Source organism: Podarcis raffonei, chromosome 8 (assembly GCF_027172205.1).
Source record: "Podarcis raffonei isolate rPodRaf1 chromosome 8, rPodRaf1.pri, whole genome shotgun sequence".
NCBI classification, from domain to species: Eukaryota; Metazoa; Chordata; class Lepidosauria; order Squamata; family Lacertidae; genus Podarcis; species Podarcis raffonei.
The window spans coordinates 27,843,335-27,915,064 of NC_070609.1; the positions used below are offsets into that span (position 1 = coordinate 27,843,335).

The window sequence follows — 71,730 nt, forward strand, 5'->3', positions numbered from 1 at the left end:
GCCCTGGTGGGCCAAATTTGACAGGTGGAACTTCAAAGCGCAGGAAGAAGTTTGTACTGGAATCCTGTTAAAGGGGAAAAGCTTTTAGCTGGGTTTCTCTGCAAACTGCATCCTGAATCAGGAAAGTGTTGGCATGGAATCCTGCCAAGCTGAGCAGGATTTGACCCCTGCTCATCAGCTTTCTGTCTTGGCTGCAGACACCTGTTCTCTGCTGGGAGTATGTGTGCATAACCAAGGGAGGATTTACCGTATTTTTTGCTCTATAAGACTCACTTTTTCCCTCCTAAAAAGTAAGGGGAAATGTGTGTGCGTCTTATGGAGTGAATGCAGGCTGCACAGCTATCCCAGAAGCCAGAACAGCAAGAGGGATCGCTGCACAGCAATCCCTCTTGCTGTTCTGGCTTCTGAGATTCAGAATATTTTTTTTCTTGTTTTCCTCCTCCAAAAAACTAGGTGTGTCTTATGGTCTGGTGCGTCTTATGGAGAGAAAAATACGGTAATTCAGCCCTCTTGCCCATCAACTAAAATCAACTGTTGACAGGCAGGTGGATATGGCTTGGAAAATGGCTTCGCAGGCCAAACAGAAACCTCTGGTGAGTCAAAATTAATCCATCTTTTTAAAGTTTTACATAGTTGGATAACTAATTTAATCAAACCAACATACAACTTACAGGTTTACATTTGAGCTTGAGTAAAAATGCAGCCTTTTAGCATATACAAAGGCAGTAGTTTTCACGGAAACCTCAGATACATAAAAAAAACCTGAAACAAATTTGCTTTAGCTGGAACCTAGACTTAAGATATGAAAAGGAACAGAAAAGGGGTTCTCTGCCAAAATTCAAATGATGGTTTTTCGATGGTTACATACCTATTTATGTTCAAGACAAATTTGTTCTTGAGGAGCAATACTTCTTGGACTAGCTTAATGTTCGTACTACCTTAGTTTACAGTTCAAGGTGCTTTTGCAAAACAGGTTTTACACTTAGGGAATTTTTGAAAAACCAGGCCGGCTACAGTGCTGAACCTGCCTCTGGAACTTTCTAGCTTAGACAGCTGTTCCTCTTTCCAAATTCTGTTTAATCTCTGCAGTATATTTCCCATAGAACCTCTCAGCCTTCTTGTTGAACTTGGCATTTCTCTCATTAATGTAGTCAATATCAGCATCATCATTGTATGATCGTCTCCGGCTGTACTTCTCACGTTTTTGGATTCTGGAAGGAAAATTAATGCAGTGAGACTGTGCCTAATGCAAACATCTGTTCAAGGATGATTTTTCTTTTTTTGCACAACTACTTTTTCAGCTCCAAATGCTCAAAGGAGTTTAAATAAGAATTAAAGTCAACAGAATTAAAGTCAATTAAGAGTCAAATTGTCAAAAAACCCAAATAGCAGGAGACTATTTAAAAGACCTGACTACTTTAAAAGATTATTTAAAAATGTTTTTACTTGTCTTTGAAGAAAAAAAAAGCAGAACAGAGAGACAGATGGAGTTTCAATGGAATGGCCTCCCAGGTTTTGAGGCTATGACTGAAAAAGCTTTGCTACTCATAAGGATGAACCGAATGGCTGAAAAGGGTGGAAGCTGGAGCTGGACTTAATAAACAGATCTCAACATTTGTATGTGTGTGTGTGGGTGGGGGGTGTCATACAGGACAAGATGCTCACAAAGTTCTTTTAAGAAGCTCCGACATTGTAATTAGTTAATGTTTCATTTGCTTTTGTACTTACTGTTTTTCAAGATCCGAAACCATTCTATCAACCCCTTCTTTACATGGCACATGAGTTCCGTGGAGAAGGCTATTTGAAGTCGGAAATAAATCTTCGCCACTGAATGAGGGGCGGGAAACAAACCCAGACACTTTAACCAGTCCATTACTGACAGTATTAACACACATGTCTTCTAGATTTCATGCCCAGCAAGTCTCTAATCAGTTAATGGGGGCAATAGATTTTCCTACTGAAACAAGTACAGTAATACCTCCCTGAACGTCTGCCTTGTCTAGCATCCATTCAGGCGAACGTCCGCGGCAAACCCGGAACAGGTTACTTCCGGGTTTGTTGCTTGCGCAGAAGCGCTAAATTGCGCTCCACACATGCGCAAAGTGCAAACTGCGCGCGTGCGCAAACACGGCACTTCGCCCTGCATCCTTTTCAGCTAGTGGCTAAGGCTACAGAATGGATCTGTGCCGCAAAACGAGGTACAACTGTAGCCAGAATTTGTGTATAGATGGGCTTTGAAGACACTTGAACTCAGGGCGCAAGGGAGAAACATGCTAAGAGGAAGGCACGCTTGGCAAATCCACACCATGATCAACTCCCGCCTGGAAACAAATGTCCCCACTGTGGAAGGGCGTGTGGATCCAGAATTGGCCCCCACAGTCACTTATGGACTCATTGTTAAAACCGTGTTTATGGAAGACAATCTTACTCGGCTTTGAGTGATCGCCAAAGAAGAATAGACAGTTGCCTTGACCTTTTGAAGCTTAGCTGGGATCTGTCCATTTAGCCACAGCAGGTTCTTTCTCAAGGGTCCAGTTGATACAATCACCCAAGTGCAGATGGTCCTGCTGCTCTTTCTCACAGAGCAGTTGCAACCAGTTACCCTTTTCCGAGAAGTGGAAGTACACAGCATGCCTGGCAGCAGCAGCACTGAGTGGAAATGGCAATTCTTTGCTGTCTGCTGCTGCTGCTGCACCTCTACCTCTACCTCACAAGGCATTAGGAACCGATGGCCTCTGTGAAGGACAAGGAGGAACCCAGCTCCTTCAAGTTATTCTCCAAGATACCAGAACAGTTATGTCTTTTCTTAAGATGCTGTATTAATTTTTGCATTTGTATGCTTTTTAGAATTGTAAGTCACTCTGACACACTTGATGTAAGTGACAAATAAATGTTAATAATGCTAATACTAATAATATGTATTATTAGTATTATGGGGCAGACAAAATAAGACTTACCTTTCTTCTCTGAGTTTTTCATATTTCTCCAGGTCAGGTCTGATCTGCTTGGTCAACCTCTGGTACTGGCGTAACTGGGCTGCTGCATAATCTATGAAGTAAAAAAAAGAAAAAGTCTATTGTACTACTAAACATAATCACTTGTTAATAAAAGCTCTTGATTTTATTCACACTCAATAGTTGGAACAGATGGGGCCAAACACCTTCTTACCAGAAAATCCAAGATCAGGATTTTTCTTCTTCCTCTTCCTCTCAAATCGTTCGGCATCCTCTGCGCTGATTTCTAACAGTTTCACTCTCTCATAATCTTCTCCTTTTGCCACACACTCCTAGCACACAGCAAGAACATACTGATATTTTGAAACTGGTTCTCTTTCAGCACAGTGAACTTTCCCAAGGCTAAATGCGTTCTGCCTGTCAAAATATAACCAAGACTGTACTCCCATGGACAGTTACTGGGGGATGCACTTTGGCTCCTGCCATTGGTAAGAGGACCTGGGACCACTAGAAGACTGCCCCCTGCCTCCCAAGAATATCATCAAGGGGGAGACCAACATGACCACATCCATTGGCCAGGGAAGGGACAACTGTTTGCTTACCTTTTTCTTTTCCTCCACTTTTAGTTCCCATTCTAAACGTGCCTTTTTTGCTTCCCAGTTTGTTGGCAATTTCAGCCTTTTATCTTCCTCCACAACCTCCTGGTGATTTAACTTGCGGGCTTCATTCTTTTAAAAAGGAGAAGAAACCAGAAAGATGTTTAGAAAACAGAGTTTAATTTACTATAAGTAAAACAAACATGCTAAAGAAGATCACCCTCTAAGGCAGATGTCTAAGTCAGAAATCTTTGATCCACCATATGTTGCTGATCTAAAACTCCCATCGGCTGCAGCCAGCATGGTCAATGACCAGGGATGCTAGAAATTGTAGTTTACCAACTTCTGGAAGGCTAAAGGTTCCCCACACCTGATTTAAGGCATCATAAAATTTCCCAAAACAAACTGAATTTTTTCTGACTCAAACCTGCATTTTAAAAACCTATTTTAGTGGAGCCCCTAAGCAATTGTTAGGATGTGCATATGCACTCCCTCCAAGCTAACATGCAGGGACCAGAAGCACCAACACCATAATGAGAGCTCTCACCCTTTTCAAATGAAGCTCTCTGAATTTCCTAAGTCGCTCCTCTCTCTTCTGTGCAGCCATTTCTTCTGTTGTAATGGAAGCAGGTTCTTCTGACGTGTCAGAAGTAGCCTGAAAAGTCACCTAGACATGTTAGAAAAGAAAGATCTGCTTTTGAGATTAAGTGTTTAGTATATGAATATAAGGAACGATTATACTCTCAGCACCATGGAAAAGTTATATCAAGACATCCAAAAAGCATTAAGGATGCACATTTCCACAAGAACAATGTAGGACCACAGAAGCTTTCAAACTATGTCCTTAGAAAGCCTTCCTTAACAGTAACAACAACAAAAGAGGAAGCTCAATGATATTTATAGCACACCTCACCTATCATGTTAGGCAGCCTGAAAAATAGAGAAAGTGATCAAGACCCCCAAACACAAGAGCACAAGAAAAAGCAAAATCCATGAAAATAACCCCCAGTGCTGGCAATGCATATTCAGTTGCAACAAGGCATCTGAACTACTTGGAATGATCATGATGGCACATACATTAAAGTGTTCCCAACACAAACCTCCTCCTGCTGTCCACATTAAGGCAGCTACGGAACAGCTTTTAGAGAAGCTGCGGAAAAGATCAAACTGGAATTCTCTACAACATTATTTCACACAGCTCTATTTAGGATGACATTGCAATTTTAATTATTTTAAGTTACCCCGTGTAATTTGTATGAATCAGAAGCGTAGGCTATAAGCTCTTATACTATAAGGAAATCAATAATCGTCCCCTCCCTGACAATGCCAGAGCCATTTCCCGTCCATGCTGTACCTCCTGCAGCAGTGACAACAGAGATAAAGAGATTAAAAGACCCGGCTTTCCCCATCCCCAAAAACATCCCTTCGCCATCAGCTCCTGCCTCGGGGTTCCTGAGCACTTCCTCACCTCGATCCCTTTATTTACCATCCCCTCCTCTCAAACCTCTCCCTTCCCCGCCTTCCCCGGTTCAGAGGCGCCCTCAGCCGTGAAGCTTCCTCATCCTTCTCCTTTCCTGGTCGGCCATTTCCTCCCCAACACTCTCCTCTCTTCTCTCACCATCCCAGGCGAAGAAACACCAAGATCCTCTACCGCCGCCATCTTCCTCTTGCTGTGTTCGTAAACACTGAAGCTACTTCCTGGCTTTTCCCTTCTCCCCGTTCCGCCTCTCCTAATGACGTAGACGCCTCCTAATGACGTCTTGACTGTAAAAGGAACAAACAGTAAAGGGGGGGCGGGGGACGACAGCGCACGTATTAAGGAAACGCATGCGCAGTCTCTGTCGGCCTCGTGAGCGGCCGCCGCTCGTCGCAGTTGCGCTGCAGCGCCGCCACAAGACTGAGGAAGGAACTGCATAGCATAGCAAAAAAGAAAAAAGGCGTAAGAATGTGGATTGTATCAGGAAAGGTATGTATAAAGCCAAGGTTACCATATAGGCACAGCAGCCCCACCTCCTGTAATTCAAATCAAGAGCACCTATTTAATGAATTAATTTTAAATTCCCTTTTTAAATCCCACTCAAAAGTCATTACCCATAAAAATCCATTCTCCCCCCGCCCTCGCCAAGCTATGCTTACAAATGAACATGGGATGGCAGTATAGTTCTAAATATTCGTCCACAGATGTTAATGGAATAGAATTTGATCATTAAGTAGACCGGTCACCTTTTCTTTTCAGCTCTTCTGTGACCAAGGGCACAGTGCCTCAGAGGAGATGCAGACTGCCTTTCTCATGAAAATATATATTTTTTTAAATGGACGCTGGCCTTTGGTCATGTGCAGTGCTTCCCCCAGAAACCTGCTCTGATTTTGAGTGGTTTGTCGCTCTGAACCGGAACATATAAGATCATATGCAACTAAGTTCTGCTCAGAGTAGACCTATTGAAATTAATGGACCTAAGTTAGCCAAGTCCATTCATTTCAGGGGGTCTCCTCTGAGTATGCTGGATACAAGTCATTCTAAATATTTACAGATTACAGATGCTTCAGGTTACAGAAACTTCAGGTTACAGACGCCGCTAACCCAGAAATAGTACCTCGGGTTAAGAACTTTGCTTCAGGATGAGAACAGAAATCGCGCAGAGGTGGCACGGCAGCAGCAGCAGGAGGCCCCCATTAGCTAAAGTGGTACCTCAGGTTAAGAACAGTTTCAGGTTAAGAACAGACCTCCAGAACGAATTAAGTTCTTAACCCAAGGTATCACTGTACTTAACCAGTAGACTACTTTTCCTTATCTATATGTTGTTCTAAACATTTAGTTTCCACCAGAGAAATGCCTTTAAGCTCTTCTGTGTAAAGGAAGAAATTGCGCCACAAGTAATATATATTAGAAAAAACAGTAGGGGGAGAACAACCCTGGAGGAATACTATTATGGCCTATCCACAACGGCCTCCTTATTCTTGTTGCCCCATAAGAACAGCAAGAAAAGAGATAGATAATCCGCACGATAACACTTGACAACATGATGCTGTATGCCTACCTCACTTCAGCACTCTTAGTAATCAATTGTTTAGCAAGTGACCTGTTCAGCGCAACGTTAATTTATTGATCAATCAACCTAGAGATAGAAAATGAATACAAGTCAACCAAGGAGAAATGTTTAAAGACTTGGGGGGGGTATCCAATGTTAGCCTCATTGAAATCAGCCTCACTGATGTTCTTGAGGATGGGCATCAGCCTGGCATTCTGACCAGGCAGGTAGATTTATGTCTACATGGCAATCTTATCAACAAGATGAAACCAGTACCTGAGTGACAGGGAGGGAGAATCTGTGGGCCTCCAGATATTGTTGAACTCCAGGTTCCATCAGTCCCAACCAGCATGGCCAATAGGGATGATGGTAATTGTAGTTCAAAAACATCTGGAGAGCCACATCACTCCTGTATGAGATGCTACAGTTGATGTTTTACTGCTGCCCCCTACGAGGTAATATGAGATATATTCCATTACTAAGAAATTTTATAGACACCAGTCAACAATATACTCTTCCTGGTCAGCAGCTAATTTCAAGGAAGGTTCGGAGAGGGAGAAGTCTCCCTCATAGAGAGCTGCTTGCTAGTCTTGCTATATCTGTAATTGCATCCTTATACAGACTTTTCTTGTCTTTGGCTTTGAAGCTGATGAGTCAGATTTGGCCTTAGGACCTCTAATTGCTGACCCACATCAGCATCCATGGAAAACCATGACTTGACAAGGTTGTACAAGGTGAGGTGGGAAACATTCTGACAAGATGTGAGAGACCCAGCTCAATCATAGCTGTAGTAAGATGGGAAGTGAGAGCTGGACCATAAAGAAGGCTGATCGTTGAAGAATTGATGCTTTTGAATTATGGTGCTGGTGGAGACTCTTGAGAGTCCCATGGACTGCAAGAAGATCAAACCTATCCATTCTTAAGGAAATCAGCCCTGAGTGCTCACTGGAAGGACAGATCGTGAAGCTGAGGCTCCAATACTTTGGCCACCGCATGAGAAGAGAAGACTCCCTGGAAAAGACCCTGATATTGGGAAAGATGGAGGGCACAAGGAGAAGGGGACGACAGAGGACGAGATGGTTGGACAGTGTTCTTGAAGCTACAAACATGAGTTTGACCAAACTGCGGGAGGCAGCAGTGGAAGACAGGAATGCCTGGTGTGCTCTGGTCCATGGGGTCACGAAGAGTCAGACACTACTAAACAACTAAACAACAACAACAACTGGGATGAAGAACCTCTGTGGCCCTCCAGATGTCATTGGACTCCAGCTCCCATAAGCCCCAAGCAGCACAGCCAATGGTAAAGGATGATGGGAGTTGTAGTTCAGCAATGTCTGGAGGACCATAGGTTCCCCACTCCTGTTTTACAATTAAAATAAGATGAGAAGAAACGAAGGCACGGGGGGGGGGCGACTGTTGGAGAAAGAGGTTTGGAAGAGAGATTCCTTACTCTCTTGTAGTAGTGTTATACAATTTTACACAATGGGGATTGCTCTAAGTACATTAAAACTTGCCCTTATCCACCTTTAAACAAATGATCCCCATCAAAATACTTAGACTAGAATAAATCACAGACACTTAACTTTCCAAATAAGTGAATTCTTTACTCACAGAGATTCCCTAAGGTAAATCAAACAAGTCTCCATCTGCTGGCAGTGAAAGAAAGGTGAAAAAGGTTCCAAACAACTCCCAATGAAAAGTACTTGGCTTCCTTACAAAAAGGATCATGCAATATTTTGGTTAGCAAAAATACAGTCTATAAAATTTTCCTTTTGGAGAGATTCAGTTCACTTGCAGGGAGCCATAGTCACATGGCTTCTTCTTTGCTTGTTCCAAGAAGCACAAAGAGGAAAAAAGAATGAGAAATGGGGGAGCAAAGGCAGCTGATAGCTTGCACACCCACTCTGGTAACTTGAGTTCAGGTCTCAGGTTAACCCTTTCATGCGGGCATGTATGAACTGTAAAGGTACCCCTGACCATTAGGTCCAGTTGCAGACGACTCGGAGGTTGTGCGCTCCTCTCGCTTTACAGGCCGAGGTAGCCAGCGTTTGTCCGCAGACAGCTTCCAGGTCATGTGGCCAGCATGACTAAGCCGCTTCTGGCGAACCAGAGCAGTGCACAGAAATGCCGTTTACCTTACCACCGGAGCAGTACCTATTTATCTACTTGCACTTTGACGTGCTTTCGAACTGCTAGGTGAGCAGGAGCTGGGACTGAACAACGGGAGCTCACCCCGTTGCGGGGATTCGAACTGCCGACCTTCTGATCGGCAAGCCCTAGGCTCTGTGGTTTAGACCACAGCACCACCTGCGTCCCTTGTATGAACTGTAGTAACTGTATATTACAACAAAAGCTTCCTAGCTGTGAGCTTGTTTCAGCAGGGCAATAAAAGAATCAGGGTGAAGTGGGGAACTTTGAAAGAAATTACTTGGGAAATGGTTCATTTGCACACAGTGACTGCATTTTGATGTCATGATAAACTATGGTAGGGATGGGGAAGCTGTGGCCATCCAGATATTGCTGGATCAAAACTCTTATCATCCTTGACCATTGGTTATGTTGACTGTGACCGATTGGGGTTGGAGTCCAACAAGATCTGGAGGACTCCAACAATATGACAGGACTGAATCTGTGTGAGCCTCCTCCAGCATGGCTGTGAGGTGGAGCTTGGAATCTTTCACCTCCATCTTTGTTTCACTGAGGCTTGTCCTGTTGTTCAAAGCTGACAAAGTGTGGTTAATTATAACTATGGTTCATTGAACCAGTTCAGCTTTGTAAGCCTTATAAGCCATGCTTTGAAAGTGGTTTGATTCACGCAAACCATAGATATAGATTTAGGTATAACAGCCCCTACTCCCACCGAGCCTAAGGGTATTTATTGTCACAATAAACCACAGTTTGTCATAACGTCCAAATGCAGCTAATCTCAAAAGTAGCCTTGAGCTCCATGACTGAGCAAAGGTGAAGTAAAAATCCCTGTGCCTAATGCACCACACAGCCTCTTTAAATCAAAGTTTTAATAAATGTTATGTTGAGTAGAAGTGCTTTTAAAGTGTGTGTAAAATGGTTGTGGTGCTGGTGAATTTTCATGAGGACTTAAGAAAAATTGCAAACCGATGTGGAAATGTGGAGAACTGAACTTAAATTTCAAAAAAATGAGAGCAAGAAATGGAAATTGGCAGATTTGCACGTCCATAACCCTTTCCTCGTTGTTTTACTCTTTCATTTAGGTTCAGCAAGATAAAAGGGGCATTGGGTTGCTTTCACTGGCTTTCTTAATCCTAAAGAACTTTGAGAAGAGAGCAAGTGAAAATTGTGAGTAGAAATAAATATCTACCTTTTTTGGGGGGGGGGTGTCAATACCTCTTTAAATTACATCCTGACTTTTTTCCCCCTGTTGGACTGCAATTATAATCATTCAAAGCCCACAGACACATAATCGTTTGGCCAGGGAGCAAAAAGACCCTGACTGATGCGCTTAACAAAAATTAACCTGGTTACAGTGGTACTCTGTTGAAAATGAGAAAGTGCAGGGGATCAAAATCAATGCCTTCACAGCCAAATGACTGCAGGACTGGCTTTGAATTTCAGCTAAATGCCCTTAAAATGATGATCTTAATTGCATTATATTAAAGCCCCTGATCAGATAGTTCAGATGATGATAATCTATCATATTGGATGTGGATGGCAAGGGGAAAAGGGGAGGTGATATCTCTTATGCAGAGGTTGGCTCAGGACCTCCACGCGCTGCCCAGAGCTTCCCAGGGCTAGGTTACCCATGTCCATCTTGTTGGGCAACAGCTTTCATCCTCCCTGATCATTGGTAGTCTTGGGTGTTGGGGCTGTTGGCAGCTGGGGTCCAACAACATCAGGAAGGCCCCAAGTTCTCCATCCCTGCATTGCCTCACACAGAGTTTGCAGGCATCCCACACACAAGAAACTTAGAGAACACATTGTGGCTGGAACAGCTTTGGACCCATTTATTAACTTGTAGCATTGTATGATTATTTGCATGTGTGAATTGACCATCTATAGATAGCTTAATACGCAGCTTTGATTGAAATACAGTGGGTTTTTCTTAGCAGTACAGAGGAACCTCGTGTTACGTACCGTCCTCCTTATGAATGCTTTGGGTTACGAGCTCTGCTAACCCAGAAGTAGATGCTCCTGGTTGCAAACTTTGCCCCGGGTTCTGAGCGGAAGTCGCGCGCCGGCGGCGTGGCAGCAGCAACAGGCGCCATTAGCGAAAGTGCACCTCATGTTAAGAACGGTTTCGGGTTACAAACGGACCTCCGGAACGAATTCAGTTTGTAACCGGAGGTACCACTGTAGCTGGGCAGCAGACTGAGCGGCCACAGAGTTAATCTCTAGAGCCACGTCTCCTGCACGCTATGAGGAAATGTATTTCTTCTTAAATTACAACCAGCATTATAATTTAATTCCCAAACATAATTTCCAAGTTTGAACCTATCTGTATAAATCAGGGTCCTTGCAGGGGCTTGTTGTGTAGTAAGTGGTCCCTCTAAGAAGAGTCCTGGGTTGATCAGTCCAAAAGCCCATCTCATCCAGCACTCTGGGAGGAATTCATTGTAGCTCTAACTTAAAGGATCTCAGTTGTGTACCAGTTGCACTAGCAGAATGGCTTGCACAAGACAAGGCACAGGAAGAGGAGGTGCAGGCCCATCTGGCTCAGTGTTGCCTATACTGACTGGCAGTGGCTCTGTAGGATTTCAGACTTGAGTTCCCTCCCAGCCTCACCTGGAGATGCCGAGGATTTAACCTAGGACCTTTTGCATGCAAAAGAGATGCTCCCCCACTGAACTAGAGCCCTTTCCCAAATGTGAGCCACCAATGCATTTTCATTCCATGTTTGCCTGCATTTCACACATGTGCAGCGAGAACCTCTGCACAGAAACTACACAGATTCCTGCAAACCTGCTTCTTGCAACCCGCCCTTTCTTCCTTCTTAGCCAATATTTGATCATCTCCCCATCGCTGCTGATAAATTACTATGATATTTAAAGATCTTCTTGAGCTTTGCTGAGCGATGCCTCTAAGTGGCTTGAGAGTGGAGATTTTGCTTTGCAGTACCACTCGTCATCTTCTGGTGGGTAAAACTCTTTTCCTTTTTAAAAGCCGGAACCTTGCAGAGTTTCCTGCAGAAGAGGGGCGAAAGGCATTAGCTCTGCATTTAAAATGAAGCAGATTTACAGTATATATCACAGAAATATAGAATGTCAGTAGCAGTCAGCAAGGACTCAAATACCCATAATCTTTCTCTCTCTCTTCTTTCCGGAGTTTAGGACTCTATGATGCAATCCAAGCAGAGAGCTAAATCCTGAAACATTTTGGTGCTGCTCTAATTTGGGTTCATCATTATGTCAAAAATGGTTCAATTCCAGTATATTGTTATGAGTTTTGGCAGGGAGGAAGGGCTAGGCTGAATGCCTGGGCCCCCTTCTAATTCCTAGATCCAACACTGAGTCAAGGAATAACCAGGCCAGCCTGGGAGATGGATCGCTAAGAGATTGACGGAAAGGGGGCTCCATGCCAGATGACAAATGGATGGAGCCCCTCCAGCTCTTAGATAGTTAAATGGAAAAGGCCTAAATTTGAGAGCAGAGTTTGCTGTGATGTGGCCTAGAGGAAAAAGATGCAGGCTGGAGAGAAAATCCAGAACAGATTTAGGGGGTGCTCAGCCGGTGTTCTGTTGTGCAAGCAGGAATCCTTGTGTTGATGGAAGAGGGGAGTTAGCACTGCATTGGATTCCACCCTAAATATTTAATTTGAGCTACTGCATTTAATAATAGAGAGGAAGAAACACAGACCAAACTGGACATGATTCAGGTAATGTGGCCACTGGACTCCTCTGTCTGGCCCTTGGGACCCTTCATTCCTTCCTCTAGCTCTTTTGCCTGATTGAAATGTGTCCTTGAACTGTGATAAGGCCTCTTGTTTGCCTGGATGCTGTGATGTGTGGGGGGTGTGTGGATGGAGTGTGGCCTTCTGCACAAAAGTAAGAGTCAAATCTGGAATGCCTTCCCTCAGGTAATTTATGAGGTGGAGACAGTAATGGCCTTTAAGAACCTCGTAAAAATGTGTGTTTACCCAAGAAGCCTGTTCTTGCACCCTGACACCTAATTCTCCATTTTGTACACGCCTCGGCTTTATGGACGACATAGTTTTCAGCTGTTTTCAGCTAGTTTTTAGGAAAGTTTTATTGATTGCCATTGTTGTATTCTTTTTAAAAAAATGTAAACTGCTTAGAGATTTTCAAAAAATATTATTCTCAGTGGTTTTATACAAAAAGAAAAGTCCCAAAGAGACTTAGCTAGAGTTGGGAAGGACTGGGAAAACCCCAGAAAAATAGGGAAAAAACCCCAGGTTTTTTTTCTGGAAAAATTGAAAAAAAAACAACTATGTGGAATATTCAAACTATATCAAACTGTTTTTTCCCCCTTTCTTTTTTCTGAAAAAAAAGGCTTTGGAAAAAACCCTGGTATCTCCCCCCCCCCCAATTTTTCGGTTTCCTCCCCAGGCCTTCCCATCTCTAGATGATAAATTACAAAGAGGTAAAATCAGTTAAAGTCATTTTTTTAAAAAATTGTGAAAACAACGTCCAGTACAAAATTCCTCAAATGTTTATTGAACTTTACAATAAGAACAACAAGTCCTAAAATGTTAAGCAGCACACATATTTCCAAATAAATAAATAATAAATTGGTTGCTCTGCCCCCCCTTGCCTTTAGCTCCACCTACTTTTGCCTTTGGCTCCACCCATCACTGGCATGTGACCCCTGGAAGGATTTCCATGAAGGGGTGCGGCTCTTGGGCTAAATGTGGTCTCCCACCCCTGGTATTATGACTTGGGTAGTAACTCTTGGCGCCATAATAATGGTGCAAAGATTGTATTCCTGTTTTCATTCATGGAGGAGTTGAGTGACAGCTGATGGAAATGGAATGCAGGAGATGGTGGACCTTTGGCATGATCCAACATGGCTGTTCATTCAGAAGACCCTCTTGCTCTTCATGTCCACAGTGCCTGGGGTGGGATAACAACAACAACATAGCACTTGGTTGCACGAAACTGTTTCTTTGGCACTCAGAATTCCAGGCACAAATGTTTTTCGTGCACCTGCTGTGTGCCTGCAGAACAGTAACACAGATTGGGCCCTCCCCACCCTCATGTTGGGGGCATTGTGTCACAGGAAATGAGCGAAAGGAGAGTAAACTCTCCAGGCACCAAGGGGAGGATAATGTAATGCTTCCCTCAGATCAATGTGGATTTTGGTTTGCGAGTTATTAGGCCAAGGTCATAAACAACCCCTGTGACCACAAAAGTAAAATAAAACAATAAATCTCGGTTTTATCTCCTGTGCTGCCTTTTCACTACTACTTCTTATTTTTCACACACACCCTTTGAACCAAAAAACACCCTTAAGCATCTATTAAATATTGCACAGGCCATACTTGTATGTGTGAAGATAGAGTCTGGAGGATTTGGACTATGAATGAGGATTAGGGTGACCATGTGCCCTCATTACAGAGGACAGTCCTCTCTTTGAAGTAGTCATCTACTTGAAGGGCTGCATGGTCCAAGTCCTATTTATAAAGAACCGTAAGTAAGAAGTGTGGAGTGGGACAAAGAGCTTGAAGTAGTTGCCCATCGACAGTTTGCAGCACCTGCACAGCAGATTGAGCAGTCACACACAGGCCACCAGGTGAGTCATCTTCACTATGGTGTGATGTATTGTCCTATTTAAATAATTGTAATTATTTATAAAATTGCACTTAACGCCACATACAGAGACACACACAAGCACATGGGTCTGCCACCCCTGCTCATTCCATTTGCCAACCCTACTTGCCCCTTTGCCAACCCCCTTTCTCCACACCTGGCCAACTGCAACGTTACAACAGCCTTACATTTGTATGTATATAAGGAAGACACCAATTTTATGCAAACAGATGCCCTCCGTGGTCCACTCTCTTGGCAGTCGTAAGTGGCCACACTAAGGAGCTTTGAGCCTTTGAATTCCAGCATCTCCTTCAAATATAGAAAGTTGTTTCAGAGTTAATGGACCACAGGCTCCATTCAAAAGAGGCTTGCTCTTTGCACTGGATCATTTACCGAGCTCTGGGGTCAGGGTCACCCTGATTCCTCTACATTTAGGGCAAGGACCCAGGCCCCCCACTCAAGCTACACTTTCCGTGAGTGTTTTTGCCTGGCTGGAAGTTGCCCTTAAACTCTGAGAATGCTTCTTGCTTGACTGAATGGAGGATACTAAGTTGTGTGTGTTAGAAACTAGCTTACAATCCTAAGGTAAAATTCACATTTGTTTATCTGATCTCTTTTGCATTTGGCCCCACCCACTATGAGGATATGGCCCCCAGAAGGTTGCCCAGTAGAGAATATGACCCCCAGGCGGAAAATGATCTTAATTCTGAGTAGACATGCATGGGATTTGCATTTTAAGAGTGTCTGAACAAAGGAGGCGAGAGTGGGAGAGAAAAACCTTTGAATGTTGTGTTTATACACTCGGGTTGTATGGAGTGTTAGGGGAGAGATAGTACCACTGGTGGGGCACACGTCATGTTTCTTCTGGGATAGTTTGGCCAATTTTGGTCCCCACCCTGCACTCAGCTCTCACTTGTGGCTCCTAGAAGCTGTCAGCATGCAACAGTGGCCACACCTGGGAAATGGCTATCTGACTGGCTAAACCAGGTGAGTGTAGCCAATAGGTCTGAAACCCTTGATGAATTAGGACCTTCCCTTCATGTGAAGACAGGCTCTGGCAGATTGAGCAGATGAGACCAATACTGGGTCCAGTGTTCAAGAAGGTGGTTTATGCACATGCTATAGAGGGAAGTGGCGGGCAGTTGGGGCTCGTCAGCATGAGAAGGCAGTCCATCTAGGAAAAGAAAGACTCTGATCCTAAACCTCTGCTGCCTTGTGGGATATCTTTGGGAGAAGAAAAGGCTAAGGAGTAAACCCTGCACAAATTTGGAGTGGAGTCCCTAAGACAGTTGGATGGAGCCTTGTACACCTTATTCTATCAACTCCTGCAGCCAAGCTGGTGCCAAATGTATTGCTCTGCCTTCCTTTGGTCCACATCAGGAAGGCCAGGTCTTGTCATCTGGGCATCCCAGGACCTCCATACTCACTGCCCAGGCTTGCGACCTGGGGAGGTCACTTCAGTGCTGCTATCGCAGCGCTTTGACTCCCCCCACCCCAAGAGGCGCACTCCATTGTCTCTAAAGACAGACAGGTGCCAACAGCAACATGAGACATACTGTTTTGTGAAGTCAGCCTTTCTGTGCCACCTGTTAATGTGTAGCTACTACTCTTGGTGCAGCACATTCCAGAAACTGAGAGCAATCGTTTGTTTGTGCCAAATGAAAACTTACTCTAATGGATCACTAGAGATGGGAACCCACACGCTGTCCAAAGGGCCACCTCCCCCTGGCCTGTTCTAATGGCATATAAGAGCTAGTTTGTGAAATTCTCTCTCCTGCCCCTTACCTTGCCCTGCCCCTTTTCTTGAAAATATGACCACATCATTTACTTTCCTGCTTGGGCACAAGGCAGCTTTGACAAAAACGATTGAGAGCGAGCGGAATGCAGCATTAAAACAGCAACAACATGCATTTTAGTTGCCACAAAACTGAACTGAAAAAAACAAAGACAAAGCAGCACCTAATGATTGCTCTCTTTGCATTTGTGTTTTCTACCAATATCTATGTCAAAAACACACTCTAGTTGTCAATAAATATTAAAAAGACAGCTGGGGGCCAGCCACTAGCTTCCATGCAGCTTCTTTAAAAATAGGAATTGACTATGATTGATCATTTTTGCTGAGAGAGGAGGGGCCCCATCTTGTGGCCCAGTCTGGGTACCTGAAATTCATGATGACTGAAAGTAAAATTTCACTTCCACGAAGCAGCTTTTGAATTTCTGGAACGTCTGGAGGTCAGAGTGCTACAGGTCACATGTGAAGAGCAATTGGACCTCTGTAAATACAATCCAGTTCCCCCTGTTTCACAGCAACACCCTCCTATTTGCGTGGACAGGCGGAGTCCCCAGATCCCGCGCAGTCCCCCCGTCATGTGGAATAACGACTCAAGACAACGTGCTATGGGATTAAATTGGCCACAACTTTATTAAATTTCAAATGTGGGTAGACCTTGGCTCAGGCATTGGGCGTTCTCCTTCCCCAGTCCCCAGCCGGGGACCTAGGGAGCATCAGGGTTATCCAGTGTGTGGGGGGGGGATGGGCCGGCTCTGGAGAACATATGTTCAAGCAGAGATAGCCGCCCCGTTACGCCGCCGCCGCAGGGGAGAGCAATGACGACCTTTCGGTGTACGGTCAAAGCCTCCCTTCAGAAACCCCTTTAACGGGGAACCCTGGTATCGCCGCCGCAAAGAGGAAGATGGACTAAAGGATTCCGCCCAAGGCCTGATACCGCCAAAGTTGTGACGTTTTGCTACGGGAAAAGCGAAACCTGCCAATGCAGGGAAATTCCTTTCCGGCCCTTTAACAGCGACCTTAACGTAGCAGCGCCCGCATACCTGTGAAGAAAAGTTAACCTGCAAAACCTGTGAAGAAAAGTTAACCTGCAAAATAAGACATTAACTGAGGGTGGGTAGGGTGGGAGAAGCTCTGGAGCCAAGAGAGGATTCCCAGGTAAGATCCTCCCTCTATTGTGTGGGCAGGTAATCCCTCCCCTACCTGGCCTGGTCTCCTTGGCAACGCTTCCCCCAGGTGGGATTGGACAACTGACTGAGGTAGGCGGAGACCTCCAGGTATCCCACCTGAGGGAAGGCAAAGCCAAGCCTATGCTGTTGGAGCCGCTCCAGATCTAGGGGCTGCACGCGTCCACGCAAAGGGCGCCCCCCGTTTTAAGCGGGGAGCGGTCATTCCTTGCACTTGTCCCTGGTAAAACACTGTTCCTTTTTTGCTTTTAGGAGAGGTGTTGGGTACCTCTGCTTTTGCATCTTGTTTAGGGACTGGCAAATCTGTCACAGGTGGTAGACTGAGGACTTTGAATGGGACTTTGAGAGCAGGACACGAGGTTTCCCCATTGTAGCCAATCTGCGGTAGATAAGGACCCTTTGCTGCACTCAGATGGCCTTCTAGTCTACCCACTGAAACCAATGAGTGCATGGCACTTAAGTTCCTTTGGTGAGATGAAAATAAGCATGCCTGCAATGGTGTCAGTTGGTACAACTGCATGTCTTTGGAAGCTGCAATTTGGAGTGGCTGTTTTTAAATGCCATCCCTTATGCAACACAGAGCCTCCAGATTTCAGTTCTTGTATGCCTCTTTGCAAGTGATGACATGTGCCGGTACTACAGTGGGAAGAAGAGGGGAAGTCTGTCCCATTCAAGCAACAGTCTTTCATTCAATTAAATGAAGCCCCCTGCTCTGGATGCTTTCGACTGGGTTCATTAAAATAAAACGAGTCTTGCTGGATGTGCTGCTAATTTGCTAACATTGATTCCTTAATTGCATTTGACCCTCTACCCTAGACTCTCCATTTCCTTTAACAGACATACATGGTTAGGATTCTTGTTCTGGTGAAGTAATACTCTGATAGATCACCTGATAGGCAGAGCAGAGAAGCGGCTGAAAGGGAAAGTAGCCTTTCCCAAATGATACAAACATCCATGCAAATTTATTGGCATCTGTTGGCGATACCAAGTGTTTGGCAGAGAAACTGACTCTGCATGTGGAGATCCTTGCACGCAGAGATCCTTCTGCATCAGCCTTCACCGGCCTGGCAGTGGGAGGTGTTCCATCAGGGAAAATGGGGCACTGCTTCACCAACCTCATTATTAATTTCTCCAAGCCTACCTGCCTGTCTTCTTACTCATAAGTAGTCTGGTGACTGGACCTGTGTGCTTGCCTCCTGCTCCTTAGCCTCAGCATTGGCTTTATAGAACTCTCAGAAGAAGAATGGGGATAAAACTAGAATCAACAGACTAAAACTAGAATGTCTCATTATGTCCAGCTGCACCTACTCTTGGGCTCCCTGCCTTCTGCCTCACCAGGCCCAATGGGCACCAGTTGCTACTGATACCTGATGCCCTCCAGATGTTTCAGACTACATTTCCTAGTCCCAATTTATCTAGCTAGCATGTAGTCCAAGCTGGAGTTGCAGTCCAAAACATCTGGGGGGTCCTAGGTTGGTGACAGCTGATCTACATATTGTTATGAGTTTGGTGGGCTCAGTCTGGATGATGCCCCAAGTTCCTTCCGGTTCTTGAGATTCTATATCTTTGGGGGTAGACTGTATCCGACCCAGCTTGCCAAACCAGTTCCTTTGTCTAGGTAACAACTTTGGTTGCCGAGTTAAGTGCCACAATCGGCAAATAAGGTACTCTTTGCCATACAACAAATGGGTGGGCATTCCCACCCCTCACATAACTGCTAGACAGGAGAACAAAACCCCTAGAGACTGGTATGTGTGAGCCGAGCAGGAAGCAGGCTGGAAGCTGGAGACACAGAGACATGCTTGCTTTGTGCTGGATCCAAAGCTGTGACTAAGGGAGAGGCAGTATCTTTTGGGGTGTTCATGCTGTGAGCCCCTCCATCCTATGCTCAGGTTGTATATATGTGTAAACAAAGCCATATATCTTAAAGAAACCACAGCCTCTGCTGACCTTGGTTCCCAGGAAACTGAACTCTGGACAAATGCTGGAATCCCTAGAATATCTTACTGCTTGGAGATTGGGTGTGTGTGTAACAATACAGTGGTACCTCGGGTTGCAGACGCTTCAGGTTACAGACTCTGCAACCCAGAAATAGTACCTTGGGTTAAGAACTTTGCTTCAGGATGACAACAGAAATTGCACGGCGGCTGCGGGAGACCCCATTAGCTAAAGTGGTACCTCAGGTTAAGAACAGTTTCAGGTTAAGAGCGGACCTCCAGAACGAATTAAGTTCTTACCCTGAGGTACCACTGTATATGCTTCCCAGGAAGGTTGAGTCACTGCTTCCTGAGCCGTTATTTGGAGGAGGGGGACTGTAGGCAGTTCGGGATGTGACTTGAACACCGTAGACCCAGGGGCGGAGGAAGGGGGGCGGTGGCGGTAATCCGCCCCGTGTGTCATCACTGAGGGGGTGACATTCGACATGCTGCCCGCCCGTGACTCCCAAGCCTACTCCGAGCCATTGGGGAAAGGGGTGGAGCTGTGCTGCCTTGCCGGCGGCCTTCCCCCTTTTGTTTTGACAGCTCGGAGGAGGCTTGGGAGTCGCAGGCGGGCAGTGCACCGTTGCCCCCCGCTCTCGGGCTGCTTCCTGGTGGGGTGGGAAGCCTCTCCCGATCTGTCAAAAGGAAGAGGGAAGAGAGGAAGGCTGCTGGCAAAGCAGCACGGCTCCCTCTGCTCCCCGCCCAGGAAGCAGCCCGCCATGGATGGCTTGCTCTGCCCCCATGGAGATCTTGCCCCCTGGGACGCTCACCATGGGCGGTGCCCCCCCGGGATGCTCGCTCCGCCCCCATGGCTCTGCGCCCAGGTGCACAGCATGTGCACCGCTCCGGGTGCCGGAGCAGCTAGCTCCGCCTTTGCGTAGACCAGCACCCTCTTGACCCTGGCTGAAATCATGTGATTCTGGAAGGCCAATCCTATGCTAATGCCTGTTTGTAGCTCCAGCATCTCTGGATTGTCTGCCGTTATTCCCAGTAGGCTATTCCCAGTAGTGGCTGGTGCAGCGGCACAGCCCTGGACCTCTCTTGTATTGCTGCTTTCCTAAATATAAATGCAGAGTTTCTAAATCTCAGGCTTTGACACCAAAACACAGGTTTTGGAGTCCATTAGCAGGGCCTTATGGTTTTGTTTGATCTAGATGTTTTGCAAGAGAGGGAGAAAGAGAGTACAGGTAACTACCACTCTCTATATCCATCCACTCACCATTCTGAATGAGCCACCATTGCACAAGTGTCTCCCCCCCCACCCCCCGGCAGTGCTTCACAGTCGTTAAATGGGAAATCGCATGTGGCTGGAGGGGAATTTTGCAATGAAAAAACCCAACTCTGCCTTTCTCCTGAACTTTCCAGCCCCCATTCTACTTCACCACTTTGCCAACCCCTGGATTATATCTCTGAAAATAAAAAGAAATGGCAATCCTGTGACTTCAGAAGGTTAGGGGTCTTTGAAGAGTTGGATCTTCGTGAGTTTCTGCATGAAACGACCTGATCTGCAACTCTTGGACTAATGCGTGCTTCCCATTTAAGCTGCTTACCAGGAATGCACTTCTTGGAATGTTGTGTCATCATCCTCAACAGCTTAAGCATACGAAAATACAGATTTAGATTGTTATCTTGAGAGAAAACACACATCTAAATAATATTTAAATACATATTAGGTACATACATAAACACATATTTAAATACATATTTTGGAAGGGGTGTAGCTCAGTGCTAGAATGTCTGAGGAACAAGGACATGTGAGCATAATACACATTTCAAGGAAGCTCAGTGGTAGAGCATCTGCTTTGCATGCTGAAGGTCTTGGGTGCAAATCCTGGCATCTCCAGGTATGGCTAGGAGAGACCCCTATCAGAAACTTCAGATCCACACCATACATTCAAAGCATATTTGCATCACTATAACAGATACAGGTTCCCCCTGGACCCTCACAGATACCTTTGCCTGAGCCTGAAGAACCAGATGCTTCCTGCACCTGTCCAGTAGTGCTGGGGGCATACCAGGACGGGGGCTATGGAATGGAGAAGAAGAGTTTGGATTTGGATTTGATATCCCGCTTTATCACTACCCGAAGGAGTCTCAAAGCGGCTAACATTCTCCTTTCCCTTCCTCCCCCACAACAAACACTCTGTGAGGTGAGTGGGGCTGAGAGACTTCAAAGAAGTGTGACTAGCCCAAGGTCACCCAGCAGCTGCATGTGGAGGAGTGGAGATGCGAACCCGGTTCACCAGATTATGAGTCTACCGCTCTTAACCACTACACCACACTGGCTTCCATCTTCAGGCCAAAGGCTTGGCCATGGAAGGCTTTGAAGTTCTCTCAAGAGAGTGGACCTGGACGAGGGAGCTTGGAGACAACATTTGTTGGAGCAAGTTGCTCATTTGGAGCTGTCTGTGGTCCAGCAGCTTTCCTCCAGCCTTCTCTTTGGGTTCTAGCATCAGCATGACAGCTGGCCTTGCATGCAATGCACGTGGACTTGAGAGGGGTAGGAGATGTTTCTTGCTTCATACTGGGCCTCTAGATATCTAGAGGAGGCACTAATGGGAGGAGACAGCCTTTGAAAAGTAACAGTCAATAAGATTACTTTTGGGGTATATCAGAGATAACCAAACAAATCCAGGACTACAGTCCACCAATAAATCAAATGCACACCAAAGCTATGAGTTGATCACTTATTTATTTCATGTATTAAAATATTTATAACCTGCCCCTATAGCACTTGGTCTCAAAGCAGAGTCCATAATTCATTTTAAAATGTCAATTCATTATATGAAATAAAGCACATAAAATGATGAATAACCAACCAGCACTGATCTTAAATCAATCAGCAGATCACAGGATAAAGTTAACAATGATCCCTACTTCTATTGTCTATTGGGACATTATGCACATTTTTAATGGAGGGGGAGCAGGTCCCAGGTGAGAGGTGATATGGTGCCAGAATGCGTATCAGGCAGGCCCTGTCAGTGGGGGATGCCTGGCTTACTAGCAGTACATGTGAAAATGATCTAGGGATCATTTGAGTCAACAGTGTGATGCAGCAGCAATAAAAGTTAATGCTATTCTAGGCTACATCAACAGAAGTATAGTGTCTAGGTCAAAACCACACTTAGAGAACTGGAGAAATGGTGTGATGACAATCTAGTGCAAATATAGCATACAGAGTTATAGTAACAATGTTCCCAACAGTGTGGTTGGTTCAGTAATATTGACTTCCATCTTGTAGCATCAGTACATAATGACTCTCAATTTTTCAGTGAAACTATTATTAAGTTGCCTTCTTTCCCTTACCCTGACTATATTGCTTAATTATTTCGATAATTTCAACCACTTCTCATCGTCTTGCTAGGCAAGTTCCCAGTGATCGTGCATTGATTTCCCAAACCCCCATTGTAGTTGATTGCAATCTGGGCAAATCATTTCCTTGTCTTCCAACAAGACAGAATTTTTTAAAACAGAAGTCGGGAACCTTTTTCAGCCTTACAGCCACGTGTCCTCCTGGGAACCTTACAAGGGCCCATGTCAGCGGTTGGCAGAGCCAGTGAGGGGAAGGCAGCCTGAGGGGAGTTCCAAGGGCCAAACAGACATGCCTGGAGGGCCATATTCAGTTTCCCGGCCTGTGGTTGCCCACCCCTGCTTCAACATAGCAGAAGAGTATTAATAGAGGGTTTGCTGGTAACTCTACCCAATGTGAACAGTGCTGCTTTCTAAATCCCCATCTCTTTAACTCATTGGGTCTGCAAACAAGAGAAACAAAAGTTTGGCCGAAATCTGAGTGGGAGAGAGAGAGAGAGAGAGAGAGAGAGAGTTTGCAAGAGAGAGAGAGAAATAGAAGCCAACCCATCCCCACCTTCACCCCTGTGCTTCAGAGGCAGAAATGTTGATGCATATTTCTTAGAAATGTTTGGTGCCGTTCGCAGAAATAGGAGGAAGTTGAGCAGGCGTCTCACAACACTCGCTTCCTTCCTGGGCAAGGGTAAGGAGGGGCCGTCCGAAATTGGGGGGTGGGGAGCACTCAGCCAGGAACAAAAAGCCCCTTCAGAGTCTGATGGAATCTGACATGAGCTTTTGAGCTCCCCAAGTGGCGTTTATGGCTAAAGATCTGGAAAAGAAAATAAATCTTCCAGGCCTGGCATCTTGCTTTAATTAATAACATAATCAAGCTCTTGGCCAAGTGGAATGGAACTGTGTTTCGCCACTTGACGTAGGCCTTGTGAGCCAGGCGAGGGTCGGCCGGCCCTGCACTGGATAGAGTAACGCCAGAAGTGGCGCAATGACACTGGAGCGGCTTCTGTGCGGATGCCAGAGTAAATCTGAGCTGGGATTGTTTCATGCCTCCTCTCTCCTGTGAGAATCGCAACCAAATTCCTGCGTCGGAGCAGAGCGGGGCCATCTGGAAAGCTGGAGAAAGGTCTAATTGCTGAAGGGGAGAGAGAAAGTCGTGGTTTGGCTTACGGCAGCACTTTTAAATTTACAGTTTTCCTTTATGTCTTGTAAATGGCACAGTTCTCTGGATATATTAAATAGCACATGCAGTGTGTATAAGTGTTTTCCTGAGTGCGCCATCTGCATTATCTCAATAGGCCTTACAACAACCCTGTAAGGCAGACAGGCCTGGCAACAGCTGCCGAGTGGCTGCTTATGAAGTCCCAAGAGAGAGGGAGGACATTTTGCATAACATTTGCTAATGCTAATTTATATAGAATCATAGAATTGTAGAGTAGGAAGGGATCCCAAGGATCATCTAGTTCAACTCTCTGCAATGCAGGAATCTCAAGTAAAGCATCCATGGCAGATGGCCATCCAACCTCTGCTTAAAAACCTCCAAGGAAAGAGAGAATACCACCTCATGTGAGAGTCTGTTCCACTGTCAAAAGGCTGTTATCGTCACCAAATTTCTCCTGGTGTTTAGTCGAAATCTTCTTTCTTGTAAATTGTAAGCCATTGGTTTGGGTCCTAGCTTCCCGAGCAGCTTGCTCCATCTTCCATGTGACTCCCATTTAGATATATGAAGAAGGCTATCATATCTCCTCTCAGTCTCCTCTTTTCCAAGTTACACATACCCAATTCTCCCAACTGTTCCTTATAAGATCATCTTCATCGCCCTGCTCTGCACATGTTCCAGCTTGTCAGTAGCCTTCTTAAACTGTGGCGCCCAGAACTGGATGCTGTATTACAGGTGCGTTCTAGCCAAAGCAGAATAGAGTGGTACTATGGCTTCCCTTGATGCAATATGTTAATATAAAGGCTATAGTCCAACTCAAAATACAATCCATCTGACCATAGTGGGGAAGACTGTGTGCCCTCACAGACTGTTGTTCATATGCTGCTGTTAATGGGCAACTACTTCAAGCCCCCTCCTGCTCTCCCTTTTTAGGGTTCTTTATCTTTAAACGGTACTTGGACGGGACAGCTGTTCAAGTAGAGGATTCCTTTAAATAGAGAAATGCCCTCTCTAAACTAGGACACACATCCACCCTAGTAAGCGGTGGCATCCATGGCTAGCTGGCTGTGCCCTCTGCTGATGTATGCACTGGGCATTTAAACCCCCACCTCCAATTCTCCTATTGGGGTTATGAGCAGCTCATGGTCACCAACAAGACCCTAGAAGTCAAGCATTCTGGGGCATCATGTTTTGTTGGAGGCCGCCCAGAGTGGCTGGGGAAACCCGGCCAGATGGGCGGGGTATAAATAATAAATATCATCATCATCATCATCATCATCATCATCATCATATACACGTGTGTGGGAAGTGACCGCTACCACAAAAGCATAGCAATGTGCCCAAACTGAATTTTTTTGCATTGTGGGCGAAAACCCAACCAACCAACCCGAGGGGAATTGCCAGAAAATAAATGGTAGCTGCCATGTTTTGTTTTTACCCACAATGCACTGGAACCAGAACTTCTGGCATTTCAGGGAAATAAAGATGGTGGCTGTAACCACAGCAACTGAGGGCCCAAATACCCGCTCAGATATTGAGATGGTAGGGAATCTAGGAACACACCCTGTCATGCCCCCCTGCAAAGCCTCTTGATTACATCCCTCTGTGGCTTTTCTGTTTTTTGTTTTTAAAAACAAATAAGGAAAACTTTTAGACAACAATGTGCTGTTTGGCCTGAAGAAATCTCTAACCCTAATAGGGTTAACGCTGTGCTTTGTGTAAGCAAAGGCTGGAGAATAAACTACCGTTGTTTCCCCGACCTGACTGACACATTTATTGATCATTTTTTCCAGCAGTTCATTCATAAAGGCCAATTGAGCTGGGCTCTTGGGATAGAATAGCCTTTTAACAAAATCCTCAAGAGGGGCAGTGCAGGGGCTGGGGCATGCGTGGCTGGCTCTCGGTAATTTGCTTCTGAAAAGTGACAGACTGGTAGCAGGGAAAAACAGGTCCGGCTCTAACACGGCGTTCACTGGACTGCAGGCATGAAGTGCTGGGTGGATAAATGGTTGCATGTGTTCTGCAAACTGGGAAGGTTTACTGGAAGATGAGAAGCTTTGCATGCAGAAGGTCATCTCAGCCTCTCCAGGTCGGGTTTGGAGAGTCACTCTCCGTCCCTGGAGAGCTGCTGCAAGTCAGTGTCTACACTACCGATGGCCTGTTAGTCTAACATTGCATAAGGCAGCTTCCTGTCCTGTAAAAAATAGCATCTTATCCGGTAATGGAGATTGGGCAGGACTAGAGCTCAGTGGTGGAACATCTGCTTTTTGTGCAGGAAGTCTCAGATTGAATCCGGGACATCTGCAGGTAGGGCTGAAAAAGACATCTATCTGAAACCCTGGACAGCCACTGCTAGTCACCTTTCTGAAAGGTGATAAAGATCTGTCCAGTCCACAATGGGCTTAGAATGAAAAGATAGAAGCTGCCCATCAAATATTTGCATCACTTGGACAGCAGAATGAGGAGGCACAAAAGGTCTTGTTCTCCCTACTATGGTGAAATCTTTTGTATTTCTATTTAAATTAGAGTAGCAGCTCTAATTTAGGACCATAAAAAAGGACCATAAAGAAGGCTGATCGCCAAAGAATTGATGCTTTTGAATTATGGTGCTGGAGGAGACTCTTGAGAGTCCCATGGACTGCAAGAAGATCAAACCTCTCCATTCTTAAGGAAATCAGCCCTGAGTGCTCACTGGAAGGACAGGTCGTGAAGCTGAGGCTCCAATACTTCGGCCACCTCATGAGAAGAGAAGACTCCCTGGAAAAGACCCTGATATTGGGAAAGATGGAGGGCACAAGGAGAAGGGGACGACAGAGGACAAGATGGTTGGACAGTGTTCTCGAAGCTACAAACATGAGCCTGACCAAACTGCGGGAGGCAGTGGAAGACAGGAGTGCCTGGTGTGCTCTGGTCCATGGGGTCACGAAGAGTCGGACACGACTAAACGACTAAACAACAACAACAACAACAAGCAGCTCTAAAATAGCATCTCTACATTTTTCATGCCAACCTATGCCCTCATTTGTCTTCTTTTGGGGGGCCATGCATGTGCCCCCATTGGAACAGGGTAATAAGAGAAGAGTAAGCCCTTAAATGCCAGACTTGGGTGCTTGTGCGCACATATGCACACACTCTGCTTGAGGGTACACGATCTTCTCTCTCTCGTATATCATTTTCAGCTCCCTTGAAAAACTGTTGCCCATCTCCAAGTTGAAACACCAGCCCTCAACATTTGGCTGGCTGAAACTTACATTTCAGAAACCCCTCATCAAAAAAACAAAACAAGAAACATTTCTTTAAAACCCCAAACAGGCTCTAATCCCTTTCCGCTTGGCACCTTAGCCTAGCTTGGATGTTGATTTTATCCTGCCGCCCCGCATGCTTTGGCGTCCGGCAATGACGGGATTGGAAGAAATCAAGGTTTAATGAGTTGCAGCTGGTGCAATAGATCCCAAGCAAGGGCTTCTTATAATCATGGCTTCCCGTGAAATAAGCCAGCGCTGTCCTTTCCTGCACATTCACCACCTCCAGGAGCCAGAAAGCACAGGGTTGGTCTGCAGCCAGAGCACACAGGCTGCACATTAAAGTCTCCTTTTCCCTTCACCTCTTGTGCCCCCATTGGAACAGGGCAATAAGAGAAGAGTAAGCCCTCTTGGGCTGCATGATCACTGCAGAAGGTGACAGCAGCCATGAAATTAAAAGACGCCTGCTTCTTGGGAGAAAAGCAATGACAAACCTAGACAGCACCTTAAAAAGTAGAGACATCACCTTGCCAACAAAGGTCTATAAAGTAAAAGCTATGGTTTTCCCAGTAGTGATGTATGGAAGTGAGAGCTGGACCATAAAGAAGGCTGATCGTCGAAGAATTGATGCTTTTGAATTATGGTGCTGGAGGAGACTCTTGAGAGTCCCATGGACTGCAAGAAGATCAAACCTCTCCATTCTTAAGGAAATCAGCCCTGAGTGCTCACTGGAAGGACAGATCATGAAGCTGAGGCTCCAATACATTGGCCACCTCATGAGAAAAGAAGTCTCCCTGGAAAAGACCCTGATGCTGGAAAAGATGGAGGGCACAAGGAGAAGGGGACGACAGAGGAAGAGATGGTTGGATAGTGTTCGCGAAGCTACCAGCATAAGTTTGACCAAACTGCGGGAGGCAGTGGAAGACAGAAGTGCCTGGCGTGCTCTGGTCCATGGGGTCACGAAGAGTCGGACACGACTAAACGACTAAACAACAACAAAGCCCTTAAATGCCAGGCTTGGGTATTTGTGCGCACACTCACACACGCTCTGTTTGAGGGTACAAGTAAAGTTATTTATTTATTTCAGTTATGAATTCCTTCCTATTAGGGATGCATGAAGGCATCGTTTCTCCATTCCATGGCCTGCAGCTCTGTTTCCATTCCACTGCAGTTATGTAAGTTACGTGGTTGTTACGTTATTCTGATACATTAATTTCAACACAAATGAAATACAATGCAAACAGGAGTGGGTGGAAATAATCAATTATGTAACCTCGCGAGCCCCCACCTACCTTCCTTCCTATGTGCCACCAGCCGAAGGAGTGGCACTGCCTGTCACTTTCCTCTTTCTTGGTCTCAATGTTGCCCCTTGTAAAACTCAGTGGCGAGGTGGATGGTGGCAATACTAGAATTAGTTGGCTCTGCCTCTCTTTGGCTCTGCTATTAGTCTTCCAGTCTTTTGCCCTGTCAGTCCCCATGGTAACCAACTACCACCGGGAGTAGTTACACAAGACAGGACCTTCACAGTGGTGGCCCCCAGACTTTGGAACTCCCTCCTTGAGGACATCAAATTGCTGCTCTTATTGCTGCCCTTCAGAAACCAGCTAAATCCTTATTTTCTCAGCCAGGCTTTGGGAAATTTAATTGTCCAGAGACCCAATACAGTCATACCTTGGGTTGAAGTAGCTTCAGGTTAAGCATTTTCGGGTTGCGCAAGTGGCGAAACCTGGAAGTAACGGGCTCCGTTACTTCCGGCTCACCGTGAGCTCAAAATGACGTCACGTACATGCGCGGAAGCGGCGAATTGCAACCCACGCATGCACAGACGTGCGGACATGGGTTGTGTTCGCTTCAGGATGCGAACGGGGCTCCGGCACGGATCCCGTTCGCATTCAGAGGTACCACTGTAGTTATATTGGCGGGACTGGAGTGTCATGAGGATATTTCTTAAATTTGAATGGTGTTATGGGTTTAATTTGATAATTTACTCTGTGCTGATCATTCAATTTATGTTGCGCACTGCCCTGGACTTCCAACTGGGTGGAAGAGCACAATAAGAAATGAATAAATTAATTAATTGGGGTGAGCAAATTGATGTCTAATCAAGTAGCGACAGGATCGATCAATTAATCCTTTGGTCAAAGCATTGTCAGAGCAATGCTGAGTGTTTGGTTAAAACGCTCAACTAGTGTGGTTCCCCACTCTTCCCCGCCCCCTTTCCCAACACACTTCATTTAATAAAACCCACAATGGTTTCCATAAAGCGCATCTTTGACTATCAGGACATCAAAGCCAAAAGCCGCCAAAGTAGAGGGTCAAAAGAGTTAACACGTGTTATTTGCGTGGGGGAAGGGGCTCTCTTCCACCCATCTCTACCCTTTCTCTTGAGCAAAATAATTAGCAGTACCGTAAGAAGCCTCCTGATCTCTTTTATTGGCACAATCATTATATAAAATATATCTGGAAGACTATTTACAAACTTCCCCATAACCATCAATCATGCCCTTTCAGAAGTTATCTAACCTCAAGAAACTGCTAATGCAACAAAGCTATTTAATGGTGGCATTGTGCGGAGGGGGAGGGGAAAGAAGGGTTTGTTTCTTTCACTCTCCCCCCACTTCCATTACTATGGAATTCATAATAACATCAATAATTAAATATAAATTGGATTTAATATTTTATGCTGGCGACATGCAATTTACACTCTACCCGAGAAATCAAAAGGTCATGTCTGATGTAAATGAGTGCGCTGTGTGTGTGTGTGTGTGTGTGTGAGAGAGAGAGAGAGAGAGAGAGAGAGAGAGAGAGAGAATGAGACAGACTTGCTAAGAAAGTAGACACTGGAAATCCAGTCACAGCTCTTCCACAGTCCTGTTCTGGGTGTTATTAGCTCCTGGATGCTAAGTAGCCCTATCTCAAATATTATTAGTAGTAGTGTTTTCTGCTGCTCCATGCTTTATATTACAAGGATGGAGATTCCAACTAAACATTAGGAAGAACTTCCTGGTGGCCAGAGCAGTTTAACAGTGGAGCAGACTCCCTCAGCAGGTGGTGAACTCCCCTTCATTAGAAGTTTTAAAGCAGAGGTTATGTGGCCATCCGCCAGGGATTTTAAAGCTGTAATTCCTACATTGTAGAGGGTTGGACCAGACAGCCCTTGGGGGTACATTACAACTCTACAGGTCTACGATTCTATTATGATGATTCTATTATTCAGTTAGGGTGCATAACCTTGCCCTTCAATTTCTGCTGTGGTGCACAAACAATTATTTCAAATTCAACACAGCCTGGATGAGTGCATGCTGATTTTGTGTGTGTGTGTGTCTGTATGTATGTGTACAGGGGTGTTGTGTCCCATTTTGCTGCTGGAGGTGAAATGGGAAGTGCACTATTCCCTCAGGTAGGAAAGCCAGGATATTGTCTAACCTCTGCAAAAGATTTGTGCAAGCAAAGCATGATGAATTCTCAGTAAACAGGTCCTCTGGAGGCACTGGCGGAGGAAGATGGGGGCGGGGGGAGCGCACCGCCCCCGGCAGTGCCATACCCCCAGGACGTGTGCCACGCCCCTGCGGGCCGCACACCATGCCCCTGGGATGCGCGTCAGACACGTCCCCACCTGCTCTCTGCCCACCCCAGGTGCCAGAACATGAAGCTCTGCCACTGTCTGGAGGAAAAAAGCACACCAAGAACTCAGGCCAATAGTTGACTGTGGACGAACATGAACTTACTGGTTTTTGATCCATAATTGACTTCTGACTTGCTCAGTGATTGAAACTAAGACCTTCAAGTTGAATCTGACTATGAACTAGCATGAACTTATCTCTACTCATAAACTCTTATCTCTAATTCTGTAACGAATTATTGTGTTATACATATCTTTATGAGTTTGAGTTTGTAATCTCTATTTGAATTTGTAATCCTTGTCAGAGAATACATACTTTTGACTGGATTAATTTTTGTTACAATTGACTATTAATTTGCGAGTAGGGTCCACTCCCACTATTGAAACTTACATTGGCCCGAGTTCTTGATGTGCTTTTTTCTTGGTATATTTAATAACAAGAACTCCAGTTTATTTAACTGTCTGGAGGAACCCTGAGGCTCCTGTCACATGGAAAATAGGGGTGTTTTTAGTACATAAGCACATATTCACTTTTATCTGTGAAGCTGTGTACTTCTGCTTATTCTTAATAGCTTGTGGAACTGAGTCATCCATTTCTCTTTTTTCTCACTCCCTCTTCCCCCCGTGGTGCACTTCCATTTTTATTTTTATTTTTTTGTCTTGCTGCTCCCAGGACTTTATTCTTTTTTTCTGCACAAAACTCAGATGAGGAAGTGGGTCAAAAGATTGTGGCCACTTTTTCCCAGAGACTTATCTCTTGGCACGCACTCTGCCAGGTGGCTGGATGGAGTGTGTCAGGACAAGAGGCATGTGTGGGATGGCGGGGGTGGGAGAGAAGACCATTTTCATTTTGATTTGGCTGGCTATGCGATTTCTGTCCCTTGCTTTGCAGCTGCAGGAAATTGGGTTTGGGATGGAAATGTTAGTCTCCTTCCCAGGCTTAAAATAGAAAGTGTGTTTGTTTGTGAGTATGTGTGTCGGGTTCAGGGGAGCCCATGAAAGAGAAAGGAGGTGAAGCATTTATTTAGAAGAAGAAAATGCCATGGGCAAGAGTGGTTCAAAGGTGCTTGGAGGCTCAGGGCCAAACTAATGCAGGTTCCAAATTTTGTGTTCCTTTAAGTGTGTTAGTGCTAGTGATCGGGGGGAGATTATGGAGAGCCAGTGTGGTGTAGTGGTTAAGAGTGGTGGACTCGTAATCTGGTGAACTGAGTTCGCGTCTCTGCTCCTCCACATGCAGCTGCATGTCACACTTCTTTGAAGTCTCTCAGCCCCACTCACCTCACAGAGTGTTTGTTGTGGGGGAGGAAGGGAAGGAGAATGTTAGCTGCTTTGAGACTCCTTCGGGTAGTGATAAAGTGGTATATCAAATCCAAACTCTTCTTCTTCTTATGACAATAGCATGGAGTGGGGCGATATTTAAAGTATTTATATACTGTGAAATATATATTGTGAAATATTAAGCTGGTGTATAATAAATACAAGAAATCGCAACGTAAACAATGCAAATACTAATTAAAAATGTCTGTTTTTAACTCTTTTGCCCTACTAGAGTCCTGATCAAGGACAGGCCTCACCCATGTCTACAACTTGGGAGGTTCTTCACCCCCCAATTTAAATTGCATGACCAGGCACCCCAGGGACCACTAAAGGGTAAAGAGTTGGAGCCACCCCACCCCTGTGTTAAAGTCCTGATCCAAACTGAACCCCCCTCTGCTGCCAATTTACAGAACAACCACCCTGTAAGTAAAGGCATAGTCATGTAGCCAACATAGCATGTAATTTGGTCTAGTGGCACGGTGTCTGAGCCATCACTGGGCACCAGAAACCTGAATATCCACATTAGCCATAAGGAGAAGATTGTGCCACTTTACTGCTGTTCAACAGAACACCACCAACACTTGACATCTGTTAACTGAGTCTCAGCAAGTGTACCCTGCCTTTCAAACAGTTATGGATGTTTGAGGAAATTGGTTTCTGTGAATTCCTGACGCAAACTGACCTGAACTGAATCTCCCAGACTAATGTGTAGGTCATAATTATCGTTTGGATTTCATACTTCTCCAAATTTTGCAATGCAGTTCATTGCCAAAAAAATGAGTGAATGTTTTGAACAATTATTTTTATGTGATTGACGGATGGAGAATCGGAAGCCCTTTTCTTTTCTTTTTCTCCTTTCCTTTTCTTTCTTTCTTTCTTCTTTCTTTCTTCCCCCTTTTTCCATGCTCAACTCTCTCTTTTCTTTTTCTGCTTTTGCTTTTATGTTGATTCGTTTTTACCTCGTATCATAAAAAAGCTTTAATAAATAAATTATGAAGTGAAAAATAAAATTTTCTAGGCTCTGCACAGAGTGTCTTTTGGTTTGGTGCTCTGGTATGAGCCAGTTGATTCGTGTGAGAGTGTGAGACCAAAAAATGGGACATTCCAGGATCCAGTCAGAAGCTGGGATGGCTTCTGCAATTCCAGGATGTCCCGCTCAAATCGGGATGGTTGAGAGATATGGAATGTATCCTTGAATTCTGGTAATGACTCTTGTTCGTCTGGGTATTGGATAGAGAGGGTTGTGTAGAAACTAGCCTACTGCACACAGGTAAAATTAGCATTTACTGGCCTAGCCACTTTTGCCTCTGATCCTGTCCACCACTGACCTGTGGCCCTTGGAGTTTTACCCAGAAAGTAATGTAGCCCTCAGGCTGAAAACCATTTCCTACTTCTAGTTTTAGTTCAAATTGCAAGGTGTTCTCGATTTAAGAGAGTTTAGAAGCATACATCAAGGAGACTAACATGTAAGAATCAACTTCCTGCTTGTGTTGCCTTTAAAAGCATGTAACCAAAAAGCCCCCCGCCCAATCATCAAAACACCTGCAATCAACTGGGCCCCAACTCAGTTCCTTTTTCTGATGTTTCCCTTCCAGATTTGTATCAACAATAAAAGGGACTGAAAGAAGCCTCACATCCAAATTTAGATGGCATCCAGACAGCCCTTTATTCCATTCCTGACATTTCCTTACCTGATAATTTTCGTATTTTTCACACAAAGTAAAAGCTGTTTCTGGAAATCTAGTGGAAGTTTAGCATTCATTTGTGTGCTCTCCCCCCCCCCCCAAATGTTGGCAACCCTCTTAGCCTGGAAAATGGTGGAAGTTTTGTGCTATAATTTGCCTGCTGTTTTCATGGCCACAGCCACTCTCATGATGAATTTTGAGGTGGTATTGCAGCATACAGTTTCCCACCATTTCATGGGTTAATCATGGGTTAGCAGAAGCATATATGTGCATAAACAGAGGAACTCAATGACTTCCTCTGTAGTGTCACACCATGTACTCTGGTGTGAATGGAGTTTAATGCAACATGATGGTGTATTGATCAAAAGGGCACAGTTCCAAGGGAATGTTATAAGCTGGAGCAAAAGTGTTAGGATTACAGTATATAACCAAGAAAATGAACACAACCATCTCCAGGTCTGAATACACCCACAAAAAGGCACTTTTACTTCTCAAACTGAAATATATAAAACCATAGAATTGTAGAGTTGGAAGGGACCTCCAGGGTCTAGTCCAACTCCCTGCAATGCTATAAATAACATGATAGCGTATAGATTAAATTATGTGGCATCTAATAACCACTGCAATCAGTTTCCATGAGCAATCTGATACAGGTGAATATTATTGCTGGCTAGACATGTTTTGTCTCTCTTCTTCAGTGGCATAGCTAGAATTTCAAGGATGCTGCTTTAGAATAGATTCATATTGTACAACATCCAAGCTTGTATCTGTCAGTTAATGTGCCTCCGCCTCCCAAATACTGTCACGTATTTCTCTTCCTTCTCAGGTGTGAAGAGTCTGGGTACAGTAGGCAGGATGGCCAGATTCAAAAGAGGGCAGGGCTTCTGTAATTGTGTAAAAAAAAAAAAGGATTTTCAGTAGGTGCAGCTTGTCATGCAACTATTAAAGGTGCAGGAACGTTGGCTCCTCCTCCTCCTCCTCCTCCCTCCCATCCTAACAGTAGGTGTACATAGGTGTCATAGGCCCTTCAGCTCTGGCATCCACAGACACAAGAGGAGGAGTACGGAAGTTAGGAGCAGATACAGGGGGTGGGGTGGTGGAAGGTAGGCATGCAGGGATGGAAGAGAGAGGCTTGACACGTCTGTTCCCCACCTCTCCTGAGGAATGCAGAGCCACATCAGGGTGGGGGGAGGACTTCAGTCAGCCAGGGCTGAACAGGAGGAGATGGAGGCAGAGGGGTAGCACAGCCCTGTCACCAAGAACAAGGTGCCACTTCTGTAGGTACGATCAGATGCACCTACACGGATGGAGCACACATGCAAGGCTGAACAAAAGGGAGAGTCTCATGAGCAAGCCCTCCGCCATCTTTACAGACTTGGTTGGAGAGATGTGTCAGCTGTGTGTCATCTTCCTGGCTTCTCTTTATTATGAACGTCTTGCCTTGCCCATGTACTTTGGAATCCCGACTTCTGGGCCTCGTTCTTCCTGCTGAGCCTGCACCGCTTTTAGCTTGATTAAAGAGCTCTTCCTTACTTCCGAGTAAGAGCCGCTGTCATGTTTTTCGACAGGAACCTGACAGGGAGAAAGAATAATCCCTCTCATGGCAACAGGCTTTTTTTTTCTTTTTTAAAAAGAAAATCACAGGCGTGCGAACTTATTGTTTATGGGGAAATGTACAACTAGGAGGTGGAAAACTTCTCATTCGCAGTTCGTTAATTGAATAGACATTTCATTTCTTTTAGTCCAATATGGCCAAGCTAAATAGGACCCCAGAGGAGGTTAACGTCCTGTGTACCTCCAGAGGTCATGAACCCGCATGTGGTAGCTCAGAAAGGGCAGCCGCCACCATGTTTAGCCTGGCAAGCGGTGGAAAGTGCAAAGCTCTTACAAGTCTGGCTTTGAATGGTCTGAAGCTTGAAGCGAGGGAGGGAGAGACAGAAGTACAAGTGAGCTGAGGTTCCTGGAGTTCTGGCAGAACATAGAGGGGGAAAACTTGGAGAATGGAAATGAACATTAAAATGAAATCCAGCCGCTGTTCCATTATAATGGCACAAACTCTTTCCCCGTCATATGGTCTATGGCAGACTTGGCCAACCTGGCGCTCTCCAGATGATTTGGACTACAACTCCCATCAGCCCCAGCCAGCATGGCAATGTTCTCCTACACATGATCACAGGGATCAAGCTGGAATATAAGGTGGTTGCTGAGGTACCCTGGACCTAAGTTGTTCAGGGCTTTGTAAATTAATACAAGGACCTTGAACCTTTGCCAAAACTGCAGTAAAACTGTGTCTGTCAGGAGACATGAGCACTTAACGAATGAGGGCTTTAAGAAAGTACAAACTGCTGCAGAAATGTCAGGGACAGGATTTCAGACTGGGAAAACGAGAAACCTGAGAGGAACCAAAACTGACAGATTCGTCCAGCTGAGCTTGATGACGCTTACGCCAAAGTAAGTTGACATTTGGGTGGAAGAAAATGTGATATGCAAGGCCAGTCCAGCCATTTGGCAGAGTGAGTCAGTCGCTTCAGGTGGCAAATGCTGAGTGTCAGTGGAAGCCCCAATGCCAGCTTCCTCTGTTTATTAGGAGACAGTCACTTTAAAATGCTGATGAATTTTCATGAGGATTTTTAAACTCTCCCTCCCTGTCCTTGCAAGTTGTTGCAGAAATGTTGGGAGCTGAATTTAAGATTGGAAAAATGAGAAGCGGAGAGAAGCAAAATGGACAATTCCCTCTATTCCAACATTTGAGTAAATCTTTGGTTTGGATTGGGGTATTAGCTCCCTCTCCCTACTTGCATTGTAGGAGAGTGTGTGATAAAATAGGTAATGAAAAAGATCTCCCACCTCTTTGTATTTTTCAAAGTATGGAAAAAGTACATAAATGCCTTATTGCTGCAGATGAAGGTGCATTTTAAAGCAAAGCCACCTGGTTTCAAAGAGCATTCCAAGTCCTAATTGCTCTTAATAGCTTGGTTCCCCCCGCCCCCCAGTGGAACCAAGCACTCTAGAGGGTCCCTTGTTTAGAGAGCATAACTACTTACAATCCAGTATTCACTCAGGTACGTACGTACACACACACACACACACACACACACACACACACACAATTTAAAACAACAACAACAGCAAGGCAGGAAAGGGCTTGGAGCTCAGCAGTGTACCATCTGCTCACATGCAGAAGGCCACTGGTTCAAACCCTGGCATAGAATCTTAGAATTGCAGAATTGGAAGGGACTCCAAGACTCATCAAGCCTAACCCCTTGCAATGCAGGATTCTCAGCCAAAGCATCTAAGTCAGCAGAGATATTATTGCAGTGGAAAAACACCAGCAGGAGCGCTGGATTGGTTCTGTCGGTGTGTTGGCTCCACTGGGCGTTTGCACCACACCCACCTCCCTGCCACCTCACCTTTCTCCCTCCCAGGAAGTGATGGTGACCCATCTGCCAGAAAGATGGCACAGCAGCTCCAGTGCACCCAGCAAGCCACTTCTAGCAGCTTTCAGTGGAGAGGCTTTGCACACATTTTATGGGGACAGGCTGTAAGCCAGGACTGTAGCAGATGCTTTCAAGGTGGCCACTTATGCATGACCAGAAAGGAGAACAAGTGAGGACACAGATTTGCAGAACATCTCTATATGCTAATATATATGCATGGATCCAAATTTTGCTATGTGCTATACCTGGGGCTGCTCTTGAAGACAACACGGAAACTTCAACTGGTCTAAAACGCAGTATCCAGATTACTGTCTGGGGTTCCATTTAGAACTCATATCACTCATGTTTTAAAACAGCTGCATTGGCTGCCAGTTCATTCCCGGCCCAATTCAAGAGGCCCATGTTAGTGTTAAAGCCCTAAGTGACCCAGACCCCGAATATCTAAGAGACAGCATTCCCTACACTTGCTTTGCATGCAGAAGGTCCCAGGTTCAATTCTCGAATATCCAGGCAGGCATTGGAAATAGTTTCCTGCCTTAAACCCTGGAGAGCCACAGCCAGCCAATATAGACAATACTGAGTTAATGTCCAAAAGTTGTACATACATAATTTTATTTGTATGCCGCCTTCCACAGTGCAAACCATGCTCAAGGCGGCTTGCAACATGAAAAAATGCATAAATGCAATATAACAGAAGTAGTCGTGAACAATAAAGAAAACATTAACAAATGCACAACCAAACTGAGCAATTTTCACATAAATCACAACAAGATCTAAAATAAAAGTATAAGGCAGCTTCCTATGGTCACCAGCTTATTTGTACAAGAATAATGTTTTCAAAAGTAAGGGATGCCTTGCATATTGTTCCTTGCAGGACCTAAAACTTTGCAACGTAATGCATGCCTTCTACTTCAATTTTCTCTTTTGGTCGAAAACGTTATTTATGTTTTTGCTGTTTTTGATTTGATTTGATCTTGCTGATACAAATTTGTGGGGTGTTTTTGTCTCTGGCAGATTCCAAGAGAAAAGGAGTATGATTGAATTGTAATACTTTTTACCCAAAGAAGATGGACAATAATTGCATTTTCAAGCTCCTAAATGTAATCTTTTGTCTATCTAATCTTGGAGAACAAGTGGGATGAGGCATGTCCCTATGTGCCGAGAGAGAAGGTAAGTTGCAATACTATTGATATGCTATTATTTTCCATCTTTATTTATCCCTAGATGCACTAGGAATCACTCCCTCCAGACCATTCATAATTGAGAAATGCTTTTAAGACCTTTAAGAGATGAATACTGCATTTTGCAAGGTGCCTATTTGATTGTCTCCAGGAGTCATGTTGATGGACGACTCAGTTCGTATCTTCTTAAGGAACCTAGCAGCAAAGTGAATGGATAAGGAACAAGGATTTGAGCTTCTCACTTGGCAATCATGACTGTCCCAATCAATTTGAAATGGGGAGATCTTCAGAACTAGAGAGACACAGAGGCATTACAAGGCTCTCTATTATAATAGGAGAATTCAAAGGGCCAGTGTGAAGTGTCTGATAATTTTTACAGCAGCCTTTGCTAGCGTGATGTTCTCAATACGTTTTTGTTTTTATTTTTTACTACAGCTCCCATCAGCCATGTTGGATGATTGATGGGAGTTGTAGTCTTGCAAAACATCTGAAGGACACAAAGTTGAGGAAAGCTGCTTTTGAGCAATTAGGTTCTGTGTTGGGTACCTAGAGTGGGTCCCCCTACTGACTAATCTGAATCTATGCATAAAAGTGTTAAATTAGGACTTAGAAGACCTAGGTTTGAATCTCTACTTGGCCATGAATCTCACTTGTGACTCTCAGCCTAGCCTACCTCACAGGGTTGTTGTGAGGACAAATAGAATAGGAGGAGAGCCAAATAGTAATACATGCAACCAGTGTGTTTTTTTCCAGAGAAAAAGGTGCCAGAATGCACCTCTCTCAGAAGACCCACCCTAGAGCCCAAAGTGGATCTTTCTGGGGTCAGGGTTTGTGTGTCTCCTCACCAGCCAGAAGCTTGTTGAGGCTGCTCCGCTGAGGTTCCTGTGCCTCAGAGCAGCTGAATGAGGCCTCACCCAAGCCCTCTCTGGCTCCTGTGAGCCAGAACAGCTGGGAGCTTGCTCAGCTGAGGTGCAGCTTTCCCGCACATCAGCTGTTAGCTGGGAAACTGAAGAGCCTCAGCAAAGCCCTGCTGTGCCTCTGGCTCATGAGGAGACCCTCTCTGGACCACATAGAGGATGTTTACTGGCTGGTCAGGTCTCTCCCCACACTACCAGGGCTCAGCTGAGAGGTGCTGGAACATCGTTCTGGAGAGTTGCGCTGGGGAAAAAAGCCCTGCACGCAACAACCAATTTACACACTTCCCATTGACACATGATCGTGCACATGCGCATCACACTGAACCCGCAGGTGACCTTCCAAATGGCAAAAACGGCCCTAAAAGAGCCTAGAAAGGGCAAAAAGGTGTGAAAACAGTGCCTAGCAATCCTACAAGCCTTTGCAAGTGCAATCCCAGGAGCCCTTGCACCAACGGTTGAGGTCTGTGGAGAGTACAGGTTTGAGCAAGGAAGTTTGGAGGGAACGATTGTAGTGGAGTTTGGTGTTTGGTAAAATGCTGCTGGTTTTTTAAAGGGTTTTGCAAAGGTTTCAAGTGGTTTAGAGAGTGTTTCCAGGCTTTTTTTGATGGTGTTTCAAATATACATAAACACGCGGTGCCTTGGAACATAACCCCTGTGTAAATTGGGAGTTGTCTGCAGCAGCAATAATAATGATAATATTTATCTGTCCTTCACTCAGTATGCCTCTGAATGTCAATTGCTGGGCAGAGTGCTATTACATCCTCCTTTGCAGGCTTCCAAGAGGCATGTGGTTGGCCACTGTGAGAACAAAATGTAGGGCTAGAGGGGTCTTTGGCCTGATCCAGCAGGGCTTTTCATAAGTTCTTATGCAGTGCTGACTCCAGATTTTAGAGGGTCCTTCCAGCAAGACACTTCCCATGTCCCCCCCTTTCTCAGTGAAGCTACTACCCCACTGCCATTATCACCAGCTACTGCTGCTCCTCTGCCACCTTCACTCACTTGCCTGCCAGGGAGAGACCCAAGGAGTGAGTGTCAGCATCTGGGGGTTGAAAGGGCAGCTGGCTAGCCCCCAGCTAGCCCCTCTCAGCCATCACGCTGCGGAGATTCATCAACCTCTGGCTCTGACGTAAATCAGCGACTCAAGCTTGCTGCCTTGAGTACACTATACATAGCAGCGTAAACTGCACAACAGAAAGGCTGAGGCTGTGGATACATACTAAAACTACGGATTTATTTTACATAAAGCAGAAAAAAAACATGTCATCTCTCCTTGCTGTCTACTCAGAGAGACTAAAAAAATCAATAAACAGAGCGAAAGTCTGCTCACGGGACCCAGCAATCTGTGCTGGAAAGTAAACAGACATGTGACACGCAACAATCCCATGTCTTCAACAAAATGTGGAATGGAATCTCCCAACATCAAGCAAGTGTTATTACCTCCTGCTCTTCCTTCTCACCATCACTGCTGTCTGGGCCAGAGTGAGAGGTGAGCAGACAAGCAAGCAGGTTGGAAGCGTGAAGAGGTGGATCAGGTTCAGGCGGGCTCTGCTCAATGTGTACAGTCAGCTAGTGCCCATCAGTTCCAGCTCATTGTGCCAGTCCTGGTGCTGGAAGACCGCTACCCCTTTGGTCTGTGGAAGGGGTGGAGGACCCTTTTCAGCCAAAGCACCACATTCTGCTCAGGGCAACCTTCTGAGGGCCGCATGCCATTGGTTGGCAGAGCCAGAGGCAAAAGTAGGCAGGGCAGCAAATATAAATATCACTGTTGTAGAGTGGTCTAGCTTCTACACATACATACTCAACCATTCCTCTCTATCCTCCATGCAGGCAAACAAAAAACATTACCGGAGGTCAAGGACACATTCTGCCAAGCATAAGCATTCAGTGAAGCAGGGTCAGTGAAGGGTGTGGCCTGTTCTAAGGGCCAGATAGACAAGCTTGGAGGGCTGCATTTCTCTGATAAAAATAGGGACGTCCTAAGGAAAAGTGGAACATTCTAGGGTCAAATCGGAAACTGGGACGCTTCTGTAAATCTGGGATTGTCCCTGGAAAATAGGGACAATTGGAGGGTCTGGCAAAAGAAGCTTCACCTGCTGGTTTCTCTCCTGTCCTGTTGGGGATCCTGGCTTGCGCCATTCCTGTTAAACAGCTCCAGTGTATCGTTGGCACAATCTTTTGCAACAGAAAGCAATTACAGCTAACGGCTCCAAAGCTCTACCTACCGAACCTGATCTGCCTTGTCATGTCCCATTAACTTCGCCTTCAACTCTAATCCTTGCCCCTGTAGTATATAATGAAAGACATTCAAATATATGTATCAAAATGGCATCCGTATTGATTTATTAATGCTAGGGAATGCTGTCCTAATTGAATTGAGATCCAGGAAGCAAGTTAATGTAGCTAACAGTGATACAGGAATTCAATCTCCCCAGTGCCTAGAATTATGACTTTTTTTGGGGCCGTCTTTGTTGGCAGTTAGATAAATAACAAATCGATGTAGATTTCAATGAGCTTTCTTAAAAGGCAGAGACGGAGCTGAACAAACAAGCCTGGCATTTAGCAACCGAGGAAAAGTTTAAAGAGTTTTCTAAAGGTAATAAAGGAAATTGGGGAGTTTTTGGAAGGGGGTTGATGTGTGGTATCTTCGAAAGAAAGGGGCTGTGTTCACTGGGTCTGGCACTTGCTAACAGAAGGGTGGTGAAGGTTCAGGCAGCCTGAAGCCCACAGGGCCTAGTTTGAGGAGGAGGAGAGGGTCTTGCATATGCTCAGAGGCACTCTCACCCACAGCCAGCCTGTAAATACATACGGCTGCCTTATAACTATGCCAGATGGCTGATTGAGAACTGGGAGAGCTCGTGAAATGTAGCAATTAAGAGGCTGAACTATAAAGCAGGAAATCCTAAGTCTGAATCTCGCCCCTGTGAACTCACTAGTTGATCTTAAGCAATCAGTCCCATCCTTCCACCTGTAATAGGGAGATAATGACACTGGCCTGCCCTGGAAGGCTGTTGTGAGCATTAGTGAGATAATGAAACCCTTTGAAAACTCCAGAGTGTTTATAATGGCCAAATATTACTGAGATGTTGAGAGAGAGAGGGATCTCTAACAGAATGCTCAGTATCATCACCAAACAGCGGCTCCTAGGTGAAGACTATAATTCTTTGGTGGAGGCTGTAACTTAGCATTCTTGCTAAGCCATAGTTTGGCTTAGCATTACGTGCAAACGAGCCTATGAATGGAGAGTGGATTCATTCTTGTCTCTAGCACACATCCATGTAAAAAGCATGCATGTGAACACTAGGATATCACAGAATGCATAGCCTGCCATTTTATTTGCTCATTGTGAACCATTTCATAATAGATTTTAGGACAGATATGTTTCTCCAGCAAATCTTTCAACTAAAGAAAAGAAAACCCACTTGGCTTTTAAAACAGTAGGATGAATTTTGTAGAGGAAATGACGACATGAAACAACAAATGAAATAAAGTGTTTTATCAAATGTTAATTTTACTCCTAGACCTATTGGAATTAATGGAAAAGATTAACTTAGATCTATTAATTTCAATGCATCTACTCTGAGTAGAACTTAGAGCAACAAATTTGGGGACAGCCACCATCAGTAAGAGTATACAGCCGTACCTTGGATCCCAAACACCTTGGTATTCAGACGGTCTGGCTCCTGAATGCTGCAAACCCAGAAGTGACTGTTCCATTTTGCAAACATTCTTTGGAACCTGAACGTCTGACAGGGCTTCCGTGACTTCCTGCAGCCAATCAGAAGCCACGCTTTGGTTTCCGAATGTTTTGGAAGTTGAACGGACTTTCGGAATGGATTCCATTTGGCTTCCAAGGTACGACTGTAAATGGATTACAAGCATATTTTAATAAGTAGAACGTTTTAGGGCATGACACAAATAGGACTTGGTGTTGTTCTGCTAAAATGAGAAGAGCCTTGCAGGGCGTAGCTAGCTGCTCCAGCACCCAGAGTGGTGTGGGTGGGTGTGAGCTGCCCACAGGAGTGCCCTGGCGATCCGTGCACGGGGGTGGCACAGCAATCCACCCAGGGGAGTGGTGCGGCAAACTGCCCATGGAGTCCACCTGGTGGACACAAGCCCCACGCTGCTGTTTTGGGCAGCGCGGGGCCCCTAACCACCGTGTCACTCCCAGGAGAGAAGCATGGCTCAGGCACGCTGCAGGCCAGGCCCTATGGTAAGTGCCACCCCCTCGGTGTGCCATTTTGCCACCGCCCCCAAGGATGACACCCGGGGCCCACCCCCGCACCTCCCTTCCTACGCCCCTGGAGCCTTGCCAATACAGTTCTGTTTTCAGAACAAGAAGCCCTAAATAGCATGAACATCATGGGTGCTAGCCAATAGGCATTCTTCACTGTTGCTTTCCCCCTGATTCCAATTTAACCGTGCTGAAAATGTGCAGAACCCAAGCTTGCCCTGGAACTGACAAAGATACACACTGAGATTGCTATACATTTATAGCACATTTAAAGCACATTAACTGTGCTCATATCTGGCTTCCCTTAAATAATCTTGGGGGAACTGATGTTTATCCCTCACAGAGTCGCAGTTCCCAGTGCCCTTATCAAACTACAGTTCTCAGGATCTTTAGGAGAAGTCATGGGTTTAAAAGACCCATGGCTTCGTGCAAAGAATCCTGGGAACTGTGCTTTAAATGTATGGTGCATGGATATGACCGGAAAGTCAGGTCTTGAAATGTTACATCTCTGCACTTGCAGCCCAAATGATTTCTCTCTGTGCATATATAATATTGAGGATTGTTGATATTATGTTTTATAGCTTTGTCCACATCAAAATATGCAAACACATATGTCCCTACCCGCTAGTGTCCTTCTGGAATATTCTGTAAGTGATAAATCCATTTTATGCCTGGAATCATTTCGCCCCGCTGGAGCTGATATGGTCAAGCAGCTCAGAAGCCTGAGTTAATTAAATCAACAGCTAAGAGTGCAGGTTACCCACAAAAGTGAACTTTGGTGCCCCTAAAACCACTTGCCCAGAGAAGGGCTGGGGGGGAAAAACAGAGAAGTAAGTAACCACAGTTGAAGTAAAATGGAAAAAGAAATCATCAGCTCTATACCACTTTGGCTGGCTGGCCACAGGTATCAGGATATTAATTGCTCTTTGATTTGATTTTGTTGTGGGATTAAGGGCACATTGTGGCTTCTGTAGGTATCTCAGATGCTGTAAGGATGGAAGCGAAATCCCTCCACAGCACAGCTTCTTGTCGCCTCATGGAATCTACAATGTTGCTTCTCCAGGAACAATCAACGCCCTTCATTCTCATCTTCAATCCAGTCTTTTCCAGTATTTTTATCTGGGTAGAAGAAAGGAGTTGGGGCTTAAGGAAAAGCATCTAAAAGCACATGGTTGCATGGTGGAGGGCAGGGGGACAGTGAACTGCATCATTGGTGGGAAGGGCACTTCTCCTGTTAGGTATTTCTGTCCTACCTTTTCCCCAAGGAACCCAGCACGGCCCATACAGTTCTCTTCCTCCTCCTCCTCCACATTTTATTCTCACAACCACCCTGTGAGGTAGGTTGGGTTGAGTTTAAGGCCCAAGGTGAGCTTTGTGACTGAGTGGGGATTTGAACCCCGGGCTCCCAGGTCCTAGTCCAACACTCTAGCCACTACACCACACTGGCTTGCCTTTGGGATAGGGTGTGCATGTGTCCTACTTTACAGAGGGCATTTTCCATTTGAAGAGCTGTCTTGTCCAAGTCTGGTTTAAAAGTAAAGTGCCCTTGGAAGGGAGAGCAGGAGGGCCATAAAATGCCCCATCAACACTGAGCACCTGGACAGCAGGCTAAGAAGGCACACAGGTCATCTGGTCACTATGGCGAAATCTTCTGTATTTCTATTTAAATCAGAGTCGTTATTTATACATATTTGCCAATGCATGTATGGTAAATGGGTGCATGTCAATTGTACGCAAATTGGTGTCCTCTTCAATCCTTCTTTTCTGGTGACATGAAAGTGGCCACCCTGCTTCACAAATGCATGGACTACTTTTAAAATTGCAGAACAGGATAACAGGATGCCCCTGTTTGCTGAGCTGTTCATCCCCCTTGCTATATAAATGCAAAGACTGTTGGAATGCAAATTCCTGCTGGAAGCAGACCAGCCATTAGAGGATTCCTTCTTCACCAGAGCAACCAGAGATAGGCTGCCCTCTCTGGCCTCTTGGCAAACTCCCTTGTCAGGGAGAAAGGAACCCTGCTGACAACACAGTCCTAAACACCGAGGCTGCAGGTTCGATCCCCATATAGGGCAGCTGCATATTCCTACATTGCAGAGGGTTGGACTAGATGATCCTCAGGGTCCCATCCAACTCTACAATTTTATGATTCCATGCATGCTTGCTCACTTCCAAACCTCCTTAGCGCTGGGCAGGGGTGCTAACTTGAATAAAATATGGGGGGCTAGGTAAACCCTGCCTCACATAATTGATCACACACACCATTTGAATGGCAATGCCCTTCAACTTGGGGAGGGGGCTGGCCCCCTGAAATATGTTATTGGTGGGGTCAAAGGGACCTTAGCCCCTAGGAGTTGACTCCTATGCCGCTGGACTGGGCGGGGGAGAGGGAAGATTGGATTGGGCAGAAATGTCTCTGCCAGCCTTCACCGGAGGTCTCACTTTGGGATCCTTATACTGGCAGCAGCCAAGACAAGCCCTGAAACAGAGCTTTCTGGGGTGGGGGGCTGAGCCAGCCTGGGATCCACTGGATCCCCAGCCAACCCCACTGCCACAACATAATGGCATTGGGCCTGATTTAGGTCCAGGCTGGCCTAATGATCTGCCTGCCCCTCATCTTCCATCCCAGCTACTCGGAGGGCTGTGGATGCTGGGCTCTGGGAGAAGTCAGGATTGCTCTCTCAAGTGTGTGTTGGGTTGCAGCATCACAGAGTCCCATTTTTTCTGTTCCCCAGACCTGGAGCTGCACTGTCTATTGGCCTGTCATCTTGTCTAGAGATACAGCGACTTTTAGCAGAGGGCAGCCCCTAAAATGCCAATCTGAGAGTCATCTCGGTGCAGATGTAGCTCTTAAGACCAAGAAGACGCTTAAAGTCCAGGAGAAAAAGAACTGCCCTGTCCCATAAGTCATGAGATGTCAAATGCAGCCACAGACATTAAAACTTCACTGCAGCGAGTGGTTTAATTTCCGGGGATATAACTGCCACTTTGACTCTAATGGTAGATGAAAGTTAAGATTTCCTGGTCATTCTAACCTCAGCCTGGATGGCAGAAACCCCAGGAGTTACTGTTGCAAACAATGCACCTTTTATCCAAGGGACCGAAATCCCATTAGCCCTAAAGACGTTAATTATAACAGAAATTGCCAATGGTGGCTTACTCAGGAACTGGAGCATACAAGGAGAGTAATAACTTTGCCCCGTAATGCTGGTGCCATCTGGATGTGGGTTTCCCCCTGCCTCTTCATTTTTTGTTTTGTTTTTTAAATTCTCCTTAACTACTGTAATAATTAACAATGTTTGTCTGGCTGTAGGCAGCCAACATGCTTTGTCCTGAACAAAGGAGCTTCTAGAGGAAGTTTCAGTAGCATTCTTTTCTTTCGAGGGGGGATGAGAGTTGCTCAATCTACTGCTTGAGAAAACAGTAGGCCAATTTGTGGGGTCCATTTGGGGAAGACATTTGATTCATTTAAAGGCACTTTACATAATTTGCACTGTCCAAAATAACACACACGAAAGGAAACACAGTTCACGTTTCTCTGAATCTTGCAGTATGGTTCTACAGCCAAATATATCCATGTACTGGTGAAAATAACATGCAAGAATGCATTGTAATAGGTACTAGGCGAAGCCACTTTCGAAAAATATGTGTGTTAGGCAAGATTGCATACAAAAATGTGTATATTAGGAGAAATTCACACTAAAATGGTGATGAATTTTTCACAAAAAGCTTCTAAAAAGTCACAAGAAATTGCGAAAATGTGGACAGATGGACGAAGAGCCAGTCTCAGTAGAAGTCATCTTCATATATTTGAAATCTCTTTTATTGTCTAACCTGATGCATTCAGCCACAATACTGCCAATTGCGTCTAGGTGGCGCTGTTGTTTTCCTGTTCTTTCCGTCAAACTCTGTATACTTCCCCAGCTCACAAACCATGGTGACAGCTTTTGCCCTTGATGCCACTGAAAAATAGGACCTTGATATTTTGGGAGGAACATGGCTGTTAAAGTGGCATAATACTGCTTTTAATGGAAAGTGTAGGCATGACCTATGTATGCGTAAGTGTGGCTAGGATTGTAGTCTTAGTTAGATGGAACCCTCAGTCAGAGCCCAAAGCTTGGAGTTGATGCACTTCCTAGCAAACCTGGATTTCTTGCTACAAAATGGTGAAATGCCCTTTCTCTGGTATTTCCCTCCCCATCCTGGCTAGGACCACAGGAGACGGCTGCCCTTGCTACCTGCCTATAACTCTGCAAAGAGGAACTCCAAACAACAGCACTGTCTTTGTTCTCGTTTACCAACCATGCGGTGAGACAGGATTTCGGAAACAGTTTGCAACGTCTGCCTCAGGTCCTGTGGCTGTGCACTTTGGTTTTCCTTCCCTTTGACGATGTTGGGGGTTTTTTTCCACCTGTGGTTGGCCACCAGCATCTTGCTCGTGCAAGCTCACATTGTCTCAACTTCCCTGTTAGCTCCTGGGATCAGTGGGATCCATGCCTGACAATGATCCTGTCCACTGCGTCTGCTAAGTGAGGTTCCCCCCGCCTCCCCACAAGTTCCCTTTCTATTTTCAGGTAAAAAGATAGTAATGGCTTACTTAATGCCCAAATGGCTTCTAAGAAATTTAAAACTCTAAAAAATCAATACATAATTGATATCAAATGTCAAATTAAAAACCAATAAAAAATCCCATAACAAAACAGTTAAAGCAATAAAATTGTGCTACTTTTAATACTTTTTATTTCTTTGTTTCTTAGAAAATTGTTTGTTTGTTCCAATTATTTATACCAGGGGTTGGCAAAGTTTTTGTGGCTTGGGCCGGTTAACGGTCCCGCAGACGCATGCGCAAACGCTATTTCCGGTGCTCCTTCTGGCATGGAGGAGGCATGCGCAGCTTCCCATTGGCTGCAAGAGCTTCCTGCAGCCAATGGGAAGCCGGCCAGTGTTGTGGAAGGCGGTCCCTGCTCTGCTCCGCACCAGTTTAATGTGGTGCACGGGAGCCGACCGAGTGGGCGGTGGGGGCCGCTTGTGGCCCATGGACCTTAGGTTCCGACCCCTGATTTATACCTTGCCTTTCAGATAGAAATCCTGTCAAGGTGGCTTACGTGTAAGGTTCAGATATTTGGGTGGCATCCAGTGTAGTGGTACGTTAAAGCCACTTAGCAGTATACTTGTTCCAGTGTTTTGCATCAGTGGAACATTGTTGTACAAGTGAATGCATAAGCAGGTTGCTGGTAACTTGGTTGCATGACAGATTGCACAATCTTTTGCATGAGTTTCCAGCTAGCCTTTACCTTGGATTCATTGTGCAACATTAAAAACTCATCCATCTGCTAGTGCACAAGCCCTTGTGCTAGTGAAAACACACATCATCATCATCATCATCATCATCATCATTATTATTTTATTTTAAAAACCCATCAGGATCCTTTCCATAGGGCACTTGAGAGTAGATTGGTGTGTGTGTGTGTGTGTGTGTGTGTGTGTGTGTGTGAAGTCCCACCACTACAGCAGGCCTGGAAGTGGTCTTTGCATCCGTAAATGCTGTTCCCCATATTTCCATTGATCCCTTTTAACTTGCATCTTGAACTGTTTGAACAGACTCTTTGCCTTCCCTTGCTTGTGGGGAACCTTTGGTCCTTCAGATATTGTTGTACACTGACTCCCATCAGCCTCAGCAAGCATGGCCAATAGCCAGGGATGATGGAAGTTGTAGTTCAGCAACATCTGGAGGGACAGAGGTTCCTCACACCTGCCCAAGCAAAAACAGCAGACAAAATCCAAGCTGCTGGGCAGGACCCACTTGCTGACTTCTAAGTTTTGCAGAAATGATTTACATGTCTGGATGCCCAAATAACGAGCTTTGTGCCAATCAGCTTAATTTAGGCACACCACAGTATTTTGTTTAAGACTCAAATTAGTCAAGCAGACAAATCATGCCTTTCCTTAGAAATAATCTCTCTTCCTTGCCCTCCCCCTTCAACCAGCCTGAGGAAAATTTCTGTGTCATGTAAAAGCTCTCACACTGTCTTAACTTATGTTGGGTAATGCAAATACTTACTTACTTACCTACCTACCTATCTTGATCCTCATAAAAAAATCCATATGGTGATGGCTTCGGAAATTTAACAAGGCTTCTTATTCTTCTTCAAAAGTCATAAGCCTCCAAGTAAAAGGCCACATCTGCACCTTGCACCTTATGTTCAAAGCTCTATAATTTAACAACCATGACTTCCCCCAAAGAAGTGGCCCCCAACGGCTGCTCAAGCTGCGATGGAGGGGAAGGCCCAGGCAGGACTGGAGAGACTGTGGAGCCACCACTGAGGCAGCTGCAGCGGCTGCCACCTGCGTCCCCTCTGGTGCAGCTTGAGCAGCTGTTGGGGGCTGCCGCTGCTGCTGGGGAAGGGCCAGGCAGGACCAGAGAGTGGTGAGCCTCCCTGACTGGGCCCGATCCCAGGCACGACCTTGCTGGTCACAGCAAACTGCGTGGCCAGAGCTTCTGCTTGGCTGCAGCCTCCACATTAAAGGTAGTTCTGTCTGGGAAAATTTGTTGTTGTTGTTTAGTCGTTTAGTTGTGTCCGACTCTTCGTGACCCCATGGACCAGAGAATGCCAGGCACCTCTGTCCTCCACTGCCTCCCGCAGTTTGGTCAAACTCATGCTGGTAACCTCGAAAACACTATCCAACCATCTCGTCCTCTGTCGCCCCCTTCTCCTTGTGCCCTCCATCTTTCCCAACATCAGGGTCTTCTCCAGGGAGTCTTCTCTTCTCATGAGGTGGCCAAAGTATTGGAGCCTCAGCTTCACGATCTCTCCTTCCAGTGAGCACTCAGGGCTGATTTCCTTCAGAATGGAGAGGTTTGATCTTCTTGCAGTCCATGGGACTCTCAAGAGTCTCCTCCAGCACCATAATTCAAAAGCATCAATTCTTCGGCGATTAGCCTTCTTTATGGTCCAGCTCTCACTTCCATACATCACTACTGGGAAAACCATAGCTTTAACTATACGAACCTTTGTTGGCAAGGTGATGTCTCTACTTCTCAAGATGCTGTCTAGGCCTGTCATTGCCCTTCTCCCAAGAAGCAGGCGTCTTAATTTCGTGGCTGCTGTCACCATCTGCAGTGATCATGGAGCCCAAGAAAGTAAAATCTCTCACTGCCTCCATTTCTTCCCCTTCTATTTGCCAGGAGGTGATGGGACCAGTGGCCATGATCTTCGTTTTTTTGATGTTGAGCTTCAGACCATATTTTGCGCTCTCCTCTTTCACCCTCATTAAAAGGTTCTTTAATTCCTCCTCACTTTCTGCCATCAAGGTTGTGTCATCTGCATATCTGAGGTTGTTGATATTTCGTCCGGCAATCTTAATTCCGGCTAGGGATTCATCCAGCCCAGCCTTTCGCATGATGAATTCTGCATATAAGTTAAATAAGCAGGGAGACAAAATACAGCCTTGTCGTACTCCTTTCCTAATTTTGAACCAATCAGTTGTTCCATATCCAGTTCTAACTGTAGCTTCTTGTCCCACATAGAGATTTCTCAGGAGACAGATGAGGTGATCAGGCACTCCCATTTCTTTAAGAACTTGCCATAGTTTGCCGTGGTCAACATAGTCAAAGGCTTTTGCATAGTCAATGAAGCAGAAGTAGATGTCTTTCTGGAACTCTCTAGCTTTCTCCATAATCCAGCGCATGTTTGCAATTTGGTCTCTGGTTCCTCTGCCTCTTCTAAATCCAGCTTGCACTTCTGGGAGTTCTCGGTCCACATACTGCTTGAGCCTTCCTTGTAGAATTTTAAGCATAACTTTGCTAGCGTGTGAAATGAGTGCAATTGTGCGGTAGTTGGAGCATTCTTTGGCACTTCCCTTCTTTGGGATTGGGATGTAGACTGATCTTCTCCAATCTTCTGGCCACTGCTGAGTTTTCCAAACTTGCTGGCATATTGAGTGTAGCATCTTAACAGCATCATCTTTTAAAATTTAAAATAGTTCAGCTGGAATACCATCACTTCCACTGGCCTTGTTATTTGCAGTGCTTTCTAAGGCCCATTTGACTTCACTCTCCAGGATGTCTGGCTCAAGGTCAGCAACCACACTACCTGGGGTATACGAGACATCCATATCTTTCTGGTATAATTCCTCTGTGTATTCTTGCCACCTCTTCTTGATGTCTTCTGCTTCTGTTAGGTCCTTTCCACTTTTGTCGTTTATTATGGAAATCTTTGTACGAAATGTTCCTTTCATATCTCCAATTTTCTTGAACAGATCTCTGGTTCTTCCCATTCTATTGCTTTCCTCTATTTCTTTGCATTGCTCGTTTAAGAAGGTCTTCTTGTCTCTCCTTGCTATTCTTTGGAAATCTGCATTCAATTTCCTGTATCTTTCACTATCTCCCTCGCATTTTGCTTGCCTTCTCTCCTCCGCTATTTGTAAGGCCTCGTTGGACAGCCACTTTGCTTTCTTGCATTTTCTTTTCATTGGGATGGTTTTCGTTGCTGCCTCCTGTACAATGTTACGAGCCTCCATCCATAGTTCTTCAGGCACTCTGTCCACCAAATCTAAATCCTTAAACCTGTTCGTCACTTCCACTGTGTATTCATAAGGGATTTGACTTAGATTGTATCTTACCGGCCCAGTGGTTTTTCCTACTTTCTTCAGTTTAAGCTTGAATTTTGCTATAAGAAGCTGATGATCTGAGCCACAGTCAGCTCCAGGTCTTGTTTTTGCTGACTGTATAGAGCTTCTCCATCTTTGGCTGCAGAAAATATAATCAATCTGATTTCGATACTGCCCATCTGGTGATGTCCATGTGTAGAGTCGTCTCTTGTGTTGTTGGAAAAGCGTGTTTGTGATGACCAGCTTGTTCTCTTGACAGAACTCTATTAGCCTTTGCCCTGCTTCGTTTTGATCTCCAAGGCCAAACTTGCCAGTTGTTCCTTTTATCTCTTGACTCCCTACTTTAGCATTCCAATCCCCTATAATGAGAAGAACATCCTTCTTTGGTGTCGCTTCTATAAGGTGTTGTAAGTCTTCATAGAATTGGTCAATTTCAGTTTCTTCAGCACCAGTAGTTGGTGCATAAACTTGGATTACTGTGATGTTAAAAGGTCTGCCTTGGATTCGTATCGAGATCATTCTATCATTTTTGAGACTGCATCCCAGTACAGCTTTTGCCACTCTTTTGTTGACTATGAGGGCCACTGCATTTCTTTTACGGGTTTCTTGCCCACAGTAGTAGATATGATGGTCATCCGAACTGAATTCACCCATTCCCGTCCATTTTAGTTCACTGATGCCCAGGATGTCAATATTTATTCTTGCCATCTCATTTTTGACCACCTCCAACTTACCAAGGTTCATGGTTCTTACATTCCAGGTTCCTATGCAATATTTTTCTTTACAGCATTGGACTTTCCTTTCGCTTCCAGGCATATCCGCAACTGAGCGTCCTTTCGGCTTTGGCCCAGCCGCTTCATTAGCTCTGGATCTACTTGTACTTGCCCTCCGCTCTTCCCCAGTAGCATGTTGGACGCCTTCCGACCTGAGGGGCTCATCTTCCAGCGTCATAACTTTTATATGCCTGTTGTCTTTGTCCATGGAGTTTTCTTGGCAGGGATACTGGAGTGGCTTGCCGGTTCCTCCTCCAGGTGGATCACGTTTGGTCAAAACTCTCCACTATGACTTGTTCATCTTGGGTGCCCTGCTCGGCATAGTTCATAGCTTCTCTGAGTTCTTCAAGCCCCTTCACCACGGCAAGGCAGTGATCCATGAAGGGGAAAATATGGCAATCCTATATGAATGTGATCTTTCATGTTTACTGAAAAAAATTGGAATATATGTGTGTGTGTGTGTGTGTGTGTGTGTGTAAATTGAGAAATTGGAGACAGCATCTTTGCTCAAATTCTTTTAAATCGAAACATTTTCTGAGGACAAATGACTACATTTATTTATTTATTTATTTATTTATTTATTTATTTAAAACCCTGGTTCTGTTTTTCTGGGACTTGGTGACTCTCCCTCCTTATCCCTCCAATAAAACTTCAAATTATTCATGGCTATAAGGAAATGTCACCCCTAGTCAGACATTCCCCCTATATCCCTGTCCCCCCTGGGAACTCGGGGGCAGAAAATACCTTGTCCCTCGTCCCTCTCAAATCCTTCTTAATGAACACATTAAAATGAGACTGTTTGTTTATATCTTTTTCAAAATCTCCAAAGACATTCCTATATATAAGTCCTGCTTCGGATCCCGTCCCTGTAATGGGTCATTAATGTATTTTAAGTGAGAGAGAAAACTTGGCATTGGCAGCAGAAGATTGCTTTAATAGCAAAGTGACCCAGAGTGCCTTTTGATTGCTTTTAAATTCCCAATGAATAATAGATATTGGGCCTTATAATGCAATGCTAACAGGCCACCCTCTGCAGGAGCCAGAATGCTTGGTTAACGGAGCCAATTGGAAAACTCAATAGAGGAAGTTTAAAGGGGATGATGATAATAAAAAGTCCTTTAGAAAAGTGGGAGGAAAGCCGTCTATTGATGAAGACGGTATTTAAAACAGATACCTGGTTATTACTTCATTCCAGAGGGCTTGCAGGAGGTAGAACTCAATAGGACACACCATTGTCTTCAAGGGTAGCCCCATGTAAAGCACATTACAGTAATCCAGAAGGGAGGTCATAACAGCATGAACTACCGGGACCAGGCTATCCTAGCCTAGTAATGGTCAAAGCTGGCAAACCCACTTAAAAGCCCTCTTAGCCACAAGGGCCATCAGGATACCAGTGACTTCTTATTCATTCAGGGAGACTGTAACCTCTCTGAGAGTTTCCATCTAATTCCAAGCTGCTGGGGCTGATGGGAATTGTAGTCCAAAACATCTGGAGGAAGGCACCAGGTTGGTAAAGACTGTTGTAGGCCAGAATTTTTTTTAAACACACACACACAAAAACAATGTAATCATAACTATAAAAAAGATGATGTGGTCTGAAAAATTCAAAATATTGGGTTGTAGCCAATGGTGGCAGGGTGATGGACCCCAGTTTCACCAATCACCTGTGAGTTATATTGCATGCTGTTCTGCAGATCCCCTTGGACCTCAGCAGCAGCTGTTTAGGAGATGCAAAGGTCTGTAGTCGGAGGGGGAATTGGCAAGAAAGCAGAGTGTCCTTACCAGGCAGGAGCAGGAACACTTTCTACAATGTCATTGTTTATTTATTCCTTATTTATATGATTTTTTAAAAATTCTATCATTCCTCCATGGCAGTTCACAACAATCAGTTCAACCAATAAAATGAGAAAAACAAGTATTAAAAACTTTTAAAATGAATAGCAGCAGGTTTTAAAACATGCATCAGAAAGCACCCAGTAAAGCAATTAATTCAGCTGCCAGAATCAGGTAGTTTCTTCCCTCTCCCTTAAAAAAACCCAAAACTTTTATTTATAAATTTTATGGGTTTTATGGAGGTAGATATTTTGAGTGGGGTTTATTGGTTTGTGTTTTGTTTTGCTCTTGTTTTTATTGGAATGAGAACTAAAGTAGTATGAATGAACTGACTGAGAACTCTTCAAACAGATAAAGGATTGTGTTCTGATAACCTTAGGGAGGCTTGAAGAATTACATTTCAGTGAATTTTGATGAAGACTGACCTGATCTGCACCACCTGGACCGATGTGCAAATTGGAATGAAGTTATCCTTCAGATTTCACACTGCTCATTTGCAATATTTTTCTTGGCTCAAAAAATTGTGCAAACATGCATTAAAAATGCATTAAATGCATGTTTTAGGGGAAAGTATCTTTACAAATGCATTGAGGTCAAATATATATTTTTGCGATAAAATCCATATTTAAATAAGTATTTTAAGGAATATTTAAACATGAATTTTTGTGCTGATTTCCCCCCTCCCCAAAATATAATAGATCAATGCATAGACAGAACAGACTTCTGTCTGAACATGCACCAAATACAGACCTGAAAAAGGCTGACCCATCTAACTCTATTTCAGGCAGAGAACCATCCTCTGTAAAGTGGGGTACATGGCCACCCTAGACTTTGCATGCATTGATCATTGTCCTCCTTTGCTTCCCTGCGGTGTTGGCCACAAGTGGGCAATTGTTCTCTATCTGGGGCCCTGACAGGCAAACCTGCTGCAATTGCAACCAATGAGGTGAACCACCATGGGTACCAGGGGGCAGACACCCGACACCCTGCCACTTGGTGGATCAATAGGCATTAAGACTCCTGGGTCCAGGAGCGAAGAGGCATTAGTGGCTTCCCTGTCTGAACCACACTAGCCAGGGAGGGATTGGTGCATCCAGACCACCGAGCCCATCGTGGGAAGTGTGGTCATGGAGGCTTCTCAATGTTGTGTCCTTTGGCTGGGCAGAACAGAGATTGCGGCTAGGATGCAATTTGGGATAGACTAATATTCCTTCTTTCAGGTTTAGGTGTTTTTTTCCATTCTTAATTTCAGCTCTTCACATTTTTGCAGCAATCTGCAAACTTTCCCCCCCTTATCCTCATGAAAATCCATCAGCATTTGTGTATGAATTTCTCCTGATATACACATTTTTGTATAGTTTTAAGGAATACACAGTTTTGTATATTACTTAAATGTATATTACTCGGCCTCGTCATGTCCACAGAATGGAATATGCCAGGATCTCCAAGGATATGCTCTATGGAGAGCTAGCTTCAGGCACCGAACCCATTGGCAGACCAACTCTGCGCTACGAAGATGTCTGCAGGCGTGACATGAAGGCTGGCAACATCAACCTCACCATGTGGGAATCCCTTGCAGATGACCACAGTACCTGGAGACAGTCAGGTCATGTACCCATCGCAGTGGCGAGAGGAGGAATGGCTGCTGGGAGGAGCGAAGAGAAGAGAAAACACCATGGTGCATCTGCTGCAGCACAACCAGACACCTTTGAATGACTCTTCACATCAGAAAAATATTCCTGATGTTGATTCGGAATCTACTTTCTTGTAACTTGAATCCATTGGTATGGGTCCTACCCTCCAGAGCAGGAGTAAACAAGCTTGTTCCATTTTCCATGTGACAGCCCTTGAGTATTTGAAGATGGCTATCATATCTCCTCTCAAGTCTTCTCTCATCCAGGCTCAACATACCCAACTCCCTCAACCGGTCCTCATAAGGCTCAGTTTCCAGACCCTTTATAATTCTGATTGTCCTCTACACACATTCGAGTTTTTCAAGATCCTTCTTTTACCTATTACCATCACAATTATCTCTTGGAACACCAAGTGGTCACCAGTGTCTGTTAAGCAACTTTACTCATTAAGATCTATATATTCCAGGGTACGCCTGCTTGGTCTCCAATCTAGGTGATAAACATTGAAGGGCAATCTCAACATTTAGCTTAGGGGTAGAGCTTCAGCTTGAGAGTCAGTGTGGTATAGTGGTTAAGAGCAGTGGACTCGTAATCTGGTGAACCGGGTTCGATTCCCTACTCCTCCACATGCAGCTGCTGGGTGACCTTGGGCTGGTCACACTTCTCTGAAGTCTCTCAGCCTCACTCACCTCACAGAGTGTTTGTTGTGGGGTAAGAAGGGAAAGGAGATTGTTAGCCGCTTTGAGACTTCTTAGGGTAGTGATAAAGCGGGACATCAAATCCAAACTCTTCTTCTTCTGCTTTGCATACAGTCTCAAACCCTGGCATCTTAACTCCAGGTAGAGGTGGGAAAGACCTTTGTCCAAAACTGCCAGTTGGTGCAGATAGAACTGAACGAGATGGAGCAGTGTTGTAACTTTGTGTATAAGGCAGCCTCACGTGTTTCATGCCTATCAGAATATTCTCACACCAGCACCTTTTCTTCTTCTTCTTTTGTAATTCTTCCCTGCTTGCCATGTAGGTTTGCAATCAACAGGGCAGGTGGCAAATGCCGTTCTGCATAGTCAGGAAACACTAGGTGCTACTGCTTCATGCTTCTCAGAAGCACAGAGCTTAAGAGGCTTGGAAATGCATGGCAGAAATCGCATCTTCCAACAGGGATGTGTTTGAGCTCCATCTGTTGTGCATTAAAACATTTCTAAGAATGGCCACAGATCTCCGCAGCTTAAAATGTCTTAAACATGCGCATGTGCCCAAAGCGTCAGCCGAGAGAATTCGGCTTAGCGCCATGGACAGCAGCAGAGCGAGGCTGACTCCAACCAGCTGTAGATTTGGCCTGAAGAGACAATTTTTGAAACAATGCTTGCCACGTGTTTGGCTAGAAAAGTAGCAAAGTGATTCATTTGCTGATGCATTTTGAGAAGGGCTTCCAGTTTTGATGGGACATATAGAGGTTATTGTTCTATCAGTATCTGAAGGCGCATGAAAGTTAGCTAAGCAGGTTTAGATGAAGGATGGAGGACAAATGGATTTGTGCATGGTTTTTTAAGGCTCTGATCTGATTGAGCTTTGCTTGCACTGAACTGCTTCTTGCATCAAGCGCTCTCTCATGTCTGAGCCACTCATGCATTGTCAGGTGTGTTTTTTTTATAACCCCAGTTGTTGTTGTTTAGTCGTTTAGTCGTGTCCGACTCTTTATGACCCCATGGACCAGAGCACGCCAGGCACTTCTGTCTTCCACTGCCTCCCGCAGTTTAGTCAAACTCATGCTGGTAGCTTCGAGAACACTGTCCAACCATCTCGTCCTCTGTCGTCCCCTTCTCCTTGTGCCTGCCATCTTTCCCAACATCAGGGTCTTTTCCAGGGAGTCTTCTCTTCTCATGAGGTGGCCAAAGTATTGGAGGCTCAGCTTCAGGATCTGTCCTTCCAGTGAGCACTCAGGGCTGATTTCCTTCAAAATGGAGAGGTTTGATCTTCTTGCAGTCCATGGGACTCTCAAGAGTCTCCTCCAGCACCATAATTCAAAAGCATCAATTCTCCGGCAATCAGCCTTCTTTATGGTCCAGCTCTCACTTCCATACATCATGACTGGGAAAACCATAGCTTTAACTATACGGACCTTTGCTGGCAATGTGATGTCTCTTCTTTTTAAGATGCTGTCTAGGTTTGTCATTGCTTTTCTCCCAAGAATATCCCCAGTTAATTATATGCAAAATTAGATGGAAAAGTGTGTATAATACATACAAAGGAATCAAACCCCTTGCTTTATTTTTGCAGCATAATTTTATAAAGTATTCATTGCACACTATTTTTATACAGTTCTGTGTGCTGATGTATGCGCATGTTTATGGGTCGATTGCTTTAGTGTATATCTTTATACTATGTGTGTAGTATTATGCCTATAATAATGCATGCAATAGGTGCATGTTGTAAACTGTTTAGAGATTTTTCATTATACGATATTTCCACTAGATTGTCATAATGCTGTGACCTGGGTCGACTTGTCTGACAGCAGTGACAGTCAATAGGTACAAAGTTGAGATCAAGGAGGTGTGCACCCAATAGGCATTGCTGCTGTGTGAGGATAATGGGATAACAATTTAGTAAGTAAATAAAAGTATAATATGCTCTTCCCTGTGGCTGCAGGCAGGCAGCATAATTTTCACATTAGCCTTCCTGTCTGTGCCTTCTCTTTTGACTGTCTTTAACAATATTCAGAAATCTGCCTTTGAGGCAGCCTCTTTGGCTTAACTTTCCGGCGTAAGAGCAATTTTCAAAGCTGCTCAAAATTTCAATTGTTTTCAATTTTGGGGCTGATAATGGAGATTGGAGGGTGAGAATTGACCGACCCCCCCCCCGGAAAATGCTTTGTGAGACTGCACACTGATTCTCTTGAGTGGCATTTCCTCGAGCTGCTGGTTCAGCCATATAGTGTGTGTGTGTGTGTGTGTGTGTGTGTGTGTGTGTATCTTGGTTACTGCTCCATTCTTTCTCCTTCCTAGATTAGCCACATGGTGATCCTATGCCACCAGGAAGCACATCATAAACAGGATGGCATCACTGCTGTACTACATACCTCATCGGATTAAACTGCACAATTGCACCATGACAATCAGATGAAATCAGTTCAGAGAAGGGAGCAAGGAAGAGCGAGCAAACAGTGATGAAAAATTACAGGAAAAGGCAGGTGTTTTTTTGATATGGCAGAAGGAATTTGGGTCATTTCAGATCAGAGCTTATAGTTTCTATCTAGTAGTCATATCTTGGTTGTCAAATGCTTTGGTACTTGTACATTTCAGCTCCCGAAAGATCGAAATCTGGAAGTGAGTGTTCGGGTTTTCTAACTTTTTTTGGAAGCCGAATGTCCCATGCGGCTTCCACTATTGATTCCGGTGCACCTGTGCAATTGGAAGCCAATCGGAAGCCACGCCTTGGTTTCCAAATGTTTTGGAAGTCGAACAGACTTCCGGAATGCATTCTCTTTGAAAACCAAGGTACGACTGTATAGTGTTAATAAAGGCTAAGGTTGCCATACATCCGGGAAATCCCAGATATGTCCTCTTTTGGAGGGCCAGCATGCCCATCCGGAGGGATTGTTACATTTTAAAGGAAATGTCCAGATTTGTGGTTTTTAAATATTTATTTATTTGTTGTTGTTTTTTAGTTAGGTGCTGGCAGCTTGGGCTCAGGCTCGGGCATGGGCCACTGCCAGCCTGAGCCGGGGAAAGAGTCATACTGGTGCTGACGCTCTGCACGCCATGGCCGCTGCCAGCCCAAGCTAGGGAAAGAAGGGTGCAGTGGCCATGCGCGCCCACACATCTCTTTCCCCAGCTCGGGCTGGCAGCAGCTCAGGCTGTCCTCTTTTTTGCTCTTCAAGATATGGCAACCCTATAAATGCAAGAGAGTAGTTAGGGTAAATAACTACAGTTGTGAGTAGTACATTAACTACAGAGAAAGGAAGCAGCAGATGGTAAAAGGTTTTATGATATTTTGATCAACCAATCAAATATACCAGATTCTTTTTTTGTTAATCCAAATAAACGGGGGGGGGGGCATGAAGAAGCCAGTTGTGTGAGCACTGCTACATTGAGGCAGCTATTCTGCTGGTGCCCCTCCCTCACTCCTAGAGCTTGTTGATGAAGCTAATTCAGCTTGTACTAATGTAGGAAATCATTAAAGATCAATAACAAAATCATTAGCAGTGTGACGCTCTTTCTGGACTGTCTGATCGACAGATATGCCACTTAATCCGGCCATAAAATCGGCACCATGAGCTCATTTTAATGGGTGTCAGCAAGATTGATTGGCAGAGGTCTAAGGGTTAGAGCAGCAATGTGCAAGCCAGACCACTAATGCACTTGCAAACTCTTTGGAGCACTTTGAGGCAAGTTAAACAGAAAGTGCCCTGCAAACCGCACGGAGCCCCATTTTGCTCAAGCCACTTAAAAAAGACTCTAAAGCTAATGCAAGGCTCTGCAACAGAGCAGGACATTACAATGATGGAGGCGTCTTACTTGGTTAAATTAAAATCAACAAGCAAAGATGCATATGCTCTGAATATTTCTTAGTATCTATCCAGGTGTTCCAGAAGCTGCTGGGAACATCTTATGAAGAAGACACTGACCTTTGGGCTTAGAAAATGTAGGTTTTCAGTGACCATTTGTTTTTTGATGTCTGCCAGGCCCAGCCTCAGACACGTTGGTGCCTGAGACATAGCATTTCAGTGGCACACACCCATATATTTATGGGACATAATCAGGGATGGGGGTGAAATTTGTTCAGATGGCATTTTAATGCAAACATATCTAATTGGCCCTTCCCAAACCAATACATGAATTGAAATGCCAGACTGCTCCTTTGAAATTTGCAAGTCTCAGAATTTTTGCAATGCATTCCTCCAACCCTGTCTATATATATAAAATAGATAACTATGTTAGGGGAAAGTGTGCACATAAATGCCTATGTTAGTAAAAATAAGAAACAAAAATGTATTATACTGGAGAAGATTGCTAAAATACGTATCTTAGGAGAAATATGAAAGAAAACGCATTTGAAGTTTCAAACTGATTCAGAAACGGGGGAAACTGGATTTAAGATTGGAAAAATAAGAATCAGAGCCAAACCAAAACTAACAAATTTCTCCACCCCTAAGGACAACCCACTGGGAAATTCTCCTGCACAAGGCCTGTTGGAGTGAACTGGGGTTGTAAAAAAGCACTTTTGCACAGTTCCTGTTCATTCAAAGGAGCTTCGTGATGGATTGTGAGTCAGATCTGTCTGTCTTGCAGACACCCCTTACGTGTTTTGGCTGTGTGTTTGGAGAGGGTGAGAAGGGGCTGTGTGTACATATCAACTTATACACACAGAGTTCCTCCACACAAGCGGGGTGGTGGTCTTGAGCTCACTGACTGTGTGGCTGGCGGGAGGCATAGTTAGCTCCCATTGCTGTACAGCCCCTATGGCATATTTATTTTACCTCCTTTAAACATGTGAGGTTAGCCCACTAAATCTTGTCTTATACACTTTAAACAGTATTTAAAGCAGTGTTTCCAGAGTGGTTTAGCAACCAATCCTCCTTCACAGGGAACTCTGGAACTGGTAGCTCTATGAAAGGAACAGGGGTTTCCTTACAACTCTCAGCACCCTTAGCAAGCTACAAGTCCCATGATTATTGGGGGAGCCATGGCTGTTTAAAGTGTGTTAAATGTCTTGTGTAGATGGGGCCTTATATTAAGACCATTCATTGCTTTAGGAAGGTATCATGGATACCACAAAGGTGTCCATGGATTCATGGATTTAATGGATCAATAACTCTTGGTGGGGTACATTTTAGTGATGCTCATCTCAAACAGTAATGTCGGTTCATGTTGCCTGTGCTACACGAGTAGAAATTGATGGGGCTTTTTTCTTTGGCCCCTATTAGATTGCTTTCATCCAACCGACTTGTTTTTCTGTACTTGGTTATTGGTGGTTATTACTGCTAACACAGCAGTTTGACTTCACCCCCCAGAGGCACACTCCACTGTCTCTCAAAACAGATGGATACCAACATTTATATTTATATGCCACTTTTCCACATATGTGTGCCCAAAGCAGCTCATAGCACAACAACAAGATAACAGCAAAAATCCATATCAGTACACCTGGGGCACTGCTAACAGTGTAACATTTTAAGTTCATTATAAAAAAGCCAGCAGAACAGCTGAATGTTTTATTCCAGTGAGAACTGGGTGAACAAACTGATGTGGTGGGTGCAAGGAGTGGTGTGATTGTTGAGTGATTATGTTATGTGTGGGTGGTTTAGATTCATTTTGTGAGTGTGAATGTGTACTGTATGTTTGGGGTGAATGTATTCTTTTATTCTTTTCTTTTTTTGTAATGTTCATGAGATTTTCATGATGATAGATACTATAGTAATGTCACAGTTTGCTGTTGCAGCCATTGGTCTGCCCAGTTTTGCCTCTGGCCCCACCCAACAATGGCACACAGCCCCCAAATGGTTGCTTATGTGGCCCCTGGGCTGCAAAACTTGCCCACTCTGGTACATTTGAGCCCGACTATACTCCTATACTTCTTTACTGGAAAAGAAAGGAAACTCTAGTGGGTGGGTCTAGGTGTGGCCAGACAGGAGGGCAGAGGTAAAGATGAGAGGCTGTGGCAGCAGACACCAGCAAACAGTGCCTCCTTTTGGCTCAGGCCATGACTTGTGAATCATTTAGTCGGAGGGCCAGGCCTTGTCACATGACCAGCCACCTGGTCTACTGATATTTGACAGGTGTCTCATACCTCTGTTCAGCCATTCTGTATTTCTCTTGAAGACCCTGTGTGTAGTGGTGCTGCTGCACAGGCTGTATCCCCGTCTGACGGGGCCCAGGATCAGGGCCCTCCTCAAGTTCCAACAAGCTGTTGGGTTAAGATGGCTGCCACAAAGCCCTTGCAGAGACACCCACATCCCTGGACACCAATGTAGCTCCCGTGGTTAGCCAGTGGCTAATGATCTAGCCCTTGAAGTCACCATTTTGTCAGCGTTTCTTCTGTAATTAGAGATTTTGGTCTGGCCCACCAATAGGCTGAGAGATCACTCTGTGAACTTTACAAGCCTCTGAGGTTAAATGGCTGAAGAGGCCACAAAGACTCAATAAATTAAAAAACAACACGGCAGCAGCATCAACCCCAGTGTTTTTATCTAACAAGGGAGCCTTGCGTCTTCATTTAATCCTGATGAAGGCCGTTGGATTAAGTGGAGAAATCCCGGTATCGACGAGGGGAAATTGTGGTGATACCATAAAACACACACTAAAGCAATTAGTGGGCAGTTCTGCTGGCCTACGGGCTGTTTAATTCTGTGGTCATTCCCATCTAATGAAAACCCCACACAAAAGGAAGACACATTGGCTGTGACCTCCTCATACTTCACGCAGGCCACACGCGCACCACAGCGGTATCGAGAGTGATTTGAGGCATTGAGGGGAAAATTACTTATTGTGGGAGAGTGGGCTAATGAAACAGGGGGAAGAAGAAGAGTGGGGGGAAAACTGACCAAACTTAGTATGTCTGAAATAATGGGAATGTGGTTTCTGTCCCACCCAGACTGCCCTTGCTTGTCATGGTTAAATTATTGCAATTGGACATCCCTCCCCCACCACTCCCCTCTAGCTAGCCTCTTAATTATAATAAACCAGCTATTTCTTTGTAGGAGAAGCTGAGGAAAGCCTGCATGTTTGGACCACAAGGGGGCAGTTTTCAACACAGAGTTTTCCAAGGATCACTCCTTGTGGATTGGTTACTGCTTGACTCCCTCCAGCTGAATTGTGGTCACCTCCTGGGTGTTTAGAAGAGCTAAGATGCTTGAGGAATCCTGTCTTTGTGAATTCTGATCCAATCTGAACTGAACCTCAGATTTCTGGCTAATGTGTGGATTCAGAGTTATCCCACAGGTCTCCCACTTCTTGAAAGTTCCAGCACCCTTCTCTGCTCAGAAAATGTATCAAAACACATTTTAAAATGTGCATTTTTAGAGAAAATGAGTTTAGAAATACACATTTTAACACTGAATACATGCACAATGCAACCCCATACTTGATGCATTTAGATAATTGAAATTTCACTGATATTCCCAAGTAAGAACACAACCACACCTTACATTTAAAGCACATGACTTCCCCCAAAGAATCCTGGGAACTATAGTTTATCGCTGATATTTAAACTTTAATACACACATAACACAGAAAGTGGGGGGGGGCACAAAAATTTGCATACACACAACATATTTAAAGCACATCTCCCCCAAATCCTGGGTATTATAATTTACCTCTTACAGATCTACAATTCCCAGTACCTTTCCTATGATTCTTTAGGGGGAGTGTGTGCTTTAAATATGCATTGAATGTGCTTTAGATGTAAGATGTAGATGTGACCTATAAATGAATATAGGATTGCAGCCCTAGAAATCTTATTTAAATACACAGATTTTTTTTTTAAAAATGATACTTGTGTTGCTGCCTTGGAGTGTCCTGCTACGGCTGCACTGGGTGAAGTAGTTCCTCAGCCCTGGACCTGGTACCCAGCAGCCATTTCTGATGTATTTTTCATACCTCAGGTTCTTATGGCCCTTTTGTTTGTAGCAAAGTGTATTAATTGGGGTATAAGTAGAATTGTGCAAATGTGGCATGTATTGAGAAAAAAATGGAATGAACTATGATCCAGATGTTTTCAGCACGCAGAAGCACGTATTTATAGGAAATCCATGCAGGTTAGTACCCAGATAGCAAGGGACAAGTGGAATGCAATAATGGGCTAATATATGTTTAAAATATATCTTGGTGTATACCAATTAAACCATGGGTAGGCAAACAAAGGCCCAGGGGCCAGATCCGGCCCAATCGCCTTCTAAATCCGGCCCGCGGATGGTCCAGGAATCAGCGTGTTTTTACATGAGTAGAATGTGTGCTTTTATTAAAAATGCATCTCTGGGTTATTTGTGGGGCATAGGAATTCGTTCATTTTTATTTTTTTTCAAAATATAGTCCAGCCCTCCACCAGCCCCCTGCTGAAAAAGTTTGCTGTCCCCTGAATTAAACTATCATGGCTTCACCCAAAGAGTCCTGGGAATGGTAGTTTGATGAAGACCCTGAAAAATTCTCTGTTAGAAACCCTCTCCAGAACTATTCTTCCAAAGCAGTGGTGCAGTTATGTAATTTTACACTCTGGGACTGAATGGTTCTCTCCCTGCCCCCTCATATTCTGTTTAGATGGTAAATTGAATTACTTGACTTCAAAAAAATGTGGTAAGTAGGTCAGCCCTACTGTGTTTAGAGGTCTTCCTGCTCGTTTTGTTGTGCGGGGCCCTGGACATCTGCCCTTCTGTGACGAGAGGGAATGACTGCAAAACTTGAAGTCTGTAGTGTCTTTGGTCTCAGTCTCAGAACGTTATCGGCCTGATTTTGTGTCACATACACACACACACTTTGAATGCACTACACCCGAACACTTCCTTTCATCTGAGCACCATCACTCTTCAGGCCAAGCTTCCGCCCGAAATGTAATAGCCACCCTGCCTCACTTTGGGCTTTCCAGTAACCGCGCTGTGCATTAGTCTACAGAGAGCAGATTATTATTTCCTGTAAAATCTATTTGCTCCGACCACAAGCCAGCGCTCGGGCATGATCCTTTGCTTACAGGCCTTAGCCAGCATGGTATCGAAATAGATATCAGATGGGAGAGGCTTTTCTTTGCTCCAAAAAACCCCAACACTCTCTTTCCTGCACATTAGTAGTTGCTGTTTGCTGATAATCGTGGATGCTATAAGGTCATCTTTGCTGCGTATTATGAGAAAAGTAAACTCTGGGCAGGGAGAAAACGAAGTTATTCACACATACAGTTGCAATCAAAATTATTCAACCCCCCCCCCGGCAAATCAGGTTTATTATCAAAATTTGCAGACTTTCAGTTGTTTGCACAGAGCAAGTAAAAGAAAAAAGCCATTGAAATAGCTCAACGAAACAGATGCATCAAGTGGTTTCCCCAAATTCAGCTGAAAATGTAACTTTGATTTGTTCATTGCAAACAGCTGAAAGTCTGCAAATTTTGATAATCACCGCTCTCCCCATCAACCGGAGGGCGCCCTTTGCGTGGCCGCACACAGCACCCCCGATCCTCCAAGACTCCCGGAAGAACGCTCCTGGTCCACCTCCCCACATCACAGCCCTTGAGGTTCCCACCAAACCTCAGTTCAGAATGAACCAATCGTGACAGGCAGAGGCGGAGCCAGAGAGCGGACCATGAAGGGGTAGTCTGCACTCTGGTCCGCTCTTTGTGTGTGTAAGGGGGAGGAGCCTACTTGGGAGCCCACAGTCCATTCCAGAGCTTCACCCCCCTTTGTTTATGCTCTTTATTGCAGGTTAACATCTTTACAGGTATGTGGGAGTTGCTATGGTCTTTCGATGGTTGCTGTTAAAGGACTGGGAAGGAATTTTCCCTGCATTGGCAGGTTTCGCCTTCCCCATAGCAAAATGTCACAACTTTGGCGGTTTTAGGCCTTGGACGGAATCCTTTGTTTCTCAACCTGTGGGTCCCCAGATGTTGTTGGACTACAACTCCCATCATTCCTAGCCAGCATGACCAGTGGTCAGGGAAGATGGGAGTTGTAGTCCAACATCATCTGGGGACCCACAGGTTGAGAACTGCTGATTTAGTCTATCTTCCCTAAATGGGGGGGGGGGGTTTGAAGCGGTGACACACGCCCCCCCCCGGCAATCCCATGGTTCCCCATTAAAGGGGCTGTGTTGAAGGGAGTCACTGGCCATACGCTGAAAGGTTGTCAGTGCACTCCCCTGTGTTGCGGCAAAATGGGGGTGGGCTCTCTGCTTAAACATACGTCTTCCAGAGCCAGCCCACTTCCCAGACAGATCTGTTAACCCTGATGTGCCTCAGATCCCCGGCTGGGGACTGGGAGGGATAAACGCCCAATGCCTAAGCCAAGGTCTTCCTACATCTGAAAGTTTAAATAAAGTTTAACCCCATAAATAAATTTTAACCCCATAACACGTCATGCACCATTCATTTCACCTGGGTGGCTCCTTCTCTGCCTGGCCACGCAATAAACCCGATTTGCAATTTTTTTGATTGCGACTGTATATTGCAACTGTAAAAAAGGTAAAGGTACCCCTGCCCGTACGGGCCAGTCGTGTCCGACTCTGGGGTTGCGCGCCCATCTCGCTTAAGAGGCCGGGGGCCAGCACTGTCTGAAGACACTTCCGGGTCACGTGGCCAGCGTGACAAGCTGCATCTGACGAGCCAGCGCAGCACATGGAAACGCCGTTTACCTTCCCGCTAGTAAGCGGTCCCTATTTATCTACTTGCACCCGGGGGTGCTTTCGAACTGCTAGGTTGGCAGGCACTGGGACCGAGCCATGGGAGCGCACCCCGCCACGGGGATTCGAACCGCCGACCTTGCGATCGGCAAGTCCTAGGCGCTGAGGTTTTACCCACAGTGCCACCCGCGTCCCTATATTGCAACTGTACAATGGCATAAATTCATGGTTACCTGATTAACAACATGTTAGTCAACTGATTAGTTCATTGATACTTAGGTAGTTCAGTAAATCAAATAGTGTAGTGGTAGATTCTGAAGTGCAGAAGCACATCATGATAGCCTCCATAGTCACCCCTCTGCCCCAATAAGTAAAGTCTGAAAGGGAGGCAATCTTTGGGAAGCCCATAAGAAGAATCTGAGTGCAGCAGCACTCTTCCCACTTGTGAATCTCAGCAACTGGAATTCAGAGACATGCTGAATTGAGCAGAAGAGAAAGGCATAGCAATCGTGGATATTTTCATATACTGCTTTTATATATTATATTTTGATGTAGTTTCTGTATTATTGTTTGTTTGTAAGGTGCCCAGAAAAGTTTATTGAAAGACAGAATATAAATTCTTTAAAAGGAAGGAATGTACTAATTTCCACTGTTTTAATATTGTTTTATCACATTGGATTTTGTCTTAAAATGTTGCCAGTTGCTCTAGGTTTGGTTGATGAAAAGTAGCATGTGAATGATATCCCACAAAAGGTTCTACCACAGGTAAATCTGTTTCGGCTTTCAGGTGCCACAAGCCTCTTTGTTCTTTTTGCTGCTGCAGAGCACTGTGGCTACCCTTCTGAAATTCACACTGATTTGGATCTGGGGTTTTTTTTCTCCTCTTGCAAATCTAGGTCACTTGCCTGGTAACCCCTGAGCCTGTGGTCTTGAGGTGAAGTCTTCAGAACCCAAAGCCTCAACTGAGAGAACATGGATGGAACCAGACTCTTTGAAGCCTGCATGTTGCTGGTTGGGGTGACTGGTGCGTAACACCAATGCAACCAGTTGGTGCACTTGGGAAAAAGCACTGTGGGTAGGAGAGCGTGGAGTGGGGCTGGGCCTGCGGTGTGTGTTTCCTGAGATGAACAAAGATTGATGCAAAGTGCATGCAAGCACATGGTGACAAGTGGTGACTGCTCAGTTCTGGGAGGTATAAAGGCCAGTGCTGTCAAAGCGCATTTTAAAAAGAAGCTAGTTCTGGTTCTAGTTCTTCCTGTCCAAAAATGAATTAGTTTCGGTTAGTTTGTTTGGCAAACTGAGATAGTTTGTTTCAAGTCCATCCAAATGAACTTTTTAGTCCATAAGAACATCTTTGCCCTCTCACCTGCACCTCAAAAAAATAATAATCAGCATTCAGAATGCTATAAGCTGCTGTGCTGAGCTGTAGGATCCATAAGTAAACCAGGGGCCACACACAAGGAATAGGATGTCTGATAGACAAAATGGCAACAGGTAAAGCTTCCCCTGATATACCTGAAAGACTGCCTGCCCTATAAGATCACTTAGACCATTGGGAGACATTCTGCTTGTGGCGCCACATCTTACATCCAGCATGAACACGAACTAGAAATCAGTCAGCTTTCTACCCCCAAATGAACTTTTTTTACCTTCAGTTCACTTGGCAATCATGGAAACTGCTTTCAGGTTCAGAGATTTCGGAACTAGTTCAGTCAACTACATTCAATAGAAATGCTTCATTCCAAGCACCAGATAAGGTCCTGTTCACAGCTCCTCGGAAGGTGACAGTGGTCTGTGGCAGCACTGCCTTGCTGTGAGCCTCCATTTAAATTCCCCTAAGCATCAAAATCATTTTTCTATACGCTGCTTTTCCATTGTGAACCATACTCAAGGCTGCTCGCAACATAAACCCCCCCCCACAGAATTCACTCACGGCTACAAGACTATGTTAAACAGCAATAATAATAAAAATAGGCTAAAGCAATGGGAGCAGTGGCTAAAGCATGCTGGAAGGAAAGTGGATGTCATGAACTAGCAGGGCAATGGGGAGGAGGAACAGGATCCCAGTGGGGGGTGTAGCTGGGACTGGGACACACTTGGGCAAGCAGGGGATGAGGAAGAAAGTACTCAGAGGGTAATGGAGAATGGCATGGGGAGAGGAACCAGAGCAGCAGGACCCATCACCAGAGCCAGAGGGGCCCTTGTCTCCATGAACACAGCAGGCTCTGAGGTGTGGGGAGCAGCACTCTAGGAAGCTGAGGCAGGCAAAGGCCCACAGCCCATCTCCCTAGCTGGTGAGGTGGGGCTCCCTAGTTCTAGGAGGAGGTGTGTGATTCCTCAGCTGGTGTAGGCTTGGAACAGGTGTGGGTCGCCTGCCTCATTAAGCCCAGGTGCTGCAATCAGCAGGCAAAGTACAAAAGGGAAGCAGAGCTGAGGTGTTTTGTCTGCTCAGCTGCCCACAATGATGGATCTTGACTAAGATGCTCCTAGACCTCCATAAGACTGTGCTTTGGGTTTGACTCTGGACTTCAGACTTGGCTACTTGGATTGACCCTGGACTGTGTTTCCTGATCCTTGGACTTTGCTTGCATGGACTGATCCCTGGTCTTTGAACTTTAGATGACATACTGACTTGCTGCCAGGTAGGCCAGGGATTCAGGACAGTGGGTGGTGGTTTTTCTCACCCCCTCCATGCTTTCTAATAATGTGACAGCAGAACTACATCTCTCATTGTTCCCTGCACTGCATCACACTCTTAGCAAGTGGTGCATCCTGATGGAGAGAGGGAGGGGGAATCTTTTCACTCTGCTCCCCCTGTGCCTTCATTACTGCTCTAACGAACAAGTTAAGGAATGGGAAGTGGGAGTGTTTCTGGTTGGTGGTCATGTATGTGGGGAAATCTGATGGAGAGTGGGGAAGCTGGAACTTCTTCTCCAGCAGATCAAAATCTGAGCTGGAGGAGAATTTGGGGGCTTGTAAAGCTTTCCTGGTTATGAGGGGGTCTTCAATTAAGGGTGGTGAAACCTGAGGCTCTGGAGACAAATGTGCCCTTCCACGCCTCTTTATCTGGTCCTCAGGGCTCTCCCTGGGCTTTGCCCCCTTCACTGGCCATGGCCTTCTTCAGCTGTGCTCCACATTCTCCTCAAGTGGCTTTACCTGGCTGAAACGTAATAAACGCCTCTTCCTTGCCTATGTGGCAGATGGATCAATGTGTGCTGGGTGGGTATAGAAACTTCTGGCTTTTGTGTGGCAGGTATTCAGCATGCCTTACAAAGGTACGAGTCACATGTATCTGCTGTTCTGTCCATGTTGGCCCCTTGTCACCCACTTTGCCTCCGGCTTAGCCCACCACAAATTTGGGGCCCCCATAAGGTTGCTTAAGAGGGAAAGCAGCCAGGAGATTGGTGGCAGGATGATGACAAGTGATCAGAGGGAGAAGCCACAAATTTGCATGCTCTCTGACATTAAAACTGTGGGCAAGGGTGAGGGCTGAATTGAAACCTTTCTACCTGATGTGCTAGATTACTATTTGTAGGGGTTTTTTGTTTGTTTATGTAGGGGATCAGTAAAAAATAATTCATTTGTGTGGTATAGCCCAATCTGCCATCTCAGGACTCTTCTGCCACATTCTGCTGCATATATAAGATTTCTTACTCAAAAGTTGCTCGGTTTTTCAATATGTTGCAATTTCTAAAAGGGGGATTTGGGCCTCTTACAAAGGCCTTCTCCCCCCTGACTTTGTCTCTCAGCTAGCATCCTGTCTCGCAGCCTGGGTGCTGTGACATTTCTCTGAGGTAACAGGTGCACAAAAACCACTCTGAGGGCCATCAAAAAACCGATGACTTCCCTCCTTGTATAGACTTCTCCTTTCTGAGGCAGAAAAAGAAGATGTGGTGTCTTTGAGAAGCCGGCCTTGCGTGCTGGGGCCAAACCCTCACTCTGTTTGGCGGTGGCTGTTATCTCCGCTTTTTAAAAATTGTTTTATTCCTTTTTAAAAAAACACCGGAAACTGTTTTTGTCATGTCTGTGTTGACACAATAAACATTAAGATTCATTCTTTTGGGCTTGGGGTGTGAATGCACGGAATTTCCCAAGGCAACCGTGTAAGTTGTTAGAGTAGACAGTCCTTTCATGAAGGCCCATCTGAAACAACATTGATGCCTGTGGAGGAGAATCCAAAATGGTGTCCCATCTTACGCTAATTG

General features: G+C 45.1%; 1 protein-coding gene and 1 long non-coding RNA gene across 4 annotated transcripts; one reads left to right on the top strand and one right to left on the bottom strand.

The window, feature by feature from the left end:
- Positions 1–608: 608 nt before the first annotated feature.
- On the bottom strand, positions 609–5,480 carry SYF2 (SYF2 pre-mRNA splicing factor). Of its 2 annotated transcripts, XM_053398756.1 has the most exons (8): positions 5,169–5,251; positions 4,459–4,480; positions 4,098–4,205; positions 3,557–3,682; positions 3,169–3,286; positions 2,958–3,048; positions 1,729–1,827; positions 609–1,211 (listed from the first exon to the last, which is right to left on the bottom strand). In XM_053398756.1, exons 2-8 carry the CDS (start codon positions 4,468–4,470, stop codon positions 1,046–1,048), a joined length of 720 nt encoding a protein of 239 aa, XP_053254731.1. In that variant the 5' UTR covers positions 4,471–4,480; positions 5,169–5,251; the 3' UTR covers positions 609–1,045. The 2 variants fall into 2 exon arrangements, with proteins under 2 accessions (XP_053254731.1, XP_053254730.1); XM_053398755.1 differs by lacking the exon at positions 4,459–4,480 and having other exon boundaries at positions 5,169–5,480.
- On the top strand, positions 5,334–59,720 carry LOC128418747 (uncharacterized). Of its 2 annotated transcripts, XR_008331753.1 has the most exons (4): positions 5,334–5,516; positions 9,810–9,894; positions 38,049–38,204; positions 59,216–59,720. It is a non-coding gene; the product is annotated as an uncharacterized LOC128418747 (long non-coding RNA). The 2 variants fall into 2 exon arrangements; XR_008331754.1 differs by lacking the exons at positions 38,049–38,204; positions 59,216–59,720 and adding an exon at positions 17,546–17,995.
- Positions 59,721–71,730: the final 12,010 nt, after the last annotated feature.

Excerpts from the sequence above, each read along its gene's own strand:
- SYF2 (XM_053398755.1), bottom strand. The coding sequence starts at position 5,465 with ATGCAGTTCCTTCCTCAGTCTTGTGGCGGCGCTGCAGCGCAACTGCGA. Across the intron at positions 3,683-4,097 it reads GAGAGCTTCATTTGAAAAGG|AATGAAGCCCGCAAGTTAAA; the intron begins GTGAGAGCTCTC and ends CCTTTTTAAAAG. Across the intron at positions 1,212-1,728 it reads GTTTCGGATCTTGAAAAACA|AATCCAAAAACGTGAGAAGT; the intron begins GTAAGTACAAAA and ends TTTTCCTTCCAG.